Genomic DNA, 72,089 nt, shown 5'->3' with positions numbered 1-72,089 from the left:
AGCTCTCCTGGTGGTCTAGTGGTTAGGATTTGGCGCTCTCACTGCCACGGCCCCATTTCGATTCCCAGTCAGGGAACCAAGAGAATTCCATTTTTAAATCCTTATTTTTTCTTTTTCTTTTTGAGTTTTGGGGTTTCTTCCATTTGGGATATAAGCCCTTGTCAGACACATGGTTTCAAGCATTCTCTGCGTTCTTCAGGGTCTTTCCTCTCTTTCAGGATTATTTCCCTTGTGCTGCAGAAACTTTCAAATCTGATGAAATCCCATTTGTCTATTTTTGTTGCTTGGTTTTCACTATGCTTTGAGGATCTCCTCAACAGATTGGGGAACTGTAGAGGTAGCTGAGTAGTTAAGGGTGGAACTGCTATTTCAGGGAACCAGAGTTGAGTTCCTAGCACCAGTGTGGTGATATTTATGATCTAAGCAATAAAGCTTGCCTGAAGATCAGAGAACAGAACAAGCCATTAGATTAAACATAGAGGTCAGGCAGTGGTGGCACACACCTTTAATCCTAGCACTCAGGAGGCAGAGATCTATCTCGATCTCTGTGAGTTCAAAGTCATCCTGGACTACATGAGATTGACTCAGTCTAGGAGAGAAACAGAGCCAGGCAGTGATGGCACACACCTTTAACCCCAGTATTTGAGAAGCACACACGCCATTAACCCGAGCAGTAGGAAGGTTGAGATAGGAAGCGAAATGGCTGGGCAGAGAAAGGCATCTAAGGAATGAGAAGACAGGAACTAGAGAGCTTTCGACTGAGGACTCAGGGGCATTCAGTCAGAGGATTCGTGGAGTTAGCAATCGTGAGATGTGGCTGTGGCTTGTTTCTTTGTCTCTCTGATCTTTCAGCATTTACCCCAACATCTGGCTCCAGGCTTTTCTAAGAAGACCATTTAGAATCTGTGTAACACACCCATGTTGAGCGACCACCTGTAACTCCAGATCCAGGGTCCCCAATGCACTCTTCTGGCCTCTGTGGGTGTGACACTCACATGCACCCACAGCTCTGCCGCTCTGGCACACAGATGTATGCTATTTTAAAAATTGTCCACTCCAGTATCCCCAGATTTCTCTATATGAAATCATAGTAATTTCATAGTCTCGGGTCATATGCTTAAGTCCAAAAGATATTTTCAATTATTTTTATAAGTTGTGAGAGAAGGGTCCAGTTACATTTTGCTACATGTCAATTCCTAATTTTCCCTGTAGCATTACTGAAAACTTTTATTTCTCTAGTGTATGTTCTGAACACCTTTGTCAAAACTCAGCTGACTGTATACTCATGATATGATGTTATTTCTGAGCATTGATTGTCATTTTATCAACTTGCATAGCTACTTCCATTACAACACTATGATATTTGAATTACTATGGTTTTATTTCATATGCTGGTGTTAGGGAGTATAACGTTTTCCAGATTTGTTCTTTTTGTTCAAGTCATGTTTATCTTTTAGCTGTTCATAGACCCTCTGTCTTCACTTCATATCATGAGTGTGAAGGTCAATGTGGAATTCTGGGAAAATCTCTGAAGCAATACTGTCTTAGAAAGTAGTTCTGTTTAAGTTCTTCATTCTACATCAAATAAGTTTTGAAATAAATGCAAAAATTATCTTAGTGTATGGACATTCACAATTTCCATCGCACAAATGTTTATTATATATATATATATATATATATAATAGATATATGCTATATATCTATTACATATATATATATGTAATAGATAGATATATAGAGAAAGCTATTAGAGCCAGTGAGGTTGTCCACCTGGTGAAATTTCTGCCACCACCAATCCAAATAACCTGGGTTTGAGTCCCTGGGATCTACATGGTGGAAAGAGAGAACCAACTCTGACAAGTTGTCCTCTGACCTCCACATGTGTGTCATGGTGCATATATGCCCACCTGGACACACATACACACACATTAAAAAGTAAAATATAATTTAAAAGTGTAGCTGTTAAGAAAAGTTGACCCGTTATGGATACCTTAACAGAGAAGTAAAAAAGTCCACAAAGAAAATGTGCAAATATTCTTTCATTTCAGCAATTACTCAAGGTGACAAATTATTTTGATATAACAAGAAAATGTTACCTAATTTCTCTGAGAAAAATAGAAACCTATAATCTCATACATTTAATTTCTGGAAAGCAATTTTTCACTCCTTAATGAGCTAATCAAATGCTAAAGTATAAGTTCCAGAAAGAATGTCTACACCACAGTAATAAGCTGCTTCAGACCAGCATATAAACACAGTAACTGGGCCAGTATCTTCTTTTGTAAGTATACAGTTTAGTTGTTCAGGTACTAGTGTATGACTGTGTATATTTCCACATGCTAATACAAGAACTGTAAAATATGATTTAAGCCATATGTCTTTTCTCCTTTTCAAATCATTACCTAAAATAAATTAGAACTTGGATTTGTAGAGGTCTGTATAGATTTTATTCAAGAGAACTAAAGTTAAAATATCCAGGTGACACCTGAAACAAGAGCTTTATAAGACCCCTGGGAGATCCAAGTTACCTTTGTGTCTAGCCTTATCAGCCCTAAGGATAGAAACCATGGGCAATCTAACTGGCTCCTAGCACAGTTGCAAGCTGAGACACCCACTTAGCAATATTTCTCCATATGTTTGTTAGAGGATTGGTCTAGACTCTTGGACCGTAATGCATATGATTTTTGTAAAGTAGAGAATAAAAATGGTACTTTGAATAATTCAACAAAAAAGTAGTGAAAACTGTGACTCCTTCATGACTCAGTTTTAATTTGTCAATTTACTTGCATAAAGCCTGTCAAAAAGTTAAGGGTGATTCCAGTTAAGAACTACAAAAGACACTTCTGTGCAAATACCTGTCTGTGCTATAATCACCATCAGTGACAACAATGTCATTTCATCAGTTAGAGTTCTTCAGAGACCAAATGGCACATGGACATGGACAGGCTGATGGATACATGATAGCTGTTAAATTACATATGATAATAGATGGATAAAAGATAGATAATAGATTAAAAGGAGAGAGACCTAGACAAATAAATGATTAGCATGAGCATTGAGTCCTGTGATTACAGAGGTAACGAAGCCTATGAGGAGTCATTTGCAAACTGGAAAACTGGTGTAATCAGTGATAGAATTGAGTCTTTGTTCTCAAGTCAGCCAGGTACAGTCTCCAGTCTGAGGTTGAAAACCTGGGAACTTGCAGTGCAGCTAGTATCCCAGAGTCTGGGCTCCCTGGGAGCTCCAATGTCCAGGGGAAGGATAAGATGGGGAGCATTGGTTATGAAGGAGACATCAAGCTTGCCTTTGCTCTGCCTTTCTGTTCTTCCCATGTTCCTGACTGATGGCAGACATTCTTCCCTCTTCTGAATAGAGAGCAATTCTTTCCTGGAAACCTACAGACACAGGCAAAAATGGTTCATCACTTGTAACGGTATCCTTTTGCTAGTCAAATTGACATCTAAATATAACTACTGTTATCACTGTCCTTGTGAGCTCTGTGCTAGTGCTAGGCTTTCCTTTACATCACATGAATTAGATCTCTAAGGAACACCACTAAATCTCCTAAGAAACCCATTCACCAAGAGCTTCTTTGTATTTGACAGTTTGGCATAAGTTGGAGAGGATGTTGTCCTGTTCATGCAAATTGAGTCTGCTTCATTTTATCAATTGTTTCGTAGATGTTTATGAAATGCCTTCCACTTATAGCCACTGTGAAATGTGAAGAAGGACCTCTTAGAATATAATGAAGCAGGTATAACTCCTCCCTCTGTCTACTACATGTCCCCAAGTTGATTTTGAGCATATAGCTGCCTGATCTGACTTTTATATCTCCCACTCTAAGGCAAGAAAATGATCACCTTTTTGCTTGAATAAACAGTGCTTAATGCAAGGCCAGTGTCGAACCAATCAGTTTTGATATACTCCCACTTTCTTCCTTTCCACTTCAGTTTCCATCCTTTGAGTGTGACCTGGCTATCTTTAAGAAAAGAAATGCTCATTGACCATCCTGAGAATTTTTGCACACTAAAGTCGTCCTTATTATTGCTTTTTAAAAATAACCTGCTTAAAAATAGTAGCCACATTTTATTTATATGGTATCTTTGCATAAGCTTGTCTCTAAATCAACCCACACAGCTGTGTTAGTTACTTCTCTTTTGTTGTGGTAAAACACCAACACTACAGCAACTTATGGAAAGAAGGGTGTATTTGACTTATGGTTGCAAGGGGATAAGAGTCTGTTATTCCAAGGAGGCATGGGAGCAAGTGGAAGGAACGATGGCTGGAACAGAAACTGAGAGCTCACACATCTGTGATGGCAAGCACCGAGCTGAGGGAGCATGTTGGGAATAGCAGGAGGCTTTGAAATATCAGAGCCTAACCCCAGTGACAGACTTTCTCCAGAAAGGCCACACCTTCTAAAACTACCCAAAGAGAGCCACCCACTGAGGACCAGGTATTCAAACATCTGAGCCTATGGGGGACATTCTCAACAGAATCACCACACCAGTGCTCTGAATTTGCCCCAGCACAAAGGTCAGAAGGCATAAGTGTGACTGGTCCAGCAAGTGTGGGCAGCATCTCTACCCCTTAGTGTCTCAGTTCCTGAGAACTGCAATCACTGCTTCTCTATGAATCTTCCCATTTCTGGCAAACAGTGACAGATATTATTCATATTTATGTCCTCTGAGGGAGCAAGCAAAGTGTCCGTTTGAAGGTTTTTAAGGAGGAAAAAAAGAATATTTTATTTTTTGTAAATACATTTTTGCCAATTTATAGTTAGGAAAGCATAAACATATAAAAGGGACTTTCCTGTTCTTTAGCAATTTGAAGTAAAACATGTAGCTTTTGTAAGGACACATCTGCTTCAGTTTTTCAATTGTATATGTAAGGAAAAGCTGCCAAAAGACACCATTCCTTTGGTGAACTTGCTTTATGCAGGAGTTCTTGCTGACTGTGTTATGTATGATCTCACACAACACCTTGTATGCAAAGTATTCCTGCCATTTCCATGCAATAACAATAATTTAATATTTTGCTCCTATTTTATGGGTAATAATTCTACTTGTAAGTGAATGCATTTGTATTTAGCTATGATTTTGATTTTAATAACAGAACATTTGGTCCAGCTCTTCCTGGACATTTTAAACATGAGGGAACAGACAGAAGCCCAGCACTTCAGTCTGTGAGATGGAGAACGAATCCCCAGGGTCACACAGCCGTAAATATTACCGACAGCCCTTTTGAAGTCTGAATCCCATCTTTCCGCTGTGCAACACTTATCAGTGAACATCTAGCCTGTTCAAATGTTTCTATCTCCGTAATTCAGAAAACATGAAAGATGCAAAATAAATCTGGTTGTTATAAATTTGGTTGGTTGTATCAGTATCTGAACATTCTTGGTATGCTTTGCAGAAGGGTGTTAGTGGGATATCCAAGGGATATAATGTTGGGCTCACACTGGATTTATGAGACCACCAGTATCACATTTTAGGACTGGATGGGGCTTAGAGGTTCTGGACGGCCACTTCATTTCATCTTGGATTATTTTCTGACTTCAAAATACTATGTTTCTTCAATCATGGTTAGCATCATGATAGATGCATTGTTTTATTCTCTTGTGTCAGAATGACTGTTATCTAATATTTCTCTGGTGTTCTTTTAGCAGAGTATCTTAGGATACTGGGAGACTTAGGAACCTGGGATAGACTAAAGGTTCTTAATCTCCTTATCTACTTTACAGATGACATAGATTTATGATTCACTTCACTCCTGGAAGTAAAGCATCCTTCTCCATATGCTGAATCTGGACATGGTGGCCTGCCTTCTGCAGTTTTACTTACTTGAAAGTTAAGATGTGTGACAAAAGCCATGGCTGAAATGTATTTGTGTGGTCGGCTTATACACTTGTACCTCTGTCATCTGCAGCAATGGGTGAACATTTTTTTTTTTTTTTTTGCCTTGTGGGTGAAAGTATTTGCATTGCAAGCATAAGGACTTAAGTGCAAATCCCTAGAACCCACATAAAACCTAGGTACACACATGAGCATCTATAATCCCAGGGCTCCTATAGGGATACAGGAGAATCATGGAATGCTGTGGGCCAGTTGGCTTTGTTCATAGGGGTAACAACAAAAACAAAGAGGTCCTATCCCAAACGAAGTGAAAAGTGAGAGCCAACACCCAAAGTTGTTGTCCTCTGAATCCTCACCCCCCAGTAGCAGAGCACATATTCCTATGCATGAGTTCATCACACACACACACACACACACACACACACACACACACACACACACACACTCACACACACACACTCACACACATCCTTCCTCCAGGCAGGATAATGTAAACAGCAGACCAGGGGTAAGCCTTTAAATAACAGGGAAACTTAACCTGGCTGAAGCCACTGTTTGAGGCAGGGCAACCGGGATGAGCCCAGCAGCCAAAGAACTGTAGACCCCGCCAGAATCAAAGGAAGAAATTGCTGTTGAATCCTCACGCTTGTGGGAACGGTTGTTCTGCAAAATATGTGATTGATGCTGCTGTGAAATTAATTTTTGATGATAAAGAAATATTGCCATAAAAATGTGTAACTGCAGCAAAGTCTAATGTTTACAAATGAAAGTATTTTTTAAATTAACAAATCCCAGGATATATGCCATTATTCTTCTGTAGAAATTAAACAAGGCTTAGAAAATGAGACTTTGGGCTGAGGAGGTAGATAGAGATGTTTAAGAAGCACTTACTAGGACACTGGTAAGTGGTCCAACCAAATACTGGAAAGCCATCTCATTTGCTCATTAATTTATTCAGCAACTGCCTTCTAGGCCTGCTGTGCAGCAGATACCTGCTTTCTCGAGATGAAAGGCCCAGTTGCCAAAGCTGACTCACAGCTTAAAAAAGGGGGGATTCAGATGAGCCATTTGGTGTGTAAGAGGAAAATGTGGGGGACAGAACATGGAGAAAACTTAAATAACAAAGGCTGAAATGAATCTTGAACTTACTGGAAAGGAGCTGCTGACCTGTGTTCCCCAGCTGGATTTTTCTCTCATCTTCAAAATCTTTTGCATGAAATAGAAAAGACTAATGTTGTCCTTCTTTTCCAGACAAGGCCGCAGAGATTCAGGATTCAACACCTTGTCCTGCCTGGGTCGGCCATCTCAGAATAACAGGGGTTGGATTTCAAATGATGCAACCAAACTCTTCACCAGGTTAGGTTATATCTTGTCTGTTCTTTATTTCTTTGTGAACAGAAGATTAATATTATTTTTTCTTTATGTGGATTGTGTGAATCTGTCGGTAGATATAGGCATGTGAGGACAAGTGGCTGAGAAGTTCAGAAAGGACTGTTGGATCCTCAGGAGCTAGAATTAGAGGTTGTTGTGAACCACCAAGCAAGAGCATCATGTGCTCTTAACCACTGAGCTATCTCTCTGTCTCCAAACCCAATTTTTAAATGATAGATATTGTCAGATGACCTGACAGTTATGTTGTTTGCATGGTGCATATCCATTGAGTTAGTTGATCAAACTCAGCATTCAATGGGGCAAGACCTGTCTTAATTCATGGTCACGTTTATTGCACAGGGTCCTCAAACCCTCTTTCTGAGAAGCAGGCCAAGTTACATCAGTTATTGCCTTTTATGTCATTTCTTCCTATTCCCAGAGAGCTCTGGATCACTCTCTAAACCTCTATGTCTGTACGGACTATACAGCCAATATCCTGACTCTGTCTCAGGTCTTGACCTTGACATCAACGGAATCCATACCTCTTCTAGCAGGTCAAATGATAACCATAACAATGCCTTCATTACTCTTGAGATTGGTGGTGGCCATTGAAACTAAACTACTTTGTTCTCTGACCGTGAGCCCTGGTCATTATGTCCCTCTTTGTCTCCCATTGTTGTTAAATCTGCACATGGTAGAAATAGTTTCAGCATCTCCAGTTCATGATTTGTGATCCAAATCACCACCTTGATCTTGGGTCTCTGGAAGGCTCTTGTGTTTAAACACATGCTTCCCTGCTGCTAGCTGTTTTGGAAGTTTGATGAGCCCTTGAGGGTAGAACTTCACAGGTCAGTGAAGGCAGTTTAGGAGGTTTTTGAAATTGTATAGCTCAATTCCACCTCCTGTCTACTCCCCCTTCCTTCTGTCCAATGAGTAGGGGATGCAGTGTCATACTCCTGCAACCCCATGCTCCTTCAACCCCATGCCCCTGCAACCCCACTCTCTGTAACCCCATGTTCCTGCAACCTCACACTCCTGCAACCCCATGCTCCTTCAATCCCATGCCCCTGCAACCCCACTCTCTGTAACCCCATGTTCCTGCAACCTCACACTCCTGTGACCCCATGCTCTTGCAACCCCATGCTCTGCAAGCACATGTTCTGCAACCCCATGCTCCTGCAACCCCATGCTCTGCAACCACATGTTCCTGCAACCCCACACTCCTGCGACCCCATGTTTCTACGACCCCTCATTACTGTGACTCCATGCTCCTGCAAGCCCTTGTTCCTGTGACCCCATTCTCCCACAGTTCTACTCTTCCTGACGGGACAGGCTGCTTCCCTTTGTAAACTCTAAGCTGAAATAACTGTCTTTTTAAAAGCTGCTTCTGGTCAATATTTAGTTGCAACAATAAAAATAAATAAATAACCAGTGCCAGTCTCTTTCACATAGACTAGCCACTTCAGCCTAGTTCTGAAAGTGTTCTGTTTGTACTTTGGTTCTTCCTGCATAATGCACTCATACAGGTTAGAGGGGTACCTTAGAAACAATCCTGATCACTGGGTGGAGGAAACCAAGCTTCCATAACACGCCTTATCTCACTCCATATCTCCCTGCCTGTGAACTGGAGGGGTATGCTTCTGCCTGTGTCGGCACAGCAATCACTAGCCATGCACATCTGATTGAAATGGTTGGAGCTCAACTGAGATTCAAGGTTCCTTTCTCAGTCCACTGGAGACATTTCAAAGTTTCTGTGCTACATCTACCTACATCTAACATATCAGAGAGCACGAAAGAGAAGTTAGAGCAGGAGTGCTCCTATTGCCTGTAACCCCAACACTAGGGAGGAACAGGAGTTCAAAGCCAGCCTCAGATATACTCCAAGTCTGAGGTCATCCTGGGATTCACGAGACACTGTCTAAAGCAAATAAAAGAGCCTTCTCTGTGAGACCTCTAAGTCAGCAAACAAATAAAGAGCATAGCCAGGGCCTTCCTTTGAGTGTCTTCAGCAGCTCCATGTGATATCCATACTATGCCTGATTGACAAGGTTGTCCTGGGTTCCAGAGTATTCCCTACCTCCCCGACCTGAAGTCCTCACAGCACAGGATGATGGAGCCAAACCTAACTCGACTCAACGGCTGGTTCAAATGATCAATCCAATTCCTATTTGCTCCTGCCAGACAGACTCTCAGCAGAGGCTTTTGCTAGGACAAAAGTCAGTTGAAGTAAAAGGAGAACACACATTAAAACTCTCCTACGACTCTAAATAACCTATTTATAGAAAGTCAAGATTGTTGTGGATTCTTCCAACCTTTTCATTACATCTCAACCACTTTGTAAATGATTTTTATTGAAACACCTCTTCTTTTCCTTCCACTTTTTAGAGATTTATTTCCATTTATTATTCATTATTTCCCACCATACAATCTAAAACATCCCACTAGTTGATTTAATTTTGTAAAATAAAATCACACATAAATTCACATTTTAGAAAGTAAAATCCCCACCACCACCACCCCCGAAATACCCCAGCCACTAATGTCATGTAGTGGCTTTCTTATTTTTCTGTTTATGTTTATTCACTTCTTCTAAATGTTTATCCCATGCATTCATCACACTGTACTAAGAGAAATAAGAAGAGAAAATCTTGTCAAGCAGTCAACAACTTGTAATGGATGTTGGAATTTACATACATGTTCTGTTCACATAAAACACTTGGAGGTAAGTGGCAGTCGATGCTGATATGGGGACACCTGCCAGCTGAATGGGTTCCTTGGCACAGCCCTCCTGCAGGTTTTCTGACTCTTTCCAGATGTAACTTTTAGATTTCCCCTCCAGCCTGAAGAGCACAGCCATCCAGGAAGCAGGGGGTAGAATCCACCAGATGACTTCCAAAGTCCCTCTGAAGCCGTGCTGATAGAAATACGTTTGAACTCTTTTTAACAAGATTCAAGGAATCTTCCCATATCTCAGGATGCATTAATGGGAAGTTCTTTATTTTTTCCTCATTCTTGGCTTCAGGCTCACATGGTTTTTCTGATTTTCCTTTTCCCAACAAGTGGCTTGTCTCTGATTCCACCTCTTCTATTTATCTACTGCTATACTTATAGTAGCGGTGATAGGACACAGACCAGGATTTGGAAAGAGTGCCTGGGACAGGGTTGACTCGGACGGACGTGCCCTTTAGGAACTGCTGTAATTTCAATGTTAGCTTCTGGCTTTTTCTAGCTTGGGGTCCCCCATCTTCCTCTATGTGTGAATTCCAGTTGCCTGAATCATCCTGACATGGGAGTTCTTTGCTTCTTTTACTCTGCAAAAAATGTGAGAAGATGAAGAGAGAAGGGCCTCATTCCTTGTGGGTTTTCTAAGCAATCTTCATTTTTTCCCATAGTTAAGGATGAGATTTTCCGATGAGAAACACTGCACTTATGACATAAGAGTTCCATTTCACAGTCCAATTTGTGCTTCTTGGATTTTTCCCCCATTTCTCACAATTCAAAGTAAATCCTGAGATTACTAATACAATTAAGGGCCTGGAAAGAGGAAAAACGGCTTATTATGGCCTTGATAACCCTGCATAGAAAACAAGTGGCTGCGCTGTCACAGATTCCAATTTTAGGGTTGGATATAACAATAACAGTGAATAGAAGAAACACAGGAAAGCAGATATGTGTCAGAAAGCCATCCACGACCAGAAATGTTTATCTAGAAACACGGGGCTCTAGCAAGATATCTATCATAGCCTCCTTGTATAGATTTCAGCTCGGCAGAATAGCCTTATCTCTTGTCTAAGACTCTTGCAGCCTTAGTTTGGAAAGGTCTTCCCAGTCACACGTACCTTACACTAGAGAGGAAGGCAGCTGATTACATATTTTTTTAACCAAAAGAATTTCTGTAGAACAATGCAAACTGTATTTATGCCATGGCTTACAAAGATTAAGACAAATGGATTTGTCTCAAATACTAGCTTGGGGAAATACACACATTTATCCATTCAGATAAAGCAATATACAAAAGTAAGGTCTAATTGCTCACATACATGAACTGTCCACAGGGGCTAAGTAGTGTGAGTTGAAGCGAGTATATATCAGGAAAGCATGTCAAGTATATAAATGCCAGAAATGACACAGTCACTATGGAACCTCAGAGTTAGAACTTATATTTAAACCTACAAGCTTAACAAGTAATATTTGATATGTATGCACCATTAGGCAATCTAAGATGGAAAGGAGTGGACTCCATAAAAATTATGCTCAGTAGAACCCTTTCCCCAACTCTAAGTTCCAAAGTTGCTCTAATGGATAGTCACCCATCCCAACTCCACAAAGCACCTTTTAAGCAGATAAAAAAAATTCTCTATGCTGTCCTGAAGAGCTTACAAAACAGCCATTCAGATTATAGTATTTAATTACTAAGTAATTTGAGATTATTTCAGATTTACAGATAAATTGTTTGAAAGAATAAGGAATGTCCACACAGTCCACTCCCCTGTGCCTTTTATTAGTGTGCTACCTGATGAACCAATATTGATAAATTTTGTGATTCTTTAAAGTTAATGTTTCCATTAGGACTCACTCTGTACTTTATAGCCTATGGACTTTCACAAATGCTGGCAAGTATCCAGCATCAGCGTACCATACACAATAGTCTCACTGCCCTAGTTACTCTCTGGTCTCCATCTACCTGCCCCTCACCTCCTCTGCAGCCCTACCTGTGACTTTTCATTGCTGTGGTCATTGTTTGCCTTTTCCATATATTGCATATTTGCAATATCTACTGTGTAGTTTCTGAGATTAGCCTTTCACTGTGATCTGCATTTGCATATTTCTCTTTATCTTGTCCTAGTTTTATAGTTCATGTTCTTTTACCACCGAATGCATATCCCACTGCATGGGTATACCACAAATGATTTAAGCATTCATCTACTAAAAGGAATCACGGTGGCAGTCATGTTTGGCTGTTCTATCTACAGTTCATCTAAACACTACTCTGCTGATTTTGACAGGGACAGAAGTAAACTCACCTGAGTAAATATCACAGCAGAACATGGCTATGCACCATATGGTAACACTTTTAACTTCTTAAGAGGTTACTAATCTGCTTTGTAAAGCAACCGTATCAGTTTGCATCCTCAGCAGCAAGAAATGGGAGGTGCTGTGACGTCAAGTGCTGCTGGACATTTGGTGCTGTTGACCCTATAGATGTTATCCATTCTAATAGGTATGGCATTGGCAGCTTAACACTCTTTTAAGATGTAATTCCCTGACAACATACAACGTTGAACTTTATTTCTTATGCATATTTGTCATCTTTATGAGTACATACATCTATGTCTTGGTAAGATGATGTTGAGCTATTTTAACCATGTTTTAAATCAAGCCACCTATTTTCTTATTGTGGCGTTTGAAGTGTTCTTTTTATATTTTACATAATAATCCATTTTAAGATTTTTTAAAATAATTTTCTCCTAATCTGAAGTATGTAATATCATTATCAAGCTGGGCGGTGGTGGCGCACGCCTTTAAACCCAGCACTCGGGAGGCAGAGCCAGGCCGATCTCTTTGAGTTCTAGGCCAGCCTGGTCTACAGAGTAAGTTCCAGGACAGGCTCAAAAGCTATACAGAGAAACTCTGCCTTAAAAAAAAAAACAAAAACAAATAAACTAACAAAAGCAATATTATCTCTGAATAATGTCTTTTGTGAAGGAGAAGTTATAAATTTAATGGAATCCAACTTGTTGATCTTTTTCTGTAATTGTGCTTAAAGTGAGATACCAAAAAAAAAAAAAAAGACTAAATTCAGTGTCATTAGGTTCTTTGATGTTAGGGAATTGTATAGTTTTGTATTTATATTTGGGTCTATTTTTGTGAAAGTGTGAGGTTTCTATAGAAACTCTCAACTCACTTTTCTTCTTAATGTGAACTTCTGGTTGTTACAGCGTAGTTCATTGGAATGAGTGCCGCCCCCTCCACCACCCCTAGCCTTTCTACATAAGGTCAGTGAGCATGTCAGCATGGATCTATTTCTGGACTTTCTATTGTGTTCCACTGAATTTCTACATATTCCTTTTTCTAGCACCTTGAGGCCTTGTTTGCCGCAGGTTTCTGGTGAGTCTTGGATCTACCATGTCAGTTCAACTTGGTTCCTCTTTGCTGTTCTTTTCGGTGTTCTGAAGCCTCTGTGTCTCCATTTCACTTCAGAGCCAGTTTGCCTGTTACACAAACCAAAGAAAGAAAACTATTGGGATTCTGAACATGATTTCGTTGAATCAGATTCCCTTGGAAGTGAGGTGAAATTTCACCTCCAGTGTATCTTCTGTCCACAAACATGAAGTCTCTCTCTCTCTCTTCATTTCTTCTATCTTTGAGCTCTTTCATCAGAGGGTAAGTCTTCCTGTCCAGATCTGTACATAGTTTGCTCTATGTGTATGTGTTTCATTTTTTTTTAATCATAAAATGTTAGTGGGTTCATGTTTTCAATTTTCAGTTTTAGTTGTATAGGAGAACAGCAGACTTTTTGATATTTATTTTATAACTGTCTACCTGTAGCACATCTAAAGGGCTAGTTGGAAAATGGAAATTATCATTTATAGCTCCCAAGAGTGCCAGCAGAGTTTTTAAGATGAAAATTAATGATTTGTAGCATCATTTTCACTGACCATTGGGGTGAAAAATTATATATCTCTTCAGTATTAATATTCCTTGTCTTTTTGAAGTGAGGTCTAATTCTGCAACCCAGGCTGGCCTGGAACTCAGATGGCATTACCTTGTGGCAGTTCTTCTCAGCTTCACTAGTACTGGGATTATAGACAGGAGCCACCATGCTACACCATGCAATTGAATGTTCCCTATTTTAAAGAATTGATTCTAAATGTTTAGTAATAGCTTTTAGAAGCCATCAGGGAAATGTTTGCTTCATCATATTAAATGGAATGGTTCCTGAAGAAACACCACTTTCGTGGTTCAGGAGGTCTTTCGCTGGCATAAGATGGACCTGTGGACTCATGGTTAAAAGGGTACTTGTGTGAACCAGAGCTCAGTCTCAGGCCTTGGAACTGAAATCGATAGACTGACAGCATTTGAAGAATGCAGTGTCATCAGTGACATATTTAGCCAAACTGAGATTTATCTCTCCAACCCGTGGAAGTCTGCATCCAGCAGTATGCTCATTCTTCTTACCAGTGTCCTTTGATTAGCAGGAGCAGGAAAGACTCCATCAACAGTGGGTAGAGGCAGCTCCTTTATAAATGGCAACTATTAAGCCTTTGGCACATAGATGCCAGCCAGTGTCATCTGTAAAGTCAGGGAGCAGAGTCTCCCAAATGCTTGGCGACATGAGCCCCTCTGTGGCATCACAGGGACACTGTGGAAGGTTGTTTTAAGAGGCATAAAGAATACGCTACAGTGCAGCCAGCTCTTCCAGACAGGTGTACTGTGAAAAAGAGAAGTTGACAAAGTTTGCCAAACTTCCTTGTGCGTGTGCTTCTTCATACACCATCAAGAACAACTGGATGATCTATGTTGTCAAACACAAGATAATGGAGTTTCCTCCTGGGGTTTATGATGGCCTGTGCATCTTCAGGGAGTTTCACTCATACCTGAATTCCACTGTAGATACTTCTTTGTATTCAGAAGTCTTGGGGAGACCTCCCAATGATATATACACCCAATGCTTCTTGTGATGTGATTAAACTTTGAAGTTTTATTGGGCTTTATAAGATTAAACTTGGGCCTGGTGGCAGTGGCACACACCTTTAATACCAGCTCTCAGGAAGCAGAGCCAGGTGGATGGCTGTGAGTTCAAGGCCAGCCTGGTCTACAGAGCAAGATCTAGGACAGGCGCCAAAACTACACAGAGAAACCTTGTCTCAAAAAAAAGATTAAACTTGGAAATGTTAAACACATTAATCTCATTATCTGCATCCTTCATCAAACCCTGTCGGTCATTTCTGATCTAATGTGTACAGGTTTCCCTTGACATCCAAAAGATTTCGATTCTTGAGCCTGTGGTGGCTAGTCTTGCTTGTCAACTTGACTACATCTGGGATTAATTAAAACCCAAGATGCCGGGCATACCTGCAAGGGAATTTTAGTTAATTTGATCCTTTGAGATCTGAAGACCCACCTTAAATCTAGACCACACCCTCTCATGGCAGCTGATATGAAGGACAAGAGAGAAGGAAGCCTTTACTATTTGCCTGCTTGCTCTCACCTTGGTAGCAAGCCCATCCCTTCACTGTGGCTAGAACCCTCTTCTTTGGGATTCCATCATATACAGAAGACCAGTTGGAACATCCAGCCACGTGGACTGAACAACTACTGGATTGGTGGCCTTTTCCTTGGTAGGCAGCCATTTTTGAACTCTCTCGACCTCGGTCTGTAAGCCACTCTAATAAATCCCATTTCTATATAGACAGACTCATTTTCTCTATGATTCTCCAAAGAATACTGGCAAATACAGAGCCCTAGCAGGGACCAACATCTGAAGATGTTCAAGGAAATTATATAGAATGATGTAGTATTTGTGTGCAAGACTCATATCTTCTTATATACTTTCAGTTGTCTCAAGATAACATAGAATGCCTAATACAAGGTAAGTTCTATGGAAAGAGCTGTTACTCTGTGTTGCTTAGTGCTGAATGGACACAAAAATGTGCCCACTACTAATCCATTCTTTTGAAATGTGTATGCATGTATGGTGTCTGTGTGCATGCATGTTTGCTTGTGGTGGGGGGTAGAGGTGGGCAAATGGGTGGGTGGGTGTATATATGTAGGTCTGAGGTTGATATCTGGTGTCTTCCTCAGTTTTTCTCAATATTATTTAGGGTTTCCTTCTTGAACCCAGTTTGCCAATTGCAGTTAGTCTAGTTAACCAGTTTTTCTGGACGGTTCCATATGTCTCCCTTCCAAGTGTTGGGATTATATTACCCATTTTTTGCTTTTATGTGGGACATAGAGATTCAAATTCTGCATACCCACATCATAAGAGCTCCAACTTCCTGATGCCTTATTAACAAGCATTTTCAGTCCTTGTTTGGTTGAAACCATGGATATAGAAGGCTGGTCATACTTGGAATTATAGTGAACATGTTGATACGAGGCATTTGAGTGGTAAAACAACGCCCTTCCCTCTCAAAATGTTCATAAACATGACAACACATAATTCTCCTCTTCTTATATTTCTCAGTATGTTTTAGAAGTGGAGGGGGGGGTCTGACATGGGTTACCATTTTCTGGCAAACATTCACTTATAAAGAACATTCCCTCAAAACATACTTCAAAATTGTATTATTTTTCCTCTTGAGATTCATCTTTAACTCAAAATAAAAATGAAGTTTTCCAGCTGCTACACATAGAATTTTCAAAGCAATCTGGCTTTTAGAGGGTTGTATCTTTCCATGTTGAGTTGTTTTAAAGGTCACTGAAGTCGGGCAGTGGTGCCTTTAATCCCAGTACTTGAGAGGCAGAGGCAGGCAAATCTCTGAGTTTGAGACCAGCCTGATCCACAGAGAGAGTTCCAGCACAGCCAGGACTACATAGAGAAACCATGTCTCTAAGAAGGAAAGAAAGAAAGAGAGAGAGAGAGAGAGAGAGAGAGAGAGAGAGAGAGAGAGAGAGAGGAAGGAAGGAAGAAAGAAAAAAGAAAAAAGAAAAAAGAAAGAAAGAAAGAAAGACAGAAAGAAAGAAAGAAAGAAAGAAAGAAAGAAAGAAAGAAAGAAAGAAAGAAAAAGAAAGAAAGAAAGAGAGAAAGAAAGAAGTCATTGAAATTGAAAACATTTTGCTTTGGCTGTCAATGTCTAGTAAGATACTAGTAGTCACCAAGTATTATATCAAACTAGAACTGTAGCGATGTTTTCATGATTTTATGAAAATAATTAAATGTGTATGTAGGGGTATGTATTATATTGTACACATGACATAAGTATTTGCTAGTATAGGTATATTCATGTGTACATACTTGCACATTTGTTCAAATGTACATAGATACCAAAGGCAGAAGTGTTGGGTGTCTTTATTGGATCACTCCCCACCATTATTTTTTGAGACAGGGCTTTTCACCGAACCTGAGGGCTGGTAAATGAGCTTTAGGGAGCAATCTGTCCCCTCCCTCTTCCTCATAGGGTCCAGGACCCACCGCACTGTGCCTAGCTTTTTATCTGGGTTCTAGAGATCTGAACTCAGATCTCCATGCACCTTATTGACTGAGCTATCTTTCCAGCCCAGTTTACGTTTTTACATAAAAGTAACTGTTTGCACACAAGCAAGTATTTTACCTATAGGTTAATCACCTTAAGAAAATCAATCAGCAACCATCATACCCAGATCCTTGACTAAAATACTCATCTTCATTAACGATGAATATATTCATGACATGGGCTAAAGTAGTTCTCTCCACTCAAAGCCTTGCCTGGTACAGATGTAGCCAGGTCCAAAGTTTCATTCAGCTGCCCTTATGCTTAACTGAGAATTTGGGGGTAAATCTTTATGGATCTGATTTGACTGATCATCTCCACCCAGAGGAGTCAGAATAATACTCATACTTCAGAACAGTACTTCAGAATAGTGTCATGTAGCTTGCTTTTTGTCACCAGAGACTTGTCTCTACAGAACAGCAGAAGAAAGGCGAACGTATAATAAGATGTACCACAGCTCAAGAGCTCCCAGCTCCATTCCCATGTAGACGGTGACTAAGTCTTCTGGTTCTCCTGTGAGACTCCAGTTTATGCTCAGTGTTCTCATGGAATTGTTAACAGCACTGTTTTCTACTTTTAGAGGGTATGTGAGAGTTTAGAGAGAGAAATTTGCCATTTATGAGTCATTGTGTACTCCAGGTCAGACTAAAACTCCATGCCATACTCCTCTCAAGTTCTGGATTTACAGATCAGTGTTCTCACATCTGGGGTCTATAGAATTATAGCTATGTTCAGACTTTACTTGCTTCGTGTACAGTTACAGTAGTCTATATATTAAACTCATGGATCATTTTGACTCTGATTTATTATTATGACCTGGTCATAAAATTAGATTGTTTCTTAAGTTTGGGAATATCGAATACCTGGGTATGTATGGACATGTTAAGAACGTAGACGACATGGTGACACATCCCTCTGATCACAGTCCTCAGCAGGCTTTCTGATTAGAGGCCACCCTATGCTACATAATGAGTCACTGTCTGAGAGAACCAGGGGTTGGGTGTGGAGCTCAGTGATAGAACACGTGACTAGTACAGTGAATAACCTGGGTTTGATTCCCAGCACTACCTGAAATCCTAAAGCTCAGGAAGCTGAGGCAGGAGAATTGCCAGAACTTGGAGGCCAACCTGATAAACACATGAGCTGTAGGACAGCCTAGACTACAAAGTGAGACCTTTACTAACAACAACAGCAACAAAAAAGTTAAATGATCAGCAAAAATATAAACCTTGTCTCCCAAAGAATCGGCATATCTGCATATAAATTGAAATGAATAGTTACTTGGTTGTTAAAAACAGCTAGAATTCATAATAAAAATATACAACACAGAAATTCTGTGTGATATTTTTCCCCATACTCTGTCTCTAGGTGAGCAGGCTGAGTTTTTGATATGGGCTGTTAAGGGTCTTTATAATATCTCTTCCTATTTACACAGCAAATGTCACTTGAATACATATACAGGCAAGGACTAGAGATCCAACTGCCCTGGTAAGGAAGCTTCAGTTTTAAGAATAAAACTCTTATTTTTCACGTACCCTGACACAGCATGACAAGGTTTAGGAATAGCAGTCGATACAAAACTGGCACATACATGAAGTTCAAGGAGAAAGAGGAAGGAATCCAGACCCAATTTTATCTAAGTCAGTGGTTCTCAACCTGTGGGTCGCGACTCCTTCAGGGAGTGCCTATCAGATATGTGCATTACAATTCATAACAGTAGCAGAATGACAGTTATGAAGTAGCGGCAACAAAATAAATTTATGGTAGGGGGTCAGGACAATATGAAGAACTGTATTAAAGATTTGCAGCATTAGGAAGGTTGAGAACCACTTCTCTAAGTGGTTGTTTTTTAGAAAATTGTTTAGCAAACTTTGAAAGAGGAGTCAGCAACTTCTGACGGATGCTGATAATCAAAGCTGATCACAGCCTCTCTCTCTGCCTATGAACATGATGTTCAGAGACGTAGGCTAAGAAAATTCTAGGACTTACAGTGATAAATGTGTCTCATTGACCATAGGCCATAGGTACAGACCACTCTGATTTCATTTCCATCCTAAAATTTGAAGAGAGGAGAGACTTAGATATGAAAATTGGACTAAAAATATAAACAAGGAATCAATGCTATACCTTGTACTTAAGAGGCTGGAACCTGCCAAGAAGAGAGGACATTTATGAATCCTCTATGGCAGAAGCTCCAACAGAGTTTAGCCATCCTTCTAGAAAACAAAAATTAATTTGCTTTGGCCAAATTAAAATTAATTAAAATTATGCAATGTTGCCCTTGTGTTAATTTTAACGGTGAGGTTGTTGTGATTTAAGGCTACAATTAGTTCTAGTGTTTGAAAGAGAAACTCTGTAATCGAGACAGGACATTTTAATAATCCTGGTTATAAACATTTAATACATCATCTTTAGGGACTCACAAACACATTGTAATTAACTTTTACAACTGAAATAAATCAGATTGCATTAGCATATTGCAAAGGAAAAAATCATTTGCATGATTGAAAACAGCTCAGAAAATTATGTACAGCAGGCTTCATACAAACACCAGCACTCATTTTTTTTTTCTAACCAGGTTTCTTCTGTGGGGAGTGTTTCAGATAAGTCCAGTTTTAGAATCTCTAGATAATTCTAGCTATTGTCAGAAAAGAAAATAGTCCTGCTCTGAGGAGACAGCAATAGCCACCATGTGGCCAGTAGCAACTATGACTAACTATACTGTAAAGTGATTAGGGGATATAAATAAAGGCATGGCATGCACTTGCTGCTTAGCTATTATCCTGTGAATAAGCAACAGAACCAAGGGAAGGGAGTTCTTATTTATGCATCATTCATGTGTCTAGGAAGGTTGATACTAGATTTATAATGTGTCTCTACGGCCAGTACCCAGTCTGCCTGATAGAACACCAGCTCCTTCCTGAATGGTCCATCTGTGTTCGCAAAATGGCATTTTCCATGCTCCTTTCACAATGAGGCAAATGAAATTCCCTTGCTTAATTCGACTAATATTTAAGCAAAAGGATTTTTAGGCACATGGAGAAGATAGGTAGACTTCTAACATTTTGTTTCAGGCATCTGGGCCACACAAGGTGATTTTTTTTCTTTCATAGGAGTCATGTGCATAAGACAGTGGTCAAAACCACTGATTCTGTTGTGTTCTGGGTTTAAATCCTTAGTTCCATCATTTAGTTACTATGTGACATTGGGTTTCCTCCCTTAGTTTCTCCATCTGTAAAGTGGAGATATAAAGTTGTATTCAGGAATGTTTTGTGGGGATTCAATGGTATAATGTGTACCATTTATGTACAGTGATATCTGAAACAGACTAAGGAGTGGATAATCATTAGCTATTGTCACTGCCAAAATGATTTCTCTTCAGTCACTCTCTAGTCAAGAGAAGATAACAATCACTCTCAGGATGTTTGGGAGCTGGCACTTGGCTGCTTGAATTCTCTCAGAACCTTTTCCAAACATACAATTCAGCTCCTGACCTTACAGTCATTGATTCAATAAATAGTATTCATCTATTACCTGCAAAATGTTATCAGCTTTGCAACAAAGCAAGACCTGGGAACTGAAGTCAGAATAGACAACGCAGAATCTTAACTCAGTCAACATATTGTAACCTCGTCAAATTAGGAAGCTAGAGTAAGGGACCTGTCCTAGATCTAACAGTTTCCCAGGGATAGCAATTCTACACCTTCATTGCTTTTTACTAATACCACAAAAGGAGGGAAGAAAAGAAGTGGGAAGAAAGAAAGGGGACAGAAAAGAAACCTAAATCACCAAATAAACAAAAATCACAAAGAGGAACTGACGAGAGTCATCACTTATGAATTCATGTTGGCTCTAAAGTTGCGAAGCAGGATGAGGCAGGATAGACAGCCAGCCAGCATGGCCGACATGTACCCAAACTCTCTTTCCAGGATGGTTTTGAAAACAACCCTGCTCCCTTTCTCCCTGTCAAGCCGCATTCATAGTTAACACTTAAATGGCAGTGATACTGTTTTCATGGACTCATGGACGCAGAGGGGTAAAGGCACATTAAATGCTGTTTCTGTGAAATCACCCAGGGCAGGAGTGGCTGAAGTTTTTCTCAGGTAGTTTCCATAAGCAGGAAATGAAGAATTCATTTTTAATAAAATACTCCTACTCAGATTTCAATCCCAATTCTAGACATGAACTGCAGTTGAACTGGACATGTCACTCACTCTTACAATCCTCATATGAGTCTTACATTCTGCCTCCTTTTGAGAGAGCACTTGGACAACTCTAATGGGACTCTCCTCATTTCTCTTGAGACTATTGTTTATCGACACAAAGGGGCAGAAGCTTAATTAAAAGAAGAAATAAAGCCTACTGCATAATTAACTAGGCATTTACCTAAAATCAATAACCTAATTGCCACACCTAGGTAGAGGATAGTGGGATGCAACTGAAAACAATCCATTTGTATCTACATGTTAAACAAGGTGGTTGTTAGTTTGCCTAACAGACTATCCAGATCTGTAAAGTGATACTTTATTGAACAGTCAATTAATTCTTTCAGCACTGCAAATATAAAAAAGCAACCAAGAGCCACTAGTGTGTAGGCTTATGAAAGATCAAGTTGAGCAGACTGTCGTTTTGAGTTCTTTCTCAATAAGCATAGATGATGAACACGTTTTAATGCATGCTTTTGGACATGGGCCTTCCACAGGGAATAAATACTATGCAAAACCTTTGTAGACATGGAAACACCCAGTTAGACCTGTGGCCTGTCTGTGCAATGGAATCCTCAATTGTGTTTCCTTACTGGATGACACACATCTGTCTCTTTCAAATGGTGCTTGACACAACCAGCTATATACATAAAATACACTCTTTTAATTAAATAATGTGAAAAATTGGTTCTCATCTAGAAGAATGTATTATAACATTTGTCAAAGAGCATGGGGCAATCTCAAAAAGGCTTAAAGTTCAAGTTGAATGAAGTATGTTTCCATCTGCAACCTTCCCCAGAGTGGATTTTCATCTTCCCACCCTGCACAATCAGATATGAGGTTTCCCAAGACTGAAGTTATTTCCTGCTTCACAAAGCATTTCATTTCTAAAAAGACCTTCATAGGTTAGTATGGTCTCTCTTATATCTAGGTACGTTCAAACTTGTCTGTAATCTACATTTTAACTTTATACCAAGATCCTGAACATTTCTAAGAACGTAAAACCTGTAATAATGATGGTAAGAGCTCAAGTCTGGGCAGGAGTACCACTGGGCTCTCACACACAGTTGTACAGCACTGGGGTTTCTTTCAAGGCAACTATGAAGGCGCAAGAATGAGCACTAAGTGTTTCTCAGCATTCAACAGGAGCTTCTTAGCCTGGCGTTACCCAAGAGACTCTGTTTCTAGAATTCTAGAACAAAGACAGCAGGATATGGGGTAGGTAAATATTTCATTTTCACTGAATTATAAGAGAAATTTTGGTTTCATTTCCATATGAATGTGGATGGCACAAAACAACAGCCTCACCAGTTCCTGTAATCTGTCACCAAAAACCATCACTGATGCGTTCCTGCAGCTTTACGTAGCCACACATCTCAAAACAGCATGATTTTCCACATGTCTTTGAAGGGTTGACAGCCCCAGATTTAGCTCAAGATCTTACTTTGTATTGAATTAATGAAGAGAGATGTATTAGTGTATATTTGTATATTCTAATGGTTGTACTTCAGCATATTTTTAGATTGGTCGTCTTAAATTATTCTCCCGTGACAGGTTCGTAGGCTTTCTTGGGTTTCCATAAGAGTTCCTGGACAAATGAACTGTAAGAACCTGTATCTTGGATTCTGCTGAGAAAGGTGTGCTGCCCTTGCTTGGTGCATAGTACACACACTGCTCATGTGTCACAGCCTTACCTCTCAAGGGTGAGCACAGATTCAGTCTTTTGTAGGAGTGCACTATTACCAACTGTTAAGACAGCTATTATGAAGATGCTCCCCCAAAGCCTAAGGGTTAAAGTCTTGGTTCCCCTTCCTTTGGTACTCCAGAGGTTAAGACTTTCAAGAGGTAGGCACCAGTGGAAAAAAGGTAAGGTTATTAATGGAGTACTTTTCAAAGGGATCTTAATATCACAACCACCCCTAGCTTGGTTTTCTTTTAGTTAGTTTGTTTTGCTTCCTGGCTACCCTGAGGGGAGCAGTTCTCTGCCACAGACTTCTACCATAATGTGCTGTGCTACACAGGCCCAGGAGCAGCCACATACTTGACGCTTGAGAAACTGTGAACCAGATAAGCTTCCTCCCTATAAGTTGATGTCTTTCAAGTATTTCTCACAGTATAGGATAGCTGAGCAGCAGACCAACTGATGCTCACTCTAAGTCTGCCCTGCTTGGCAGAGCCCCCAGGGTGAAGCTTCTGTCAATAGCGATCATAATGATAACTATGGCTTATGGAGTGCCAGGTTCTCTGCATATGTTTCATCACTGAGATTCTTCCCCCCATCCCCTGAGCTGGGTGCTAACTGCTACTTGGAATAGCAGAGACCAGCTTAGAAGGTGGTAGAGCTAGGTTTCCAAACTCGCTGCTTCTTCCCATTCAGTAACATCAACGATTGCATTTTGTCAGACTAAGAAATAATAAGGTCACATATGTTCATGGATCCCCATCGTCGCTAGCAGATATAAACATGAACGTCTTGCTGTTGTTCTATGTGGCATTTCAAATTCGAATCTCCATGTGGCTTCGTGTGTACTTATCTGATGGTTTATTGATGCTGTTCAAAATGAAACAAGATTAAGAGGGAAAGCCAAGGCATGATGTTGAAAGCAAAAGGAATGTTCTAGTCGGGTTTTTTTTCACAATACTGCCAGTTCTCACCAATGAGATGGCATAGACACACTTGAGACCCTGTTTTAGGCAGAGTTTTTGTGCTGTTATCCTGAGATGACAGGAAGGTAGCTGAGACTATTCTTGCTCCAAAGCGTCCACTGTTGTGTGTGAGGGAGACACTGTTGTCAAAATTATTTCCCCAAATAAAAGGAAAAATAATAATTACAACTCATTTTATCTATCTGTTATATGTTTTTCCAAATGATTTGCATGTTTTTAATTTTTAATTTTTTTTGTTTTTGTTTTCTCTGTGTTGTTTTGGTGCCTGTGCTGGATCTCGCCCTGTAGACCAGGCTGGCCTCCAACTCACAGAGATCCACCTGGCTCTGCCTCCCAAGTGCTGGGATTAAAGGTGTGCACTAGCACCGCCTGGCTAATTTCTAAATTTTTAACATTGTCATTCATTTTATTTATTTTTTGTTTGGCCACTGTACAAGTAGGTGACCAAGGCAGAGAGAGTTTAAGTAAATTGCCCAAAGATACACAGCAGTGGTAGCGTAGCTGAGACTCCAGTTATGGAAGTGCACCAAGCCGCGGTGACAATTAGCTAAATGAGTCTTCTTACTGTTCTCCTCTGAGGCCATGGCTGCCATGATAAAAGACCGATGGAAACCACAGGCCACTTTCCCTGATGGTGGAGGAGATGTATTTGGAGGCACATTGAATTGCACAAACATGTCTCTATTACCGTGGCATTAGCTGTTCTGAGTGATGCATCATTCTGCATTTAAGGCACTCTTTTTAAACACTTATCAGCTGAGCCATGGAAGCAAAGAGCCAGTGAGGAGAAGGATCAGGGGCCATTTGGCTTTTATATAAATATTAAAATTTCCATGAATATTTTCTACTGAAAAAGTGGCCATAGTGGTCAAAGCAATTTTCTTCTTAAATAATTAAAGTATCGTAACCCAGGAGCAGAAGTCCCCAGTGAGTTTGGGAAGTATTTCAATGTGTCTGTTGTCGAACCCATGTCTGTGTTCCTGTAGAGCCATGTGTTGCCTGATTCTGATAATATGTTACTATGTAATTTCAGCACTCTGTGAACATCATGGAGTTGCTTACACCAACAGAGAGCTATGCTGTCACCATGGAAATTAAGCTAATGGGACCTGGTTTGTATATGTTGCCATTGTTAACCAAAACATTCTTGTGTCTGGGACTGTGTATTAGTTTATTTTTTTAGTTTCCTTAAACTCAAGAGGTACATTTGGGATAAAATGAAGATATTACATGATTTAATGATTGACCAAATTTTGCCTATTCAGGTGAATTTTTCCTACATATTTTCCATGATATAGGTGAACTTCATTGATATTATACTGCATTCAATGGACAGGAGGGTGTATGTATTTAAAATAATGCTTTTTTATTATTGATTTTTCCATTCAGTAATTATTTTTCTTGGGAACTTGTCTTAGTCTGTGCTCTTGTAATAAAAATATAATAGATGATGTACTAGTTAGTTTTTTTAGAGTAGCAGAACTTATAGAATGAATATATGTATATATATCAGATTTATTAGACTGACTTACAGGCTATGGTCCAGCTAATCCAACAATGGCTGATTATGAATGGAAAGTCTAAGAATATTGTAGTTGCTCAGTCCATGAGGCTGGATGTCTCAGCCAGTCTTCATCAGATACCTGAATCCTGAAGAAGTATGCTCTAATGCAGTGAAGGAATGGACTTGCTAATAAGGCTAGAGCAATAAGGCAAAGACCAAAAGCATCCTTCTTCCATGTCCTTATGTAGGCTTTCAGCAGAGGTATGTCTTCCAGCCTCAAGATCTGGATTAGAAGTATATCTTCCTACTTCAGATTAAGCAAAAACTGTTCATAGGCATGCTCTCTATTATTAGTTTGAGTTAAGTCTAGATGTAGTCAAGTTGACAACCAAGAATAACTATCACAAATGAGTAATTTATAAATAAGAAAAATTCTTATGTCCCAGTCTTAGGGGATGAGAAATTCAAGATAAAGATGGAGCAAACTTTATCTGGTAAGGATCCTTTCCTGATTTAACAGATGGAATCATCTGCGTGTTGGTAAGGCAGAAGAGGCCAACAGGCTACTTCAAGCCTCTTTCTTCCTCTTAAAATTTTTATTTTTAGTGTATGGGTGTTTTACCTACATGGATATCTGTTTACCACTTTTATTCCTGGTACCTAGTGAGGCCAAAAGAAAGCACCAATATCTCCCGGAACTGGAGTTACAGATGGTTGTGAACCTCCCATGTGGGTGAGGGGATCCAAACTCAGATCCTCTGGAAGAGTTTCTGGTGCTTTGAATTTGCTGAGCTTTCTCTCTAGTCTTCTCTTTCTTTTTCTTAAATATTTATTTGTGGTGTGTGTGTGTTTGTGTGTGTGTGTGTGTGTGTGTGTGTGTGTGTGTGTGTGTGTGTGTGTGTATGTGTGTGTGTATGTGTAGATGCCATGGTGTGCCCACGGAGATCAGAGGACAACTTGTTCTTTCATCCTGAAATATGGGTTCTGGGATGGTCATTTTGGCAGCTTTACCCCATACACCATTTTGTGTACCCCAAAGCCTCCTCTTTCTTGAGTGTATAATTCATGTTCATGAAAGGCCTCACCCTCCTGATCTAATTATTCCCCCAAAGGCCTGACCATTTAGTACTACTGAATCTTGGATTTCATATGCTTCTTAGCAGATGAATTTCTGGAAGGGGATACAAATATTCATAACAAAATTCATTGCTTAGACAGACAGAATTTATTTTCTTATGTCTTACAATTTTTGAACAATTTTATTTTTATTTAAAAACTATAAATTAAAATATTTAAATGATTTTCAAAACGTAAGAATACCTGTTTAAAGTGCCTTTCATCTTTTCATTGGATTTCTGAGATCATCTGAGACTTTTAGTCAATGTATAGATGTTCTTATTTGAAAGAAGATATCCAATGGAATGTGCTACTGATGATAGACGGATACTTTTATCATTTGGCTAACAACTCAGATGAGCCATTGCAGATTTGCATCTATGTTGTATTCTTTGACTAAGAACCACTACAATATTCAAATATTAGAACAGAACAAGGCTTGCAAGTGGCTAAACAAAAACCCAGTCCCGAGCACAGCAGAATGGGGGAGGGGGACTCTCACGGTGCAGGAACACAGTTTGTCTGTAGTGGTGGAGGCAGGCTGAGACCGGATAAGGATGGGCCACAAAGTGGGAGATCCACCGTACAGATGGAACAATGACCAGACACACACAGAAAGTCAGAACTTAGAGCGGGAGATCCACCGTACAGATGGAAGATCCACCGTACAGATGGAACAATGACCAGACACACAGAAAGTCAGAACTTGGAGTTGTGAAGGATGGGTCAGTGGAAGCAAGACATGGAAATGACTGTCTACTAGAGCCTAAAAACATTTTTCGAGACAGAATTCTGAAATAATGAAGCTGTTTCTAAACAAGGAATTGTGTTATGGCAGATATGTAAGATCTTGGTATTAAAAGCTATCAACATGCCTGCGTTACTTTACTTTAAATCCTCCTTTTCAAGATCCACTACATTTTTTTTTGCCAGAAATAAACACTCCAATTTTTGCTGATTCTATCAAATTGGAGAAATGTTGTGTTGTGATATGATGGGGTCCGCAATGGGAGGACTTCAGAAGCTGAAGAGGGGGCCTTTAGGTGGGCTTTATGACTTTCATCATTAAAAGGGGCCGGTTACAGCCATCTTTCTTTTTAAGTTCTAGTTTTTCCGATTGTATGCCATTCCTCCAACTACTCTTGATAGTTTACTTCATGATAACTGCCACTGTGTATCCATCAGCCTTGCCTTACCTGTCCCAAGAGAGGCTTTCTGTCTTTAACCCTTTGTGGGTATTGGTTCCCCTTGCCGGGGCTTCACTTTTATCTCATTGGACTTTAACTAGCCACACACACACACATCCCAGCTAATCTTTCCAAATTAGCATAGCGGCCGCTCAGGAGGTTCTCATTAGCTGAGCAGCTGAGATTTATCAGACCTCATTTGCCTAATATGGAGCCTAACTTTGGGCACCTGGCCCTTGCAGTAGGGGGTAAGGGAGAATAGGAACAGGTCTTTTGTCACTGTTATGCAGTCTCACTAATTTGCTCCGCCTAATAAAATTACAAATGGATACAGCTTTATTCATATTGCCTTTATAGGTTATAATAACCTTGCTACCCCATAACCTCCTGCTAGCTGAATTAATCAGATCATATTAATATTTCTTCCCACTTTCTTTTAACTGGTTCTTCTCTTAATTAAAGGGGCCAAAGACGTAAACAGGGTAGGTGACTAGAAGCATGGCGTCGAGTTATAAACAAGGCTCATTAAAAAGATGGATGTGCAGGCCGACTGCAAAAATTGCTTACTTCGCAAGTGTACATTTTGTAATTTCCTGACGACTAAAAGAACTAATGCCAGATCACACCCCCTCCCTTTTTCCCATGTATAAAAGATGATAATTTTTGAATGCTAGGGTGGGGATGGCAAAACCAAGCAACCTATTTATCAACTCACATAAGGGCTTTCATATTACAAGACTGCTTCCTGTTCCACGAGCCTCCAAAGCAATGTCTATTTGAAAGTGGACAAAAAAAGAAACAAACAAACTGGGAAATGATTTCAATGCAAAAGAAAACCTCAAAGATGAGAAATATTTAATAGAAAGCATCCAACATATTAAACAACAGTCCAGTTTGAAAGCAAAACTGAGGGTATACTTAAAATGTTAAGTATTCTGAGCATACACATTCCAGGTGCCTAGGGTGAACACACATGGTCTCTTGCACAGAGTTCAATAGAGATCTGCGTCTCTGCATGCGGACAAGAACTGTCAGGGTGGACAATCCCCAGTCTGAAGCTTCCATGCCCTTAAAACTACAGCAACGTAGCAGATCTGAAAACAACTTGATTTAGAAGTTTAAATTCAGATGTGTCTTGCATTGTTCAGGACACTACATCCAACTGTACACTGGGCTGGTAATAGAGTACCTTTATACAATGTTGGTGCATAAACAATCTCAGGCATATAGAACATATATTCCTATCACATGTGTATTATAGAATATATATATCCATTTTATATATTACATGTTTATAATATACAACTTATATTACATTTTTATTCGACACTTTCCCATGCATATATGCTTAGGACTCATTCCAGCAATCACAAAGTTTTGCTCACACTCACTTAGCTGAGCAAGTGGCTTTTGTTCATTTGTTTGGGGAAGGATTGTTTTGTTTTCTTCTGGCAGCAATTGCCTGCAAAGCCCAGGCTTGTGCTCTGTCTCCTCCCATGGCCTTTCTCAACAAGAGAGAAAGTCATCCTGACAGTCTGATGCACAGCCGGGCCAGGGAAGACCTGGCTCCTTCATGAATAAATTAGAGATGAAAGTTTAACAGATCCCCTTGCATGTTTATGGAGGAATCTTTTCCTAATTTACCTAAATGCTATGAGTAGAAGGAAAGGAAATAGAAGAGGCTAAGGTGAAAAGGTTAAAATCCCTGTTTAAATATAAGGGTTTTTTTTTTCTTTTTCTTTTTCTCTTTCTCCTCCACATACCACAACCCATGGGTGTTGCAGTGGAACTATTGATTTCTCCGTCAAATATTTAAAGGAGAAGCCAAAGGCAGAAAGAGTTCTTTCTTCCCCCACCCCTACTATAAGAGACTCATGTGGTGTGTGTGTGTGTGTGTGTGTGTGTGTGTGTGTGTGTGTGTGTGTGTGTGTGTGTATTTGTGTGTGTGTGTGTGATTTACCATCCATCTATCTATCTGTCTGAACAATATTTGTTTAAGGTCTTTCCTTCCTCGATGGTTCTCAAATTCCATGGAAATGGCATTTTTCTTCAAGTACTTCAAGGCTATGCTCCAGTAAGTGACCTATTACTCTATGTTCTCCATGAGTGCATTTCTTAGTGCCAGGCAAGCATGCCATGAGATGTGAGGGGTGGTCAAAATATTAGGTTTTTCATACAGGATTTGACAGCTTGGAAAATGGTTTTGGAATCCTGCCTGTGGCCGAGTGTATTACCTGATGCTTCAGAAGCCCAAGATGAATTTGCATGACCCTATCCCGTAAGACATCCATCCCCCTGTGCAAAAAAATAGGGAATTGGCAAGTAGAATCACTTTGCCCATGTGCTGAGGCTTTGGGTTCCAGAGGTCTTTGACTTCTCTGCTCTGGTAAACTCACCAGCAATTGCAGCAAGAACTGTCCCTATATGCAAGTTGCTTGCTCTGGGGACACTAGGCAGGGGGGCCTCACTGTGTCTTCTTCCTCCTCCTTGCCTTTGGCCATTAGGGAAGTTGTTGAATGCCACGTTCTGATGATATTGGGGCTGAAGCAGAAAGCTGGTGTGAAGAGTCTAAGAATTCGTGAAGGAAGTTACGTCGTCCACTCCATTGTTCTTATCTAGTTAAACTTTTATTGTTGTTGTTGTTTTTCATGGTAATTTTATTCAGCCATAAAAGAACAAAGAGAAAGAAAAAAGAAAGAAAAATCAAAATGATTCTGTGCATTTTTTTATTTTATTTTACTGTTTCCTTTAAATTTGAGCAAAATACCCAAAAGGATGTAAGTATGTTTTCCTTGAAAGAGAGGCCACCGTGATAGCAGATTTTTCTTACTCGTAACAAGGAAAATTCACAAACTTACTTTGCGGCCCACACAATACTCACCTTATTAACACGCATTTTAATTCTTCTTGAATTTCCCATAATCATTGTATGGGCTCTTCTGGTCAACTTTTGAGAAGTTTTCACTATTTTTACACCTGTGTGCCATTCCTTATTTTAGGAACCACTCAAGTTGAATGTTAAAGAAAGTGGCCAGTGGGACAGGAGATGTCCATTTTCTTTCATTTAATTGTGCTTTGTGTGCTTGTTTGTTTTTATTAGAATGCATGGTTGCAGAGACACCTACAACCCACCATTTGAAAATCCAATAGCACTTAGCACTTGGGTGTACTAGAGGCCATTCCTTTTTTTTATTATTAAAAAAGTATTTTTCCAAATAATTAATTTTGATCCTGATCCCCCCAACTCCTCACCACCTCTCTACCCACCCAACTTTCTCCCTCCGCCTCCCTCCTTCCCTCCCTCTCTCTTCTAAAGAGGAGAAAAGCAAGATTTTTTTTCCAAAACTTCTACAGACAAGCTATGAATATTTTTGGAATGCTAAAACGCCTTTATTTCCTGTTTTGGGATTTTTCTCCCCCTTCAAACTGATTTTCTCTCTTTTCCTCTCAGCGTTTGTCATGAGAGAAGTGTGTGATTTCATGAACCCTTTTTTTCAGCTTGCAACTTCCTCTAAACAAAAGGACAATAAATAAACGAGGAGATAAGTCAGCCTCTCTGCCTGCCCATCCCCTTCCTCGGACTGGGGCCGCCAGAACACTGCAGTTCTTCAAACATTGTCCTGAATTAGTTTCTGTGCGAGCTTACTGAGGCCGGAGCGTGGGTGATAATAGACACCAAACAGGAGGCCCACCGACACGTGTGGATATTGATACATATTTTTTCCAGCACTTTTGGCAAACCTGTCTTGCTGACTACACTGACGAAGGTTGCGGGTAATTGTCTATGCAGTTCTGTGGAAGATAAATGACCGCCTTCCCAAGGACACTTGGCCAGGCCTTAATCCTGAGTGTGAGTGTGTATGTGTGTGCCCGCACGTGTGCGTGTGTGTGTGACTGTTTTCTGAAGGTCTGACAAGGCATCTTGATCATTTCCTGGTTTTGAGGCCGACCCTCGGCCATGCACACAGCCCCCCTCTCCGAAACATTATTATTCTGTCGTGAGGCCTTCTTTGGCCAGGATGTTGCTTCATTTCCACCTTTTGTCTCGGCCTGAATGTGAATGATGCTCTTTCAGCAATATCCAGCCGCTTAAACTCCCTGCTGTTGCCTTACATAAATATACAACACCCGTCTCGCCCTATAACTCACTTCAGGCCTGGAAAAATAGTGACTTCCTTTATTGGTCCGATTCTCTGGCAATTCCCAACAGCTGTATGTTCGCACCTCAGAGGATCCTTATCTTCGGCTTTCCATTTGTCTCAGCACTATTCCCGGGGATTGCCAATAAAAATGATTCCCATTTTTATAACCCCTGAGAACACGGGAGCCAGCTTTCCAGAAAAACCATGTCCTTTCGCCACCCCCCAAATAACAAACAAACCAAACCTCGGGACTACTTAAGAAAAAGGCGCGTTTTGTCTTCAAGAGAGATGACCGGAGGAGCCCAGCACATGCGGGACTTAGTAAAACGTGGAGTGTGGTCCCTAAACACATTAATTACGGTCAAGAAAATCCATGTTGATTTCCCTCCACATGAGAATAAACTGGAAGCTACAGCATGTGATTGTTAAATTAACACGTGTTTAGAGATATATTCAGTACCCATCTACAGAGGAGGCTTATGTCTACACAGGATGTCACACATTCTTCCCCTCTAGTCTTTATCAGTTCATTTAATCATTTTTTTCTGTACATCTGAGTTCAGGGGAGTGTAAAACATGTTTTTGGGACCTATTGACTTTACTCTATAGGAAATATAGAAAAGAAAGAAATGTGTTTTTGAAATTGAAATTACTGTTCATTTTAAGGTAGTCTCATCAATAAAGAGTCTTTATTTAATTAGAGACAACGGGACTGAGCTTGGGCTCTGCAACTTACTGACGTAGGGTCTGGGGTAAGTAACATCATCATAAGCTAAGCCTCAGTCAGCCACATCTGCGAAACAGAAACTAAACCCCTTCCTTTCATATTCATTGAAAATTAGAAATGAAACATTCACTAAAAAGTGAAAGGCGCCAAGGCTCTTTACAGATGGGAATCCCATGGTATTTCTTTTCTCCTTCATGATAGAGTTAGGATCCTGATGGACAAGTCTGGAGGAAGAATGTTCAGAAGGGGTAGATGTGTGAGAATTACAGAGTGCTACAAGACTATGCACAAGACGAAGGAGCAAGGACATGAACCACGTCCATACCAAACTGCATCTTCAAAAGATCCAACAGAAAGAAGGGGACACAATGACAAACGCCAGTCAGTGCATCCCTCGGCTTTCTGGTTCTGCAGTTCTCCATGGGAAGAAAGAGGCCTGAGGATGATTGGACATGTGAGCAAGAGGGCTTGCTTGGGACCTTACTGACAATGCTTGGCATCTCGCACAAAAACTCTGAATGTGAGCTGTTTGCCTAAAATCTCCTCCTCCTACCTGACTTTGCTCCAAAGCATGGATGATAATCTTGCGATTCACTTCAGCTATGCTCCACACGTTAAGCCTGCCCTCCAAAGCAACTTTCCAAACAAACAAAACCATGCATTTAGCCTGGGTGCAGACAAAAGGGTACAGACTCTTCATTCTAAGCTCTCTCGGCTTGCATGTGTGTAAACAGACTGACTTTATACCAGGTCTTCTCTACTCTTTCAAATGGGAGCCAAATCTCCCAAACTGTCCCTCTGAACGAGAGGTAATGTCATTTTCCAGGAAACATCATTAATGGCAGCCCAGAGTATTGCACTCTGTCACTGCTTCCAGCAGCTGTGGAAAGAACTTAACATTTTCTCAGGGTCAAATGTTCCCTTCTCAGTGGGGAAATTTTTCTGCTCTAAATGAAATGTTACGAAATACATTTTTCCCCCACCAAGCTTTGCACGGAGAGCTGTTTTATTTATCTGACTGTTGTGAGTGCTGTAAAAACATGCTGTTTCACATAGTAACATAAGCTCTTCGTAAAAGTGTGCCCTGAGTATTTGCAATTGTTATCAGGCCCAGATGTATCCTCATGTCAGCCTGAAGCTTCCCTAGTTGGCTCCGATACACAGAATATAATTATCTCAAAGGCCTTCATGCTTAGTGTGCAGAAGCATCATGTGACTGAGTATAACCACTGGCCCTCTCTCTCCTGTCTACCCACTGTCCCCAAAGAACTAGTGACAAAGAGTAAGACCTACTGTTTATGGATTTCAAAGCTATTCTGAATAGAGCAGCCCTATGTTTTGATAGAGTTTTGAATGAGAGAGAGCCAGTCACTGAGTTGAGGAAAAAAGAGAGTACAAAACCTAGGACTGAAAAATGGATGAGTTAAGAGGCCCTCTGAGAGAGGCTGTGATCCTCAGCTATCTTTTAAATCTGATGGTGGAATGCTGGCCTCTGATGAGTTGTTTTCTTCTTTCTTTCAGACTCACAACTTTCCAAACTAAGTCCACAAGAAATCAAATTCACAATAGACAACATTTCTAAATCCGTGGTTTGCTCCGGAGACTAAATTCTTAGGCATTGTGAGGAAACAGAACCCAGACATAAGGTGACCAAGGAAAGATGTGGGCTCAGCTGACCTGACTTGAGAACACTGATCAGTATTTGAAGATGGGAAAAGGGTTGAAAAGAAACAAAACAAGGAACAGCACACCCGGGTGAAGGCAACATAATTCCTTCCTGACCCTTGCTGGGAATCAGTTTATGCCCTGAAGCATGAAATTTGATTGTAATTATTTTAGCTTGCTTGGCTACATATGTTATTGATGATCTTTCCTCAAAAGCAGCAGCCTTCTAGAAATCTTGCCACAGTACTTGACTCAAGAGCCTGTAAGGTATACGTAATAGAAAATAAACTGTGTGGGCTATCTCTATCGATTGCCTCATGGAAACTCGCTCATCTTAAAGTGTGGGTCTCCAACTTTCTACACCACTGGGATAGAAAATCAGGTCACACTTTCAAAAATCTAAATACTATACAAGCACTTGGTTTACCACTCTGGGATTCCACGGTTACTGGAATTCTCAAGTAGACATTTTAGCCCATTGATTATAAATATGAAACCTGGTTACTTTGCATATGTAAGAGATGAGGTCAGACAAAGACTCAAATCATATAAATGATGGACATGCATCTGGAAGAGTACATGTGGGGATGAAGGCCCTAACCTGTCATCTATGTTTGTCTTAGTTAAAAAAAAAGAGCAATTCTCCATTTTTCCTTCCTGCTGTACAAGTGAGTAGAAATACCAAGTATGTCCATTAATGATAAATCAGTCAAATAATCCGAGTAAGACAAGGTAATAATTTCCTAGGGCACTCACTTTCTGAATTGCAAAATGAAGGCGTGTAGTATGTATGATCTTGTGTGTATAAAGCATTACCTTTAGTTATGTCTTAATATGAAAGAGTTTTCCTGGGAGACAAAGAACATTCCTTTTCATAATTCCAGAAACCCATGGAACTATGTCTCTGCTTTATGCCATTTGGACCTTTGGAAGTTTTTCACTCCCATTGAATGGAATCCTAATTGATCCTGAAATCAACCTTAATAATATTATGGATCTCCCTCTAGTTGCTCTGACAAAAGAGTTTAACCCAGAAGTTCTGGTAGCTTTGGGCATATTTCCATATTTTCCTTTCTATTTGCTCTCTCACTAATTAATGCAAACCTACTCTGTGTTGTGCCCACAGGAACAGCTCTGTGCACAAACATAAATCCTATGCACTTGCTAAGCTCCATACTATTAGATTGGATCAATGTTTTAAAGACAAAAATTCAATTAATTCTTGACTGTACCTCAAAGAAACATGAACAGGGAAGAATGAGAATAAGCTCTAAGACTATACCCAGAAGATAAGGCTCTGGGCAAGGATTGGGAGGGAGAAGGGAGTTCCTGAGGGGGAATTTCTGAAATGGCTTTGGGGCCTCTGTAGGCATTGAACAATCTGTTCAGGCAGAAGGCATCTCATATAGCAGATAACCCTCTGCTTGTTAGTGGCATGCATTTGAACTGGTTCAAATGTCTGAAGTCTCCATTTAATGAACAGTAAGAAAGTAAGATCATGAAATGTAGAAGAGTCCTGGTTCCCTGGGCCTTTATTTCCAGTAGAGACAGGCAGATCTCTGAGAGGCAAAGCAAGCCTGGTCTATGCAACAGTTCCAGGACACCAAGGGCAACACAGTGACTTTGTCACAAATTAAAATAAAAATTGAAAGCAGTGGAGGAATCTGTGCATTGTGGTACAGACCTTTAATCCCAGGACTCGAGAGTCAGAGGTGGGCAGATCTCTGTGAGTTTAAGGCCAGCCTGTCTACATAGTGAGTTCCAGGACAGTCAGAGCTATGTGAGAGATCCTGTCTCAAAAATAATAAAAAAAAATCAAAATAGAGAAAAATAAATTTGTTCCCTGAGTTGTCACATGAACATTTCTGATCTGGAGCTGGCCCTCCCTTGACTCTTTTTGACTCCACTGTGATTTTTTTTCCACTTGTAAGAATTATTTATTTTATGTGTATGATTGTTTTACCTGCATGTATGTATGTGGGCACATGTATGTATGTGGGCCTGGTGCCACATGTATGTTGGCCCGGTGCCCTCAGAAGTCAGAACTGGAGCTCCAGGTATCTGTGAGCCACCATGTGGGTGATAAGAGCTGAGCCCAGGTCCTCTTGAGGAGCGAGCGCTCTTAGTCCCTTAAGCCAGAGTCCTGTCCTCCACTGTGGTTTTTCTCCAGACTTCATTCCACAGTCCACGAGATAGCACTGCAGAGGTACTGAGCAACCTCCCAGGCATGAGCTATGGCACTACAAAGAGACATCTCACACCAGGTTGATTCCAGGGAAACGCGCTGAGCTGTGAGTAAACGGCCAGGAGTCCTGACCTAAAAGCATGATCGTCAGGGGAAAGGATGGACGGGAAGTTCGAGAACACAGAGGAGGAAGGAAGGATATCCTTTCTGAACATGTTTCCTCGATGAGTCAAAACCACAAACACATAAGAGGCACGGGGTGCTTAGAGGCAGGACCGCAGGGAAGTAGTGAAGAGGAAAGTGGAGAAAACACCCACATCCTCCTGTGCGCGGATGCCCTGCCTCCTTTCCTTTCCTCCTGTTCCCACCTTACCGGCTGGAGCAAGCTCTCACACCGCCTCTTATGAGGTAATTTCCCCCTGCAGCCTTTGTTCTGCGAAGTCAACACGGCTTCTGGAAATCAAGTTGTATTCTGTATATTTAATACATCATCTCTAAGGATAATCATCCTGGAATCTGAACTTGTTTCTGTTATCTGGCTCCACTTGACAATGATTTATGAACCAGACAAACAAGACAGCTTCATTTTCATAAAGCCAGCGGAAACTTCTGGGCCAGGCGGAGCTGTGAAACTTGTTTTGACTCGGAAACCGAAACAAACATGACATAAAAGTCAATACAACGGCACCGCTGGGCTCTCATTTTACAAAGTAACTTTTCCCCCCGCCACACACTCCAGCAGGATGACAGCTGAGATGTTGCATTCTCGGATAGCAGTTTTTAGCTTCGCTAATTACCCGCCCGGTGCGATGATGAAGGACCCTGGAAAATGGAAATAAGCACATGACAATCATCGCTATAGAAGTGTCACAAATATTCTGCAGTCAGGAACTTTAAAATATGTCGAAGGTAGTATTTTATAGCTTCTACTAAAAATCCTTAATCTCTTAAAGAGATGACAACCTGATTTGGTTGATGTGTGGGCATCATTCACCATCAGAAATGGTAACCCAAAATGAAAATTTACAACACAGTTTAATAATGGGCATGAGCCAGACTGACCAGTGTGAATATAGACTTGTACCCAGATACACATTTGACGGATGTGCATCATTATAAATACCAAACCTTCGCCCATTCTTAGTATTGTGGGTTGAAGACAGTACAACAGAGAATTCATAAAGACAGGCCACAATTCTCTACACAGTCATCACTTTGAGTAAGTTCTGTCTGTCCCAAGCAGTTCTCTCCTCTGTATAATGATGATACGAGCCTTCAGTTTTGCCGAGAGAGGAAATTATGGGATATTATGATTTTAGTGCCTTCCATTGTTTTTTAATGGCTAGCCTAGCTTCGCAAGGAACGTGGAGTGCTGCCACCTTCTTCCAATTCTTGTTGGGAAGCAAGACCAAGGCACAAACTATACAAATACTATCAACTACTCCAAGATGCCGAAAGCAAGAGATTTCTCTAAATCCACCCAAGTTATACAACTACAGTGATCTTGCAGTTGTGCTATGAATACACCTGGAAGACATGGGACAGTGGTGCTTTATGTGTCTCATAGAGTCTGAGAATCATCTTACAAGGAGATAGGGACATAAAACAACGGATATTTTAATGGACTGCATTTGGCTAATTTAAAGGTCTGAATAACTGATTTAAAATCATAATCTTCATACATACTGGTAACTATTAAACTTGTATGGAAATATTATATATAAAACACATGAGGATTGCTTATCATGTCCAGATTTAATTTATAATCTCTGCATAACTTTGATTTAAATCTCATGCTACAGGGATACATTTTTATTTGCAAAATAAAATGTACAATTTAGAGAACTGCCCATTTCTGCATCTATTAAAAATACTGACTGGTCATTGTCAGAATTCTGCTGTTATTTCTTAACAAGAAGAGGATGGAGCCGATGTTTTCTTGGGCATCATAGCCACCTCTTCTCTACTTCTATTAAACTGATAATTACTTTTTACATTCAAAAATTTATCTAAAAGATGCACAAGTTACATATGTACATTTTAAATAATCTGCATTATCAAAGTGTCGCTATTCTTATGTTGCAAGATTAATAGAAAGCATCCTACCCATCCATTCTGGAAACTCTCTATAACTGATGATTTTCTATTCCTTCTCTTCACACTCACAGTACCACTGGCTTGAACAGTGTGATTGACAACTCACTTTCTTTTATTTTTTTTTCTCCTTCATATAGATCTGCCATCAGTATGGGGTTTCAACTTGCTGACTTTAAGTGTGATGTGAATGGAAACATGCATGTTGCTTCTATGGCTTTCCCCTTCAACAGTGTTTGCAGATGCTGACACACGTATCTGCCCCCATCTTTCCTCCAGTGTGCAGTTTTCACTCCATCTTACTCTTGTCCCTTCCATTCTGCTATAGGTGAGTCTGTGAGATGTTCCAGCTGTAGCGAGATTTGAATAGTGCTGGGAAGACACGTACGAATTTTTGCCCATTTCCATCTAGAGAAGTCAAATTGACGTATTCGAAGGGAAACAAATTTACAAGTGGTTAGATAATATTAAACTGTTGTCCAAGATGATTACATCAATTCATTCTCTATTCAGCATCAGATTTAAGTCCCCTTGTCCTCCATCCTTGCGAAGTCAAAATAATGAGCTTATTCATTGAAAATAAAAAGGAACAATCCAATCTATGGGCAATTAGTCATCAAGAGGATATTTTGATTCTAAGGAGATGGTTCAGTGAGTAAGTGTTCTCGCGTGAGCATTAGGACCTGGATTCAGATTTGCAACACCCACATAAAAAGCAGGGTGTGGCCATGCACATGCCTGTAACTCTAGTGCTTTGGGGAGCAGCATGTGGAGACAGGCAACTCCTGGGGCTTGCTGGCTGCTAGTCTCGAGAGTAACCCTGCAGGACACCGAGATGTCTCCCTCTGGCGCTCCTCAGTTAACACTCATGTTTTTGGTCAGGCGTGAAAATCAGCATCAGAAGGCACTGCCTGGATTTTGCCCAGAACCATCCATCTTTGAGAACGTCCACAGTCTCTCAAATCTTGCAGTGCAAGTGCAGAGGTAAATTAAAGCAAACAGAAGGCAAGCTGAGAGCTGATGAGTGCTTTCCTGTCTGAAAGCTCATCTGGGCTTTGGGGGAAAGGAATCTGACAATACTTGCCCAGGAGGGTAGAGAGCAGGGCAGTCTGAGGGGACAGAAACCAGCAGTGAGGGGCAAGCTTGGGCCAAAGGCTTTACAGAGGTCTCTGTGGCTAGGCAGCCAGGGAAAGTGAATAGTTCAGGACCAGTTAGCTGAAATAGTCTGCTAGCCTCTTAGGGACAGACAGGAGTGGTTCCAAGCTATTGGCTTCCTGGATTTTGGACGAGTAAGGCAGAAGGAAGCAGCCTACTGGGGTGAGTGTTCTGCGGGTAACTTATATATGCAAACACCTGCTGGGCCAGGCTTTCTCTAGACAGAAGAGTGCTTTCCTCCTTTTTTTTAAAATACCGAACAGAAGCAACAGTGAGAGCCTGGGATGCCTTAATTTAAGGATGCTACCCCTTGGCCTGGTAGGCTTTTCATTCTGTTTAAATTTTTCATTGGTGGATAATACAATGTAAAGATCTGCTATATAATGTAATAATCATGACAGGGTAGCTAATATTTTCATTTTCTTAAACATCAATCACTTCTTTGTATTGGAAATCTTCGAGTGCCCCTCCTCAAACTCTCACAGAATAGTAAATTTTACTATTGAGTGTTCTCCAGATACTTGTTGGTCATTTGTGTAAACTATAGTCATCTACTGGGCTGCACTATAGGATTTCCTCATCCAATGCAACTGTCTTTCTGCCTGTGTTATCCAACAGTCCTGGGTCCTGCTCCCATGCCCCTACATCCTCTGGAGGCCACTATTCTGCTTCTTCCTCCTTTGAGAGCCTCTTTTTAGCTTCCACATAGGAAGTACTTGTCACTCAGTACCTGCTTATTTCATTTAACATAATACCCTCCCATGAGTCCATGCTGCTGCCAGTGGCAGGTGCTCATTGGTTCATTGCAGCTCCTCATCTTTTGCAGACATTTACACTGTCTTCTTTTTTTTTTTTTTTTTTAAAGAGAAACGTTTTATTTTGGTTCATGGCTTCAGAGGTTTGGGCCCATTTTTGGCTGGCTCCATTGCAATGGGACTGTGGTGAAGCACAGCATTCTGGGAGTGGAAGCAGGTGGTATCTACACCTTCAGCTTCATTTCCTAGTTATTGTGAATAGCGCAGCAGTGAACGTGAGGTGGTTCGGTGTCTAAGAGCTCTGGCTGTTCTTGCACAGGACTGGAGTTTAGTTCCCAGTACCTACATCAAGCAGCTTCAGACTGTGTGGAATTCCAGTTCTAGGGATTCACTCCTATCTTCTGGCCTCTGCAGGCACACACACACACAGAGTACTGAAGTAAATCTTTTCTATGCTGACTTAGAGTCCTTTGGGTATACTTCCAGGAGTGGAACTCATGTGGTCGCTGATCATAATGTAACTACAGGTCCAGTCCCACTGGGATCAGTAGGGGTGGTGGTGGTGCTCATAAAACTGTTAATAGTTACACTGTCTTCTTTATCTATTCATTGTCAGTAGACATTGCTGGGCTGCCAACCTGAACTGCAGTAAATATTTCACTGCAGTTGCCTCTCCTACACTCCCTTAATTCTCATGGCATATATGACCAATGGTGGGAAAGGTGGTGATCCTGGGCCTACCTCGGTGCAGAGCTTCCTTGTTCTCCTTCATAATACCTATACTCATTTATAACATCCCAACATTTCTTGGCATCATCACTTAAGAGTTTTTAAACCATTGTTTATTATCATCATCATCATTACCAACCACCTTCCCTAGCCACTCAACTTTGTATTTTTTTAAAATTCATCATGAACAATGTGCTGCCCAAATATTTTCAGATACATGACATTGCCCTAGAGCATGGTTAGCATACCAGGAGCTCAGTTTTTAGGCGATTTCTTCCTCTCCCACCAGATAGCGATTGTCACCTGTCCCATGGCTAAGGGTGGGGTTTCATGCTCAATTCCCATCTCTGTGCTGGGATTTGGTCCAACTTGGTTTTGCACAGGTGTTGTGCATGTTATTGCAAGCTCTGTGAGTCCCTATGTGCAGCTGCCCTGATGTGTCCCCAGAATACTGTTCCCTTGTAGTCATCCAGCATCTCCAGCTCTAAAATCTCTTTCTTCTCCTTCTTCTGCAATGATCCCTGAGCCTTTGGAGGAGGGTGTGTGATAGAGATGTGTCCCATTTAGGGATGAGCATTCTTTATTATCTTAGTATCTGCACGATGGCCAGCCATTGGTCTCTGTGTTAATCACCATCTGTGACAAATAGGAATTTCTCAGATGAGGGTGGAGAGATGCCTTGATCCATGAGTATAATGACCAGTCATTACTTTTTGTTACTTTCTTTATTATCCTGAGATGAAGTGTTAATTCCTTGTCGGTCTGACTTCTGATTGCCTGACGGTTAGTAATAGCTGAGTATTTTCATTGTACGATCTGATCATTTGTTTATTTTCTGAAAAAAACTTTTCAAGATATTAAAGCATCTTCATAAACAGAAGATTGTATGTATACCATTTTACACACACACACACACACACACACACACATATATATATATATATATATATATATATATATATATATATATATGTAATGCACTACATCTTTTTAAGTGGCAATACAGTGGTACAGATAAAAATACAAAAATCCTCAAAGACAATGGCAGTTGTTTTCCGTACCAAAAAAAAAACAAAAAAAACCTTGAGACTTGGGAGATATTTTCTCACATAAAAACAATTGTTATAAATATACAACATTGAGTAAAATTCATAATGAGTTCTGGCAATAAACAGATGGAATGATTTTAGGAGTAACCCTGTGACTGGTGGAGAATAGTCTGGAATCAAAAGATAGGAACAACCTATCCATGCTAACTAGGCTGTGTGAGAAGTACACATTTAGAGGACAGATCCTCAGTACACAGATTAATGGCATCCCTTCAGGAAGTAATGTAAAGTAGTAAAGGGAGGTTGGTTTAATTCCTCCTGTGGTGGCCAGACCCCACTGAAAAATACACAACTTTATCACTTGTCCAAAAAAGAAAAAACGAAAAGCCTTGGTTACTCTATAACTAATCCTTCCTAGCCAGTTGTCTTGACCATAAGAATAGAGAAAAAGATGAGTTTGATCTCCACCTGTCTTCTACTTCAGGTGGATGGAGAGCTGGTCCCAAATACAAATTGTCTTTTTGCCCAAATTGGGCAAATGTAATAAGAATACAGGATTTGTTAGGCCATTTCTAAAGAAATCAAAACAGAACTATTAAACTGAAAAATCTAAGCTGACAGTTCTACTTTGTAAAATATATCTTGGGATATTTGTATCACCAAGGAACTAAGGGATCATATGCAGAGATGAAGAAGAAAAATGTCTAGAATCTTCCTCCATTGTTATTAACTTCTTATTCCCTTAATAATAGTGTGTCTGTGAGAGAAAGACAAAGCATTTCTCTGTGTTTAGGTGGGGTGTGTGTGTGTGTGTGTGTTGTGATTATGCAGGTAGTGGTGGGTACAAATGGAGAGAGGATAAAGGAGAGCATCAGATGTCTGGGTCTCTCTCTGAATCTGGAGCCACTGTCTCCAATCACAATGCTGGGGTGACAGAGAAGTGCATGTCCAGGCTTAGCGTTTTTCATGTGGGTAGTTTCATGTGGGTGATTTCAGTCCCTCACATTTGCTTAACAAGGACTCGACTCATGGAGCAGCCTCCACCCTGTCCAGCCATTCTGAATAATATTTTTAAATGACTAATGATCAACACTGTACACGTAATAAAATAAGTTCTCATCAGATACTTTGGATTGCTGAGTGGTGGCCACTTCCCGACAGAGAACTTAGAGCTGTTGTCATCTTGAGGTTTCCACACAGATTTATTCTGTGAACATAGAACTGCAGTTGTATGGGTGACAAGGGAAGTGAAGGGCTGTGATTAACCCCAGGGTCACATCTTTGTCCTTCTACAGGTACAGGTGTGTTTCTCACCGAGTAGCCCATTTGGCAGCTAACGGCCACCAGAAAGCTATCTCCGTGCCAGAAAGGGGACAGTATACCCTTTTGTTCGTACTTGTCCCGGATATTTTTTGATTGCCCACTGTTTCCTGGGCTCTAGGTTTGCTGCGATGACTCTTTTGGATCTCCCACTTGACATGAGAGAGTCAGAGTAAGATGTACCTCCCGTTAATTAGAAAGATACACACTTGGAGTGATGGGTGCTAAATAATTTGGTCTGATAATACTGCCCACGTTAGGGAGGCCTGTTTCATCTGATCTCAAGCACACAACTGTAGTTTGCCCCTGACTCTAACCTTTAAAAATCATAACACAATCTGACTAAAATTTTACTGAAGGCGATACAGTTCCTGTGTGTGTGTGTGTGTGTGTGTGTGTGTGTGTGTGTGTGTGTGTGTGTGTGTGCATGCACATGCACACATGCCCGCACGTGTATGTATATCCATAACCCCACTGGTGTAGATATAATGCTTTTGTTTTGACAGTAATTAAATTTTTATGATCAAAGTCAGATATGAGATTATTTACAATGTTAGCAAGGTCGATGTCCTGCTTAAAAATGTGTTGGAAACCAAGTTTATACTATTACAACATTCACAAAGCAGAGGAGGTATGTTTTTGAAATTTCAGACACTTAGGAAACTCTTGTACTGTGAGGGAACCCAGAGTTTTTGCCTCTGGGTTTACTTAAGCAATATAGACAGACATTCTCAACTCAGTGTGTTCATCATGGAAAGAGGGGAAAAGCCAGGCAGGGCTTACCCAGAATAAATGTGAGTCCTGTTTAAATGCACCATGAACTGCCGCCTAGTTTATAATTGGTGCCAGTTTACAAATAGAGCGAGGTGGAGATGCAGACATTTCAAAGGCTTCTGATTTAGGCCTTGCCGGTCTTCAGTGTTATTGCAGAGTTTAGATTCTGACCTCAGCCTCTCCCTTCTGCAGGTGTCTGCCTGGGATCTGTGGTAAGGCAGGTCTCATAGAAACCCTAGAGCACCGAGCAGATAACTGAAGTGGGCCAGCAGCAAAATTAACCCCCAAAGCCATTCATTATGTGTTTTCAATATCCTCTAAAAGGGTTTCCCACCCCTAACTGCATATTTATACATATTTACTTACTAATCAATAAAGGAAAATGGCTGCATTATTTTGATTAAAATATCAGACCTACGTGTTACTATAAAATCACATTTAAGAAGCCAGAAAAAAGAGGAGATAGCAGTCCGTGTAACCCTCCAGCCTTTGATATATGGTATTTCCAGGCTGCGAGGAGAGCAGACACATTAAGAAAATAGTGCTAATGATATTAAAGTACTTTACAAGGCTTGTTACTAGGAGCTGACAAACCTGTCAAGTGTATAATGTAAGAGGCTATCGTAACGTCCTCAGAAAACCATACCTCTACCCCATTTCAGTGCAATCTCCTAATAATGGAGTTGCTATAAATTCTAGCCAGCAATGGGACGGAGCCGTGGCTTCTCACCCCAATGTGAGGACATGATAAATATAAAAGAAAATGGCTGTCAGTTTTGGCGCCCGAACCTTATTACAAAGTCTTAATCTTACTGGCCTCAGCACCTTTTATCACCGCCTTGTTATGCGCTGATGGCTTTTTTATTTGCTGGGAGATGGAGGATGTGTCATTTGATGTCCTTTTATGTAGCCACTGGTCTGTCCTCTCATGGAAGAAAAAAAAACACATTTTATATGTTTATTACAGTAACCGATTAAATACAAGCCCCACACTATTGGCTTAGGTACTGAGGATTGAGGATTTAACAGAGTCTGGATTTAAATATGTCATTACGAGTATTTATGTGAATAGAACTCAAATAGGAAATTAATCCTTCTCAGCGCTGGAGCTGGCACCTCTGCAATGTTCGTGATTGTTTATTCTTGCTATTATTTGTTATTGGGATTGGTCATTCCTGGTTCCAAGGTCAGCCGGAAGTCCTGGCTTTCCCTTTGCTCCTTGCTACAGACACCCAGCTTGGAGGAAGGAGACCAAGTAAACAGGCTCGTGAGAACTCGGCTCGGGTTCAGTCGGCTTGATCCTTGAGATGAATTGCCGTTATCTAAATATTAGTCTGAATATCTCACAGCTCACTTCCCATCTTCTTCATTTATGGCCAGTGAGACTTTGAACCTCACTGAGAACACAGAACATGCTGGAGCATTTATCCTGGAGGTCCTGCAAAGTGGAAGCTCGGGGTTTTTAAGGGAACCTGACACTGATGGGCCAGTTTCAAGCTGTAGCCAGAGTCTCCATCAGCAGATCTTATCTTCAGTTTGTGTTCATGAAAAGAGGTGTCTCCACACACAGAGAACTTGGTCACATATGTTTTGCCTGGCAGATGAAAACCAGACTCTAGAACTAGTGTGTGTGTGTGTGTGTGTGTGTGTGTGTGTGTGTGTGTGTGTGTGTGTGTGATGTGTGTGCTTGTTCTTGTATATGAGCATATATGTGCATGCAAGTTTGTATACATGTATGTGTGTATGTATGTATGTATGCACGTATGATTATGTTGGATAGAGGTAAACATATGATGTCTTCCACAGTAACTCTCCACCTTATTCTGGGAGTAGGGAGTTTCTCACTGAACCTGGAGCTCATTGATTGGGCGAGGCTGGCCAGCTAGTGAGCTCCAGGTATTCACTTTTGGTCTCTGCCACCCTAGTACTGGGATTACAGACACATACATACTGCCATGCCCAGGTTTTAACACAGTTCCTAGGGATCTAAACTTGGGTCCTCATGATTATTTGGCAAGCAACTGTGTCCACCGAACCCTCTTCAGGCTCTGAAATCACCTCCCTGTGGTGAGGGTGGACAGTGTACTTGTTCAGCATCCTTTCCCCAGACTCAGATGTAGAGACACAGCCTCATTCAAGGCTTTCCCATTAAAGTCAAAGGCTAGGGGACACTGTGATGTGCTTATCTAGATGTTGTAGGACATGTTCAAGTTGGTCTCTCCACTCTAGGTCTATGAGTGGTCCATCCCCGAGAAAGTTGACTTTCACCACAGTGATTTCCCTCTCTCTAGCTGTATCCGACCAAATAACTGACTAGACTACATTTTTGACATAAGGACATTTTACTAAAGGAGAGGAATTAGCTAACAAACTGGAAACTGTAGAGGCACAAGGCCCGTTTCTTCTTTTTTTCTTCTTACGTTCACGTTGTGTGTGTTTGATGACCATGTGTGTATGTGCACAATTTTGCATGTATCAGGGCATGCTTGTCTGTGCATGTAGAGGCCCAGAGTTGATGTGAGGAATCACCCTTGGTCATTCTTGACTTTATTCATTGAGGTAGAGTTTCTCTGATAAACCCAGAGCTTGATTATATGGCTAATCTTACTAGCCAGCTTGCTGACGGGATCCCATATCTCCTGCTTTCTGAGGCCGTAATTATAGTCAGGCCACTATGTCTACCTGAAATGTATGGGTTCTGGGAATACAGCCTCCTGTCCTCATACTTGAATGGCAAGTGCTTTAAACATGGAGCCATCTCTCTTGCCCCACATCTCTCCTTTCTTATCATTTCAGAATGTTGCCTGAATGAGATAGTAATCCTCTTAGTTCTTGGCTATGGGAAAATATAAACACCCCTTATGAGTTTTTCTTAGAAAATGAAAGAACTAAATACTTCCCTGAATTCACCTGGATATGTGAGTTAAAAATCTCCATCATTTTCTTTGTTCTTTGTACCTTGAGTTTTCTCTCCAATTCTCTCAGGTGAGTATCTATGCTTAAAATATAGCTATGGCATGAGTGGGCCCAGACAGCCGCTCCTGTGATTGCTCTTGTAATAAAGCCTCTGTGATTTGCCACTACACCAGGAAAAAGCTGATGAAAACCCTAACACTTCGGAAAAGGCAAATTGCATGTCTGGAAATTTAATTAAGAAGGAAATAGCCGTCCCTGTATAAAGGTTGGCTGTCCCCTTCACAATCCTCCTCACACTTACCCTCTTCTCTCTAAGTCCAAAAAGCATCTACCAGAGGCAGCTAAGCATGCATGTGAGGGACACCACAAAGCAGTGAGTGGGAGCCATCCTGAGAAGCTGAGCCTGCCTGCACACACACACACACACACACACACACACACACACACACACACACACACACACACACACCAAGCCAGCTGGCTAACTGGCTTCTAATGAATAGCATCTTCCTGACAGTCTATGCATTCCTCACCCTGCACCAGCAATCCCAGCAATGCCATGGATTCATTCTCCAATCTCTGCATGTCACGGTACATTCTACCAGACATTTACATCTGTGTTCATTTTGTTAAGTTTTGCCTGTGTGTTTATGCTGTGTGTGTGGTGTGTATGTGTGTGTGTGTGTGTGTGTGTGTGTGTGTGTGTGTGTGTGTGTGTGTGTGACTGTGGGCACACATGTGTGACATCACCCATGTGGAGGTCAGAGGACAACCTCAGGTTTCCGACCTCACCCTCCATCTGCTTAGGGATTCATCACCATTGCCTGTGCCAGGCTAGCTGGCCCAGGATCCTCCAGGCATTCTCCTCTCTCCACCTCCCATCTTCCCACAGAAGCACTGGGATGGCAGACGGGTGCTATCTCGCCTGGCTTTGCATGGACTCTGAGGATCTAAACTCCAGGCTTCCCACCTGTGCACCAGAGCTTTTAAGCACTGTTGAATATCTACAGCCCTTGCATTCTCACCATCATCTCGACAATAGCTGTAGCAAACGTGATATAGTCCCTTACTACATAAAGGAACGGAGGTAAGGGTTCCCTCATGAAAGACAAGATGCCCATCTAAATTTGAATATCAGAAAACAAGACATTTTAAGAAGTCTATTCTAAATGTTGCATAAGACTTTTTTATCATGAAAACCGTTTGTTTTTTATGCTACACGTTTTCCTGGATATTGAATTGTTTTTAAAAAAAATAAATGTGTGTGTGTGTGTGTGTGTGTGTGTGTGTGTGTGTGTGTGTGTGTGTGTCTCCTTTGTGGAGACAAGTTCACAACTCATGGGCGTTCTTCTCTCCTTCTACCAGGTGGGTCCTGGGGGCTAAACTCAGGTCATTGGCTTGGAGGTAGGCTCCTGTAGTCACTGAGCCATCTGACCAGCTTGATACTTTAGATTTTTATTTTCTAAACCTGGAAACCCTAATTGAGGGTAAAGGAAATATTTACCAATTAGTACAAGCAAGAAGAAGCAGAATTGCCAGCAGACACTGTCAGAGCTGCTAATATTAAGTCCGTACGCATTATCTCTTTCAATTCTGACAATGGGTGATAACGCTTCACATTTCCTAGAGGAGAAAACTGAGGTGCCCAGGAAGCAAGTAACTTGCTCAAGCTAACACTGCTGCTAAGTAACAGAACAGGGGTGTAGTCACGTCCAGATTTTATAGTATATACTACCATGTGACCTGGGTTTCTGGTTCTGCGTTGTGGAGTCCCCATCAACCTTAGGCTTTTGGTAACTGGTTCGAAGTTCTAAGTTGTGGGAGTTTGTCAGAGTCCAGCTCCAACCTGTTAAAGGGTTCTTGGGGGAGGAGAGAGGAATGAAGAAATGATAGAAAGATAGGAGGAGACGATAAGAAAGACAGAGACACAGGATAGCTTCAGGAGGGCCCTGGGCCAATACCCATTTGCCTCGAGGTTTATGCCAAAGGGCTTTTTGTGCAATGCCAAGGGGCAAGTCAAAAGATCTCCCTCTATCAAGATCACTGCACAATGTACAGCCAAGTGTAGACCCTTCAAAACCCCTGGTTAACACGCCCATGGCCAAATCATCCCATTATGTAGCCCTAGAGTTATGTCCAAAATCAAATTGCTATTATTTATACAATTTCCCAAATGGAGAAGAAGGTGAGATGGGAAATCAACAGGCAGGGGTGGGAACAGCCTTTACATCTGTTCCACATCTGCATCTTAAGGTAGGTCTTGAACTGCTTTTCCCTCCTAAGTTCTAGGTCTTGTCATGTAAACTGCTCACAGGACACACCTCTGCTCCTGTACACCCACATCACATGGACACGTGGTTCCCACGGCTACGTAGCTTTCCCTTTACTTATTTATCAACACAGCCTGGAGTAGCTGACGCATCAGTTTCTGAACCCTAGGTTTGCAGGCTCCACCAGGTACCTCTCAACTTTCTCAAGGAACTGAGAGTGCTTTTTCTTGCTCTTCAACTTGTGTTGAAGATGCCACCATCTTAATGGCCCTTATTTTCTCCATCATGCTTGAATGACACTTGGGAAATGGTTTCCTCCAGAAAATAGACTTTCTGTGTAACCAATTGCCACTGCTGCATGGCACTGTAAGTCAGGAGGGAAATTAGCATCTCTGGTGGAAATGCCACTGTAGCAAAGTCTTAATTACCCTGTTGTGACTACCTTATAATCACATGGCTAGCACCACGGTCACACATTCTCAAGGAGAGAAACAGTGACAGGGATGCTAAGTGGCGTGTTTTATGGCTGTTTATCTGAAGGCGAAGGATGTACCTCTTCTGCTATCACTATATGTATTACAACAGAATGAAAAGTCCTCTCCAAGTTAAGGTTTGTATCAATGAGCCATCAGCACAGCAGTCTTAAGAAATTCCATGGATATCTACCCACGTCCACTCACTCCCATCACAGCAAGGTTACAATTCAGCTGTGAGGCTAGAAGCAGGATACAGGAGGAAATTCCTGGGAGAAGTTAAAGAGCTCTTGATGTCATAAGCAAGGGGGAAAGGATGAGCCAGAAATCAGAAGTCAGAGCAGAAGGACATTGCAGGTTTCTAATTTTTCCTTTCCCAAGGTTGGGCCCAAAGAAAAGTCTTCATTTGATGAATTAAGAGTAAGTACAACTGGGAGACTGTGGTTAAGCTCAGTCTTTGGTCCTCAACCCCCATCTTGGAGGCCGCTGCATCACAGTGGACTTGGAATGGCGGGCGAGTTAGAAAGAAACCACTAGTGACTTTACTCCAGTCTTTTCTGTTTAAACCTAGCTTGGATCCACGCTTAGAGAAATGTGTGCATTTACCTAAGAGCTCTGTGCACACAATAACTCAGTGAGGGACAGCTAGCCTCCCAAAGCATCCATCAGGACCAAGAAACAACAAACACCCAAGTTACTGGGAGCGCACTTCAAACTTAGAGCCAAAGAACAGTAAAAGTAACGTGGATTTCTCTGTGAGAAATGACCGCACTAATGAGAGGGCTCCAGTGCTCCCTAACCACACTAGTGAGAGGGCTCCAGTGCTCCCTGACTGCACTAATGAGAGGGCTCCAGTGCTCCCCAACTGCACTAATGAGAGGGCTCCAGTGCTCCCTAACCACACTAGTGAGAGGGCTCCAGTGCTCCCTGACCGCACTAATGAGAGGGCTCCAGTGCTCCCTGACCACACTAATGAGAGGGCTCCAGTGCTCCCTGACCACACTAATGAGAGGGCTCCAGTGCTCCCTGACCGCACTAATGAGAGGGCTCCAGTGCTCCCTAACCACACTAGTGAGAGAGATCCAGTGCTCCCCGACCACACTAATGAGAGGGCTCCAGTGCTCCCTAACAGCACTAATGAGAGGGCTCCAGTGCTCCCTGACAGACCCAAGGAAGGCAGTGCACAGGTTAGACCAGGCACAAGTGACAAGGGAATGAGTTTTCATGATGACAGTCACCTAAGCAGAAAGGAGCCCAAAAGAGAAACTTAGTCCAAGAGGCTCAAGGTACCATGGGTACTCAGAACTTCAACTCCTCATGTGCTTCCATGACAAAAAAAATCTCTGTTGCTGATATGGCAGACTGAAATACAGAAAAAGGAAAAGAAAGGCTAGAGAAATCTCTTAGTTGTTAGAGTGTCTGCCTACCATGCCAATAAATAAATAAATAAATAAATAAATAAATAAATAAATAAATAAATAAATAAAAATCCCAGGTTTCATCCTTAGTGTGCCGTAAACCTGATGTGTCAACGCAATTCTGTAATCTCAGTACTCAGGAGGTGGAGGCAGGAGATCCAGAAGTTCAAGGTCATCCTCAACTACATAGAGAGTTTGCAGCCACTCTGAGATAGAAAACCAAACAAACAAACAAAACCCTGGCTAAAATAAATGAATAATATAGATAGAAACAAAGATAAATAGATAGACAGACAGACAGATAGATAGATAGATAGATGACCACAATGAGACAGACACATTTGTTTCAAAATGAGACACACCTAAAACACATACTTTCTAAAGCCCTTCAATGAGATGGCTTAAAAGAGTAGGTGAAAAAGATGTGAAACTGAAATCACCAGATTACCCTCATGCTTCTGTCCCTTTCTTATCTGTAAAGCAAAGGGAGAAAATGAAACAAATTAATACAAAGATGAAGTATATCGACTCAGCCTCTGACTCTTATGAGTAACTGTCAACTGAACCAAATGTGTGTTCCATCCTATGCTGTACATGAAACATTTCAATAAATAAAAATTAACATTGTATCTGAGTATAAAATGTGATCTGTGGATGAGGAAACACCAGCACCAGAACAGTAGCTAGCTGCAGGCTGCACAGCTGGACAGAGGATACTTAGAGACAGGGAAGGAATGAAAAGTTCAAACCAAGTTGATTGATTATGGCTCAGGGTGTCCTTCTGGGCATAGGCTAGTTCTTTAAGAGCTTTGGTGGCTGTGATTGGCTGAGACCTAGCTATATGTTACAGAAATCAGATTCCTACATTATATCTTGGTTTATTAACATACTATTAGGTGACAGTTCATTACACAGGAACCCAAGTAGAGACAACTTCAGCCCAATGGCCTCATGCTTGTTTAATTTAACAGATATAGATGTGAATTTAAAAGATGCTGAATTATTTATGAGTTAAGCCTTGACTTAGTCAAGGAGAATGGAAAGGGGTGATTTGCAAATTACTCATACATGTAGCTTTTAAAAGATGAGCGACATCTGCTTGGAAGTACTGAGGACTGTGCCACATTCTACCTTCCTCCAGCCATGCTTGATGGGAGTCTATGGTGTGAATATTTAGCCCTTGGGTTTCTTTCTTGTTTTTAAGATTCTCTTTCTATGTGTGTGTGTGTGTGTGTGTGTGTGTGTGTGTGTGTGTGTGTGTGTGTGTGTGTGAATTAAACTCATCAATGCAAGTGTTACCTGGTGTGTTTGCTGTAAATTAAACTCAGGGCATCTACAAGAGCAGTATGTGCCCTAACTGCTAAGCCAACTACTCCTCAGTCCCTAGGCCCTGTGTCTAAAAGCTTTGACTATAAATAGCAAAAGATTTAGTCCAAACCTGCAAAGGAGACAGTAGAATAGACATCTCTGCTTAACTCAACCATGGAATGGCTAAGGCTGATTTTATTTCCCTTCGTCTCTGCTTTCCTCAGCCCATCATTATAAGCCAGCTCTCTGGAAATGAGTTTTGGACTTCCAAGTCGTCATCTCACATCTCCCCAGTCTTGCTTCTCAACTACTAGCCATTCGAGAAAATTTCCAAGAAAGGCACATTATATCTTACATTTATAACATGTACTATATATTTATAATGATATTATATATGATGCATAAATATATATAATGACAAAATTAGTAGCTTAATAATGCAAGTGTTTTATCTATTGCTCTGGAGATGAGAAGTCTGAAATAATAGGTCTCCCTGAGTCACAGTCAAGATGCTAGCCAAGATTTGGGGGAATGCATTTTGTATTTGTGCTTTTCCAACTGCTAGACACGACTTATTTTTACATGTTCACAGAATCCATCTAGGAGGCCCATGATGAGGGGCTGGGATATGCACATCATATACACTTGGCTCTCTCCTGTGACTGTCTTCTGTTGCAAAGAATCCGTCTGCCCACATCAAGCCTTGTCCAATAATCCAGGGCAACATCTGTACATTAAGGTCAACCAACCAATGGCATAACCTTACCATATAGTTTTCATCAGCCACATAGTGATATAGTCTAATGTTTGATTCAGTTGTGAACATCTCTGGGAGACAACCGTTCTGCCATCCTGATCCAATCAGTCAGGAGAAGTGAAGTATTGTGATGGACTGAGCTTCGATAATTTCTTGGGGGTGGGGGTGGGGGAGTTGGCAGTTTGTCTGACCATCAACAATTACTGGAACCACATCATACCAAAAAGGGAGTTTGGGGATCCACAAAATGGAAGTCCTTTTTTTCAAGAAGGAAGGAAGGAGGAGAAACCAGGCAGAGGAAACATTTTGTCCTGTGCAGCTTGATAATTAAGTCAAAATGCAATTTCAGGCCACGTTGGGAAACTAATCTCTCCAAAAGAAGGATGCAAAAAGAATACTGTACCATAGGTTAAAACAAATTCCTACCTGTCTTGGGGACCTTAACTAGCAGTTTATTTGAACTTCTGATAGGAGTCTGTGGTATACTGTGTCTTTACAGCTATGGCCCCTAAAGAACAAGAATGCATGTTGTTATGAGAGAAGGACTTAGAGAAAAGAGGCAGAAAGAAATGGATGCCTTTCACTGGATATGTGTTGGAAGCAGTGTAATTAGGGGAGGGAAGTTACAAGTTCTAAAATGACCAAGAAGAATTATGTGCCTTTGAGGAAGATTCATGAGTTACTGATGTGACCATGACATGTTCCTTTGTGGAATCATCAGGAGAAAAAATCACTGAATATAACAATTACCTATCTATATTTATAAAGCAAATTATTTGAATATTGGAGTAACTGAGCATTTGTGCTATAAACAGAAGTAATCATAGTATGACAGAGGCACATATTTCAATGGGGGAAAGAGCAATGTACACAAAGAACCAGAACAAATTAAGAACTTCCTGGATGGCATGCTAAAAGTGTGGGAAACAATTAGAGATGAAGTTGACATTGGGAATGGCAACATTCTTGATTGAATGTGGAGAGTCAAGATTTATCCTGCCCACCTGACCTATTGTACTTAATCTTTGGTACAGTTTTCAAAATGGCCTCTCATGCATTAATAATTCATTTGTTTCTTAAAGAAATCCCTTGAGCTAAGAAGAACAATCCTGATGGCCCCTGTTTCAGATTTGTCATTTCCTAGTGCTTTGCTCATGTGGCTAATGTAGCATCTCTATTTTATTCTAATTTTCTTTTCCTTTTATTGTTCCTTTGTCTCCATCTATACTTTCTACCTTCCTTCTCTCTCTCTTCTTTTTTTCATGTGTTCTTCTTTGCTAAAGGCGATCCCTTCATCATACAGTGAGCTCCTGGAAGATGGAAATGTGTATTTCCTATTCCTATTATGATTATTGAAAATAATTACAATGTATGCACTATAATTAGTGGATGCACAGATCATGATCATGGCTTGAATGTTCTACACTCACTTAAGAAGAAACAATAAATGATGGACCCTCATAAACAAGAAAGATTGAACAAATACAGTCTAAACATACTATGGAAAAACGCATGAATGATGACCCCAGAATGAATAGAAATAGACAGAATGCATCAATGATGCAAAAATCACAAGATAGTTTGAATTTTAAAATAATATGAATGGAAACATATCTAAATGCCAGTCTCAGGAAAAACATCAAGAAAATCCACAAATATCTGGGAAGTCTAAACAAAAATGCTAAAAGAACTTTCAAAATAAAACAGCAAAATTGAGAAAAAAAAATACAAAAGTAAGAAAAAATGTATAAATTTGTAGAACCTTTCTTAAATAATTAGGAGAATACTGTATACTTCCTGATGACCAAAACAGAAATCACAGGTGAGTACAAAGCATCAGTGTTCTGTGGAAAACAAGAAAACCTGAATGCACTAATAATTATTAAGATAGATAAGACACTGGCACACATCTGTCACAAAAAAAAATGACTCCAAGCTTAGAGAATTAAGTCTATAGAATTTTTATGTAAGAAATTGTTTTGTAGATCACCTCAAGACATCAAAAGAACCAGACATTTTAGCTCATTATGTGTTTACTGTGAACTCGTCATCAAAAAAGAATAAGACCATATACAGAGGAGAGAGAAAGGGGAGGAAGTAGAGAAGAGAAGGAGGCAGGGAGGCAAAGACGAATGCAGGATAAACTCCCTTGATCTCAAACTAAGAAAATGTCAAAACAAAGTATCTATATATCTATTATAAATAGATACAACATAAGCTAACACTATCCAGCAGTGAATCAAACAGATCACAAAGTATGTCCCTAAACTGCCCCCAAGATGTAACACCAAGGAAACTGTCCATATGATCTACTATATTAAACAAAGGTTGTCAATGAAGGAAAATTTCTTCTAGTGGCAATAGGCCTGGCCCATGTCAGGACAAATCTCTCACCTGCCAGTCCTGTAGCCACTCAGACCCAAGTAAACACACAGAGGCTTATATCTTATATTATTTACAAACTGTATGGCCTAATGGCTCAGGCTTCTAGCTAGCTAGAATTTACATCTTAAATTAACCCATTTCTATAAATTTATACCTTGCCACATGGCTCATGACTTACCTCTATCTTTACATGTTGCCTCTTATGGCATGGCTGGCAGCATCTCCTGACTCAGCCTTCTACTTCCCAGAATTCTCCTCTCTCTTTGTCCCGCCTATACTTCCTGCCTGGCTACTGGCCAATCAGCATTTTATTTATTAACCAATCAGAGCAACACATTCTCAGCATACAGATATCAACAGCATTTTAGGTAATCTTCAAACACTTCAAAGACCTACAGAATATGGCATTTAAAATGTTTTAAAAATTTAGACTTTCTGGACAGTGAGACATGTCTGCTCCTGGCAACACCAATTTACTTCAGAGAGGAGGATGGGCATTGAAGACACTCTATTTGGAGTTTATCTTCTTCTTGGCAAAAATAGTCATTTGGGCAAGAAACTGTTCTTGCCTGGACTGCTTGATCGACTGGACATGCAGGACCCATAGTAAGGTGACCATTGAACTTTGCTTGGCAAAATGGTTCTTCAGGTTCCTCCTTCACAGAGGAAACTGCAAAATATTCTACAGGACACAGAGAGAAGTGACTGAGAGACTCTATGCCTGTGGGCTGAAGACAGATGCCCTGCCTTTACAAAGGAACTTTGGATGACTATCCAGGCTGCCAGCTGTCTCTGTCTACTCTCACAAGACTCCTGAAAGTTGCTTGCATACTTCTCCCATTTCTCAGGTAATATTATATCCTTCTGAGGTCTTTGATGTAGTTGAAGACTAGATAGTTATAATTTCCTTAGTTATGATAAAAGATAAGTTAGATATGAAACATTAGATTCACAAATATAGGATAGATAGGATATCTTCTTTATTTTGCAAATACAAATAGACTATATATTATAAATAGACTAGATGTTGTAACTGTAATTCTTGCTTGATAATTGTTTTGTTATATGCAATTTTGCTATGTTAAAGTTAAAACCTTCCTTTTTGAAAAAAAAGGGGGTAAGTGCTGTGGATATCTGTATGCTGGGAATATGTTGCTCTGATTGATTAATAAATAAAATGCTGATTGGCCAGTAGCCAGGCAGGAAGTATAGGCGGGACAAAGAGAGAGGAGAATTCTGGGAAGCAGAAGGCTGAGTCAGGAGATACTGCCAGCCTCTGCCATGAGAGGCAACATGTAGAGATAGAGGTAAGCCTTGAGCCACGTTGGAAAGGTATAGATTTATAGAAATGGGTTAACTTAAGATGCAAGATCTAGCTAGCCAAAAGCCTGAGCCATTAGGCCATACAGTTTGTAAATAATATAAGCCTCTGTGTGTTTACTTGGGACTGAGTTGCTGTGGGACTGGTGGGTGAGAGAGATTTGTCCTGACCATGGCCAGGCAGAACCAGGAAAACTTCAGCTACAGCTAACACTACCCAGCAGTGAATCAAACAGATCACAAACAAAACGTGTCCCTAAACTGCCCCCAGGATGTAACACCAAGGAATCTGTCCATATAATCTACTATATTAAACAAAGTTTGTCACTGAAGGAAGAGCTCTACACTAGTGGCAACAGCAGTAATCATTTTTGGATAGCCATACTGGGCGCTATTTAAGCTCATTAACAGTATGTGAAATAATCCAGTAGATTAAAGTCTATTAATTCCTTCACTCTCCCGATGAAAAATTGAGACACGAGCGTTAAGTGATGCAGTCAAGTGATACACGCGGCACCCAGACCCCAAACTGTCTCTGAGGCTGTGGACTGTGACACCTGAATATAAGTGACAGTCATGATTTAAATGACAAGCAATCCAACAACAGCAAAGCAAGAGCTAAGACAGGAGAATGCCACAATCTTAAGAAATGGATAGTGCACAGCAAACCTCATAACAGACTATTAGGGTAATTCCCATTGAAACTCACACACCCACAAAACCCAGATATTTTAGCCCTGAGTTGGAGATGCCGATTAATACGTCATCATGTCAAACACGAAAGAGGTAAGTACTGAATCTAAAAATACAGACGAACCACGATTTAGAGAGACCATTGTCAAAACTTTTAAAGAAATTAACAAGAAGAGAATGATGAGAACCATATTGTTCAGTGGGTGATGCCGAGATACAAGGTCCACACTATAAAGCAATGCTCTCTCACTCTCTCTCTCACTCTCTTTTTAATATAATTTTTTTATTCTTTGGGAGTTTCACATCATGCATCCCAATTCCACTTAACTCCCAGCTCCCCCATATCCTCCTCTCAACCCTGCAACAACCCCCCCCAAAAAAAGAAAATAAAACAAAGTAAGCAAGCAAACAAACAAAAAGATAACCTAAAACAACAAAAAACCCTTTGCTTCCTCTTTCCCTCCTCTCCAATACCTCTTCAATCATTCTGGTGGCACTGGGGGCCTCCGCGTGTCATATAGTCTACCCTTCTGTCCAATCAGCTTTATTAGCAAATGTTCATTGCAATGAGTCATTGGTCTGGTTCAAGGCCCCTGGTTTCTGGAACACCATCATCACTGAACCCTCACCAGAACTCCTCTGGGATATCCTGTGGCCGCCTGAAGGCTTGGACATCCTGTGGGTATTGTTCCACAGGATCAATCCCTTCACAAGCTCTAGCATGTCCTAGATGGGGTAGATGTTAGGGTGGGCCAACCCCAGACCCAGCTATGGGCCTAGATGGTAGCTGAGCTGGTCAGTCTGGACCACTAGGGTCATTGGGGCCACCCGCCTCAGGCGAGGGGGTGGAGTCCACTCCCCTGCTTCCATGCACTCAGGGTTGGTTCACCCTTGCCTGTAGTGAGGGGTGGGGCCATCTCTCTGGAGTGCAGGGGCCAGCTCTCTTGTGGCAGTGTCCAGCGAGAGGCAAGGCCACCTTTCCCAGGGCTGGCTAAGGGTGGAGCTGACTCAGCATGGCCCTCTGATTTCATCTCACATGGTTTCAATAGGCCTTCTGAGGTGACATGGTCCACAGACATCAACACAGATGGCAGTTGCAGCTGGGCCATGGACCTAGACATGGCCCTTGGTATCAGCTTGGGCCCAGATGACATCCTGACTCTGGGGGGAAAGCAATGGCCACTTAGGTCGGGATAGTTCTGGCGTCCTCATGGCCCCTGACACCACTAAGGCCTCAGGGTGAGCCCCAACACTGGGTTTCTATGTGACCTTTCGTGGCAATATGGGACTCTGATTTCAGCACAGACCCCAGTCATGGTTGAACCACAGACCCAGACATGGTCCTAGGTGGCAGTGCAGACCGCTCAGACTGGCACAGGCCCCAGCAGCGGTATGGCCCTCAGACACCAACATGGCCCTCAATCTTGGATGTCTGCATGGCCTTCGATGGTAGCAGGAGCCTCAGTCATTAGCAGAGACCCTGGATGTAGTAAGGCCATGGACCCAGACATAGCCCTCAGCTGCAGCTCTGACCCAGATGTCACCATGACATTGAGTAGCAGTTCAGGCCACTCAGATCTGCATGCATCCTGGCCCTTGGGCACCAACCTGGACAGAGGTAGATGACTGTGGGCATCCTCATGGCCCTCAGTGGCAACAGGAGCCATGTACATCAATCCAGACCCTGGTTGTTATAGGGCTACAGACCCAGACATGGCCCTCAGCCGCAGCCTGGGCCCATATGGCCCATGATTCCAGAAGGCAGCCCAACCACCCATATCTGTATGGCCCGCGGTAAAATAGCATGCTTTCTTAAAACAATCAGAATGTGTTACAAAACATACTGAAAGTGAAGAAGGCCATTCAGAATAATGAAATCACACCATTCCTAAAAATAATATCATTAGAAGATGGGTGCCTGTAGGAACAAAACTATAAAGATAATTTTTACCAGATACTGATAAAGAATGCCAAATTATGTGGGATATAGAAGAGGTTCACATTAATTGAATATAATTCAATACAACAAAGATATGTCTGTCTAAAGATATGTGTAAATTAAGCGCAACTTCAACCAACATTGCTGAAAGATTATAGATGGTAATGGCAAGTCGATTCTAAAATGTGAACTGTACACAAATAGAGTCAAGAATTTTAGAAGAAGAAGAAAAGCCACCAAAACTTAATGGAACTTTATTTTACTAGATTGAAACACATATTCCAAATGTATAACTCATTGGTAGCTCAGAGCTAATAGATAATAGACTACAAGAAGACAAATGCTAGAAACACACCTCTTTGCATATGATAATTTATCCGTGCACTTTGGTGGGAAACGGAAAAGCGTGTAATGCATTTTTGAATTGGTTGATTAAGTCAAACCGGCACTAGAGAGCACAGACAAACAGGTTAGGCATATTGGACAATAATCTTGAAATAAAAGCTGGTGTACTCTTTAATAATGTGCATATGACTAGACCATAAAGACAGTCATGCTGAAGGCATGAACACCTCCCAGGGAAGACAGGAAGAAAGAGCCAGGGCCGGTTTGGTAGAATGTAACATATGGCAGCGTTTGCTCATACCCAGAATGTATGAAGAGCTGCTCCAAGTCTCTAACAATATATCAGAACCATTTGAAGAGTCAGTATATTAAAATGAAATAAAGGATTTCTATTTTTGCCACTTAATTATATAATTCCTGAGTGTACTCTATTTTTAAATGGTTGAAAGAGTCAGAATAACAAATCTCTAAGTCTCTTCTCATTTTTCTTAATTCCTTCCCCTCGTTTTCCCCTGGATTCCGTGTACTCCCATCCACACAGTCTCAGGAAAGGCAAACTCTCCAGCATTGGTGCCCAGCCCTCCAAGTGTCTTTTGGTAAATTTGCATCCCTTTTTTTATACCCGTTCTGTTTTGTGTATAAATGTGCAAGTGTGGCTTGCCGGGACTTAACCCTTCACATGTCTTAACTATCTTGTCTACCATGCATTTTAAGGAAAGATTAGCATTCTAGAGTGTAGTCACAGCAATGGCTAAGAATCATTTGCCCATTTGATAGACTTGAGACAATTCCTGGGTTTCACTTGTGAATAAATCTATCTTGAAAATCTAATACATATCTTCGTGGACTTTTGATCACAGTTGTTTAGAACACAGTTAGCCAGTTTGCATTTGATAATGCCAAACTTCTTCTCAACTCTTACCAACTTCACATAGCCATGTATCCTTGACAGCATGAATCAATATTTTACAAATTATTTCAGCTAGGAAAGCAGCAATTAATAATGGTTTTCCTCATTGCTTTATTTGGTATCTAGTGTTTCATACATTTATTGTCTATTTTGCCCTGAAGTCCCTGTTCCACTTTTGTCCATTTCTTGTGGGCTTTCTTATCAATTGATTGTCTTGGTATACCCAAATATTACTGCTAGACCCTAAACCAATAGAAATATTTTCTCACAGTACATTTTCAAGCACAAGGAGGATTTCCTTGGAGGAGGCAGAAAGCATATTTCATGCATAAAAGAATGTGGCTCTTTACAAGACCAGTGCTCTAACCTCTGAGCTATGGAGGGAGGCCTCACCTGAAATGTGTCTCCTTAATCTCGTGATTAGCTGTGCAGTTTAAATCTAATCAGTTTGGGATACAAAATAAATCTTTCCATATATAAGTAACCTTATCCAAATTGCAGTGTAAATAAGGTCATGCAGGTAATGTGAAGTAGGCTTCAAGACAGAGGTAGAAGAATTTAGAATTTGGCTGAGCATACCACACAAGGTAAGGACAAAACAGTTTGTCATACCCGGAGTATCATCTGTCTGTATCTGTCCTAAAATTTCTTTCACTAAAATTGTATGTGTTTAATGGATATGTGTGTGTGTGTGTGTGTGTGTGTGTGTGTGTGTGTGTGTGTGTGTGTGCGTATGTGTGTGTGTGTGCATGAGTGCATGTGTGTGTGTGGTGGGGGAGATGATCTTGTTGCACAGAGCTTGTGGAGGAACAGTGACAGGAGAATTCAAAGTGCTTTTGTTCCAGGAGCATGCTGCCTGCATTGAAAGGGTTAATGGCATCCAGCCAGGAAAACCACCCCAAATTTTCTGCATTTCTCTTACTGATCAAAGGTGACATATTGAAATGTGTAAGGATGGTATGTACTCACCATGGGTAGTAGTAGCTTGGTCAGCCCAAGAGCTGGTAAAGAAGATGCTTCTCCACTGTGCAGTCCATCCTTTACTTTCAACATGGTTCTGCTGGTAATGGCTAAAAAGAAAAAAGAAAGGAAAAGAAAATCCATCCACTATTGGAGTTTAAATTTAACCAATTCTTTCTTCTCAAAAAAAAAATTGGAACAAAAACTAATTTAGTCGAATGCTACCCAAATCCCCATCACTTTAAGATTCATATGTACACACCTAGCCTCTAAAAGAACAGCTGAAGAGACAAGACTGGTTGACTTGACTCAGTCCATAATGACACCTTGCATGTTGAAATATATTTTGTGGACCCTCACAGTACTAAGGGGCTGGCCTGCCTTGACCAGCTACAAGGGCTAGATAAAAGGTCACCATGCTGCCTGGTCCTGTACAAGTGAAGAGGGGGAAGAGAATTCATCAACGAAGTACGAAGTCTTGACTCTGAATCAGGTCTGTGCAGAGAGAGCTCATAGCATAGATTTCCATATCCAGAAGCTGCCGCCAGCAAGCTACAAGGTTCCTAGATTGCACCAAATACCAGAGAATGGTGAAAAACACACTAGTTAAATCTGGTTATACAACATGTCCTTTTAGGATCTTCATCTCAGAGTTACATGTAAATCAATATCACAACATGTCAGCCGGTAGAAAAGTTGATAATCGTGATAACAGACCCACAAAGCCAGCGATAAAAACCATCCGCAGGAATTATCTGGATGTGGTAGTACAAGCCTGAACCTCCACCACTTGGGAGGTGGAAGCGGAGAGATCTGAAGTTTATGACTAGCCTGGACTACATGAAACCCGGTTTCAAACAGCAGGTTTGGAGGAGGTGACGTGAGATGGCTTAGTAGGTAAAGACATTTGCCACCAAATCTGACCACCTCGGATGGACCCCTGGGACCCAAACAGCTGAAACAGGCAACTTACTTTTGAAAGTTATTTTCTGACCCCCAATCACTTGCCTTGATGTACATGGTCCAGTGCAGGGCCACAGCCCTCCACTTTCTTCTCCTCTCTCCATATACACACAATGAAATAAATAAATGTAATTTTAAACAAATATCAACAGCACAATGCCTGTTGACTCTATGTGTGCTTTCCCATAATCTGACCCTGGATCCCTGCCTCACCGAGTCTGATAGACACCAGATATTATCTCCTTTTACATAGGAGGTAACTAGCTACCAGAGACAAATTAAGTAGCTTGCTGACAAATAGCAGTTGTGGGCGAACCTAAATAAAACTGGCTTCAGTCTTTTTCTTTCTCTTTTTTTTGGTAGGGGGGGCAGTAAATACTGGGAAATTCTCTCTCAATTACAGCTTCAGGAAGAAGCTCCAAACTTTGAGAGAAACCTTTGGCATTTAATGTTGAATGATAAAAAAAATCTATGGTTTCTTCAAGAAATAGGTCTAGCTCTTAATCAGTATTTGCTACATGCCCTCAAGCTTATTGCCTTGATGGTAAAATCTATTTGACAACCAGGAATGAAAGTGATATTCCTTATAAAACAAAATCACAACTCTGCATTTAAAAAAAAAATCAAGAAAGAAATCCTTCTCAAACTTATATTTCATTTAATTTAAATCTTGAGACACAGCTTATCCAAAAATGACTTTTGCAAGTCACACACAGTATTTCAATCTGTCACTTTGTATTGACCTTCACAAGCCTGAAATACATTGCACTGGACTTGGGCAGCTTCAGGGAATGATAGTAAAGCTGGTCATCTTTTTAAGTCTGATTTTATATCTACATCAGCTTTCGCTCCACTATGCATAGTTCCTGGAAATGATGATCTTACAGCTCACCCTCAGGTCTGTCCCAGTGTTCTTGTTCATTGAAAGTTACAGAGATGAACTCAAGGAATCCCTGTGAAGATGCTGAGCTTATTCAAAAAAAAAAAATGTAAAGAGCCATGCACCCAGAAGACAGTTTCCTTGGTATTTCCTTGCTGAGTAGCAGATTATATTTGGATGCTTTATATAGGTGGGCTTAATGTCTAACACTCACTTTCATTGGAGTTTGTATGCACAGGTTGAATTAGAAATGACTTACTTTCATTAAATCTTGCATCATTGAGTATAATTCTTCTGTGGTCTATTTATCTCTTTTCAACTTAGAGTCTTTAATAACCCCATAATAGAAATTAGTCTTTGGTATGTGATACCATTTCCTATCATGGCTAATGCCAAACACAATCCTTCATCACTCATTCTGCCTGTCTCACGCCATAGTCAGCCATTCTCTACTAACACTTGGGCTAATCAGTTGCTGACATAATAATATGTTACTTCAAATGATATAATAGTAGGATAACCTTGGAAAGCACTAAAGCATTTGGTGTATAAAATTAGCATCACCTTGGAAATCGGGAAATTATAAATATTAATATTTCAGTGTTCTTAACTATATGTCTCTATTTCAAAGTGCCTTTAAATCTCAAAGAAAATAAACAGTTCTTGGGGAAATGACTCAGTGAATAAGGTACTTTCTGACAAGACTGATGACCAGAGTATAATCCCCACGACCTACATGGAGGAAGGAGAGAGCCACCAACACCTACAAGCTGTCCTCTAACCTCCACATGTGTGTTCACACACACACACACACACACACACACACACACACACACACACACACACACACACCATATACCACATTTTTAAAAATTAAAATAAATTGCTCTTTTCGGAATAGTAATTTTCCCCTTTTAACAGACTAGCTGGACGACAATGTCATTTTTGTGTAGCCAAAATAAAATGAATCAAAAGGAAAAAACGCATCTTCTGGATGAGGATGGTGGCCTGAGTATATGTGCCAGAACATGAGAAAACAGATAAAACAGACTAAAAGGGTTGTATTTGGTTTGATATAGTTTAGACTGTTTCCAAGAGGCAGGAAATAACAACAAAGAGAAGACTACAACAGAGAAAACCCTTGAAACTGGAATACAGCCTGAACGGTAGCTGATTTTGTGAACTGCTGGGTTGTAAGCTGAAGAAATATCTAGAAGAGCTAATGGTACCAAGTACTTCAGGAAGTGTGATCATAGGTAGGTCTTAATAAAGAAGGAGGGTTGACAGCATGGAGGGGTTGTCCACATCTGTAATGCAAGCCTTGAAAGGCTTCAGAAAGAGGAAGGCCAGTCCCTGGCCACTCAGCCAGGACTATACAGTAAGAGCCTGTCTCAGAAGAGGGAACAGGAGGAAGAGAAGGATGGGGGTGGGAGCGTTGAAACTGTCCAAGAGGTTAGAACTACACATTCCTTTTGTCCTTTGAAGTTCTAAGGCACTTTGTCCTTGAGTCTCCATAATAGAATGCTAAGAATTTGTTTTCTTGAGGAGCTAAAACTGAAGACATTTGAAGCTACAGCAATCAGTTGGTGGATATTGATATACTGAGCCACACAAAGGTCCTCTGTCAGTGAGAAGCAAGACACTGGAAACTGGGCTTTTATCTCTACAAGACCTTAGAGCAGTGGTTCTCAACCTACCTAATGCTATGACCCTTTAATACAGTTTTTTTGTGTTGTGGTGACCCCGACCATAAAATTATTTTTGTTGCTACTTCGTTAACTGTAATTCTAAGTATCTCACATGCAGGATATCTCATAGGTGACCCCTGGGAAAAAGTCATTAGACCCCCTGAAGGTGTCAGGACCCACAGGTTGAGAATCAGTGCTCTACGGGGAGTTAGAATAAATAAATAATACTGAGATCATTTGTGAAATGGCCGCACTGGATCTGTAAAGATGAGATTGCTCTTTCACATTCCCTAGGCTCCCAATCACCTTTTCTATACTTTTTAAAGTTTTCCTGAAAAGTGAGTTTTGATTTGTTCGTTTATTTGGTTGTTTTATTTTGTGTTTTAAGACAAGGACTCACTGTATAGCCTTGGCTGGCCTAGAACTTGCTATGTGGACTTTTACTCATAGAGATTTACCTGCCTCTCTCTCTCAACCAGCAACTAAGAGAATGAAAACTAGAATCAAAACAGAGAGTGAAAAAAATTCTCCTTGAAAGAAAACCGCCTGAGGAAAAGAAAAATAAGTACAAATGAAAGAGAGAGAGAGAGAGAGAGAGAGAGAGAGAGAGAGAGAGAGAGAGAGAGAGAGAGAGAGAGAGGAGAAACAGAATGGAAGGGGAGAAAAGAAAGGAAAGGAGAAGAGAGGAGAGGAGAGGAGAAGAGAAGAAAAACACACAAAACTCAATAAACTATCCAGAAAACAATAGGTGTGTAGCTGTGAAGAATTAATTCAAGAAAATGGACTGGAATTTAAGGACCTGCATTGCCATATTAAAAGAGCTTTCTAAGTTCTCTCTCTCTCTCTCTCTCTCTCTCTCTCTCTCTCTCTCTCTCTCTCTCTCTCTCTCTCTCTCTCTCACACACACACACACACACACACACACACACACACACACACACACACTTCCATTTTCTTTACTGGAAAGCTCAACTTTCAACAGAAGACATATTAGAGAAAGAACATGTAACAGAGACAGCACTAAAGGCAGCAGACTCCATATAGATTCTGATTTCTTAACAGCAAACAGAGAAAAGTCTGCAAAATACAGAAGAGGTTCTACCTTAGAATTTGACTGTAGAGACTTCCAGTTAGCTAATCTATTTACAAAACAAGAACACAGTGTCTTAGTTAGGGTTTCTATTGCTATAAAGAGACACCAATCTTATAAGGAAAAATTTAATTGGAATGGTTTGCTTACAGTTTCAGAGGTTCAGTCCATTATCATCACAGCAGGGAGCATGGGAGTGTGCATAATGTCAATAAATAACTTGGAGCAGACATAATCCTGGTTACATCTTGATCTGAAGGCAACAGGAAGTGAACTGGGACTCACACTGAGCGAAGTTTGAGCAAAAGCAACTTCAAAGCCCACTCCCTCAGTGACACACTTCTCCAATAAGGCCACATCTACTTCAACAAGACCACACCTCCGAAAAGTGTCACTCACTTTGGGGGGCATTTTCTTTAAAACCAACACACACAGTGACACCACAAACCACGTGCACATTTTCATAGTGAGCCAATGGAAGACAGGCTCCTGAATGGAGGAGAAACTTAACTGAGTCTTTGTCTCTTAACTGAGACAAAGGTTGTTAAGGGAGAGCCCAGAATGGCAGCTATACCCTAGAGTCAAGGGTAATTAGTGCAAATGGAGGTTGACCAGAAGACTCTGGTCTTAATACAGAAACTAGGAACTAGCAAGATGGCTCAGCAGTGTAAAGTACGTTCTGCTCTTCCAGGGGACTGGAATTTGGCTCCTAGCCCCCATACCAAACATCTTACAACCTTCTATTATTCTACCTTCAGGGAATCTGAAGCCTCTGACTTCTGTAGGCACCTGTGCTAACATGATACATCTACCATATTTTGATACACACAAACACATGCCCATAATTGGAAATAAATCTTTGAAAGCAATGACATAATAACAAAGACCATGGGTGCCTTAGAGTCCAAGATTCACAGGAAGTTGAGTGACAACCTGATGATAACTGTCTAGAGAGCTAAGTGAAAGGAGAAAACACTTAAACACAATTACCAACACCAGACCAGTGGGAAATGCCAAAGCAATAATGACTGATTCCCAAGACCAGCCCTCTGGAGGATTGATGCATGAATTTAATACCAATTATGATAGAACTGTCTTAAATAAGGGGTTGGAGAAAGTGAGGGACAGAATTAGTGAAAAGAGACACTTTCCATTTCCTCTACCAGGAAGTCAAATAAAGAATTTGTAACACTGAATAGTACTAAGAAGGAAAAGGCGAGAGGGAAGGAAGTTTGTTGTTATATGGCCAGGTAACTCTGAAAGAATGCATAGGAAATTTTACAAGTACTGGGCAGGGGGAATGAGAGAGGAGTAACCAGGGGTGGGATATCCTCATATTTTGGAATTAAATTTTGAAACTAGAGGTGGTATAATTATACTATACATAAACTGAGATGTATGTAAATGCATTTAATTAGTAGGCTAACGTCGACAATCCAAAGTTAATCTGCAACATCAGCAAAGTCCAAGTCACTCAGAATTTTTAATAAGCTCTGCCCTCATTCTATCAAGAATTAAACACATGTTCTTTATCAATTAAGACAACTCCCCTTCTCAGTTATAGGAAAATGTACATCGACTATCATATACAGTTTCAGGCTACTGGACATTTTAGCAATGATACAGCAGTGAGAATCGAAGACTAGCAAGGATCCAGGTCATCAAACTGAGTCTTCCTATCACGATAGCATAATCATTTTATGAATGAAATAGATGTTTACACACAAAATCTATTTTAATTGAAATTAATATTAGAATTCACAATTCTGTTACATTTCAGTCTAATTCTACAAAATGATAAATATTCAGGAGCACTGATTTCTAAACTGAATTCAGTACATAGGCTGGGCATTCACCAAGTACTCTTAGGGGATGGATTTCTGAGATGAATGATGTAGTCAAGTTGTCTGTTTCTGGCACCTGCTCATAAATGATGTGTTAAGATGCTTAGGAATCTTTGAAAATGACATTTATGTTTTAATTCTCTATATTTTCATATTTTTTGCTAAGTGGTACACTCACACTTAAAGTCACAAGATTGGTGACATTTATTAAATGGGCAGTACTTCTTTGGCTCAGGCATAGGTTGCCAGAGGGAGAGTAGTAAAAAGTGAGCAGGCTTATATTCATGACAAGAGTGTTTTCTGAATGTTCCTGATATCCCTCCTTTGGAACCCAGAATTCATTTCCCTTCTGCAGTAGTAATCAGTAAACACTGTGTGATGTATTTGGTGCTCTCAGACATCTATGGGATATTTATTTTCTATTGACAATACTCACATGCATGCGTCATGAAAATAGACACAGATTATGTCATATGTGTTAAAAATAAGTACTAGGAGAGTCAACTGTAGAGGCTAGAAGTTTCTTTATTTCTGTGTCAAGGCAAAGGATGAGTCAGCTAGACATGTGTCTCTAGTTCCGAATTAGCTTGGATTCAACATGAAATTACACAACGGATGCAGTATTATCTTCATCTCCATAAACTGTTTGTCATTCAGTGTGTTATGTGTCCTCCAGGGACTGGCAAAGGAGATTGCCACATAAATCCAAATTCTTCTAAGGACACCTTTCAAGAATGAACAAGGGGGTGAAGAAAAGATTTTCTATGTCCAGTCACTTTAAAGGAGATATTTTTGTTAAAATAAAAATTTTGGAGATTTCAGCTTTCTTGAAACTCTTATTTTGAAGCCAATGTAACATTTTGAATTCAGTTAACAGGTACAGGCTCCCATTGAGGCATAGTGTTGCAAACATGTGAATTTCTCTGCAATGCAAAGGGCCTAAGAACAATTTCAGTGCAAAGAGATTGTGTGGACCCTCTGCACTATTACCTAAATTATGAATTTGGTTAATCATTGCATTGCCTTCCTCATACTCTAAAGGGAGACTGGTCCTACTCTCTGTCCAACATTTCACACATTAATAAGTAGATTTTATTTTTGTATGAAAACCTACTTAAACCCAGCCAACATCCAATTGCCACACACAAGTTACCACACAAAGCAAGCTTCATGTTTAAAACAGAAACTGGAGTTTGCCTTGGCTTGTACAAAGGAATATGTTCTGGAGTTCATCACAAATACAATGTGCATTTTGTAGTGGAGGAAAAACACGCCCTCATCCCTGACATCCAATAACTATTGGATTAAATAATTAAATCAGTTTGAAAATGTACACTTGAGAGGCTTGCTCTCCCTCCCTCTTCTAATAGTTTTTTTGGTTCATTATTTGAGAGAAATATCCTGACTGTTTCTTTTTTTAAAATCAAAGCCACTTTGTTAAAAAAAAAAAGGCTTTCTGAGCAGACTTCACAATATTAGCCTTCAGAATCTGACTCTGGCCTTGCGATTTGAATATTAGCAGTCGGGTTTACAGCTGTTCCCTTTAGAGACACACCTTACAACTCCCACATTTCAGTAGTCATTTCTCCCCTCCTCAGCTGGCCCTGGCCCTTAGCATGTTTGCGTGGTGACACCGCGAATGTGCTCCGAGCAGAGTTATATGGCATCATTTGGAGAAACATTGCGTTAATAACCAGAGTTCAAGGGCAAAGGATATAAACGGAGCAAATTACAAGTCTGAACAGATATATAGCTTTTGCTAAAAGGGACATGGGCTGCCACTTTATTTACTGGGCACCGGTGCACTTGTGGAAGGGGCTGGAACACAGGAAGACATTTTTAAACGACCGGCCTCACAGCTTAAGAAAACAACACACATTTTCAGACTGGAAGGAGAGCTAGTGCGAGGATGAACGATTCTGGTTTCCTAATAAGAGCGTACGATCTGTGTAACGCACCTTAAGTTTCTGGGGGTAATTTCACAGATGAGAATATCATTTTATGTGCCACCCTGGAGAGAAAGCAAACGCTTGCTGGAAACCCAAGTTCAGTGGATAATTCCTGCCTGCAACTTAGCCTAGTTTTTTTTGCGATTTCCTGCGTCGCTGATTGTAACCATTTTAACTGTAGCTTCCACTTTAGTTCAAAATTAACGGCTCGAAAGAGTGATTTGTGAAAGTGCTGTGTTCTACTTTACCTGTAAACGTCTGAGCCACCTCTTGGACTAAATGAGAAAGGAACCAGAAATTTCAAAAGGAGAAAGAAACATCAAATAAGAACAAATAAAAGAGCAAACGAGCACCTTCATTAATAAGCAGAGAAAATGAGTATCAGATAATCATTTCCATTGCCTATGTTACTGAATATTATTACTAATAGCCTCAATAACACTAAACATAAATATGCACTTCATTTATTTGTCAATTTTACTGCAATATAGCAAAAAAGTGGCATATAATAATTTTTTCCCCCAGGTCAGGATCTCTCTCTCTCTCTCTCTCTCTCTCTCTCTCTCTCTCTCTCTCTCTCTCTCTCTGTCTGTCTCTCTCTCTGTCTCTCTCTGTCTGTGTGTGTGTGTGTGTGTGTGTGTGTGTGTGTGTGTATGTATGTATGTATGTATGTAAAATATCTGGAAAAATATTCTGAGAATCCTCAAAGTGTTTCAGAAAGCCTAGCTCCTTCACTACATTTAAAAAATCTTTAAAATCCATAATTTAGGACAGATTTTTTTTCTCCTTAAAATGTTTCTGACTGGATTGTTTACTGACACCAAAAGGGATCCTGGGAATCAGAGAGTGGAGAAGTAGTTGAACAAATTACATACATAATCCATGAAAAATTATGCAACTACTGAAACTGGTTGATATATTTACTTTCTAATAATATTAGGAAGTACTTTTGAGATAGCAGGCTGTGAAAATCCACAGTATTCAACTGTATTATTTAATAACCAAATAAGCATGATTTAATTGCATTCACATTGCTGTGTGTTCTATGTGAGGCCGATGGTTAGGATGAATAAGTTTCTTTAAATTTTTCTGCTTCCTAAATGTAACTGTTAGGTTATGAAAAATGGAATATTTAAAGGAGAAATGCATGCATTAATATGTCAACCTCCCTGCTTGAACAGGTTAGCTTAACATATACCTTGGCAGTAAGTTTCAAACTCAGCTCTCCCTTTCCTAGTGAGGGTGGTGTTGAGGGCAGAGAGAGATATTGGGCATTTAAAACTGCCTT

The 72,089-nt window shown here is 40.6% G+C and overlaps 1 long non-coding RNA gene across 1 annotated transcript; it reads right to left on the bottom strand.

The window, feature by feature from the left end:
* Positions 1-27,142: 27,142 nt before the first annotated feature.
* LOC128095312 (uncharacterized) lies at positions 27,143-67,266 on the bottom strand. Its single transcript, XR_008213213.1, has 3 exons — positions 67,159-67,266; positions 62,397-62,497; positions 27,143-30,722 (listed from the first exon to the last, which is right to left on the bottom strand). It is a non-coding gene; the product is annotated as an uncharacterized LOC128095312 (long non-coding RNA).
* Between the last annotated feature and the right edge of the window lie 4,823 nt (positions 67,267-72,089).

This window comes from Peromyscus californicus, unplaced genomic scaffold, assembly GCF_007827085.1.
Source record: "Peromyscus californicus insignis strain IS unplaced genomic scaffold, ASM782708v3 Scaffold_4__1_contigs__length_199733344, whole genome shotgun sequence".
NCBI classification, from domain to species: domain Eukaryota; kingdom Metazoa; phylum Chordata; class Mammalia; order Rodentia; family Cricetidae; genus Peromyscus; species Peromyscus californicus.
This window is presented reverse-complemented; position numbering and strand designations above follow the sequence as displayed.